This window comes from Nyctibius grandis, chromosome 6, assembly GCF_013368605.1.
Source record: "Nyctibius grandis isolate bNycGra1 chromosome 6, bNycGra1.pri, whole genome shotgun sequence".
In the NCBI taxonomy this organism is placed as follows: domain Eukaryota; kingdom Metazoa; phylum Chordata; class Aves; order Nyctibiiformes; family Nyctibiidae; genus Nyctibius; species Nyctibius grandis.
In genome coordinates, this window is record NC_090663.1 from 52,209,278 (window position 1) to 52,273,070 (window position 63,793).

Consider the following 63,793-nt stretch of genomic DNA (forward strand, 5'->3'; position numbering starts at 1 on the left):
CTATAACTGCGTACGCCTGATGGACACCCGCGGTCCCCCGGGGCCGTGATCCCTCTCACGGCCACAGCCACCTTCCCAAAGGCAGTACCACGAGGTGGAGCTGAACAACGCAATTCCTCCTTGGCCACGGGCACAGCTGCAGCATCAGCTCCATTGCCTAAGCCACAGGTTTAAACATGTTTCTTGCTTACCGGGCACTAACGTTGTTTCCCTGGCCAGTTGATACAGGGACAAGCTGTGGCAAATTGTCATTAAGAGATTGCAAAACCATACTCCCCAACCACGCTGATTCACCCTTAGCAGAGGATGATGTCAGTCCGGGTAGATTTAGCAGCCAGAAATGAGTTTGGGAAATGAAAGGAGGGGCTTCTGCATGCCCTGTAGTTTACGTGATGGAAAAGCCTCCTCTGTGATAGTTTCTTTTGGTTATCTAGGGAACAGGAGGTCTGGCAGCTCTTGGCCCTTAAGTGAAATACTTCTGTTCATCAACAGCCTCCCCAGAGGCTGGGCCAAAGGTGGGAAGCATCTTTGCTTCCTCGTGGTTGCCTCTCCAGCCTTCTCACTGTGGCTGCCCAAGGAGGACACACCTGGCTTTCAAAGGATCCAGTGACAGCAAACCGGACACGAAACCACCTGTCTCCCTTGGCGAGGAAGAGAGAGAAATACAGAGAAGAGCAGTGGTAAAATAAAAACTCGGCCTCTTGGTCCAGACAGAGCAGAAAGTTCAGGGAAACAATCAAAACGTAGGCACATCTGGTAGCAAAATGACTGTCTATGTCAACTTGCACGGGTAATGGTGTTGAGAGGCTGAAAACGGGTGCTGTGGAAACACGCAGCCCTGGGACGCCCCACCTGAGAGAAGTGACATTGCCAGGTCTTGTTTACACAGAGTGTTGGCAGTGATCTGTCTCCATCTCTTCAGAGGCAGGCAGAGTTACGTGTGCTCAGCTGCCCACGGCGGAAGGGATTATCCCACCATAAAGGTGGTTAAAACCATCCCATTTATTTTGTAAACTAGTTTACCTATAAATGCTGCCATATCTAAACACTTATGGTGGCAGGAAATCTGCTTATAACTTCTTAAAGATGTTATAAGAAGAAGAGATAAACAAATGTGGAAATGAGAGGGGGAAAAGGTAAAAATAAAAGATATTAGCAAATCAGGTAATGGCAAGAGCTAAAATTTATTTAGGATGCAGATTGTGAGGCTAAATTTGAATTATATCTGTTGACAAATATCATGGACAGCAGTGAGCTGGGAGCAGAATGCAAATACAAACACAGCTTGTAACATTTAACATTATTTAGGTTATGTGTTGAAACGGGAATAGGGATTAGCTAAATCTGCACTACAGTGGGCCCAACAAACTTCGGAGAAACTAGTGTGAAAACAGAATCAGATCTTCAACTTTGCAATGCACTTATACAAATTCCGTGTTCATGTGAGATAAAAAAATCATTAATAAATAATTGGATGAACCTGCAAATACACTGTTTCTGTCCAAGCCTAAATGTATTATCCAAAATAAGCCTATTTTTGTATAATCAAGTGGATGTATCTACAGAGATACAGTACATCATCTCTCACTTTCTTTATTCCACATGCATGTCATATTGTGGTAATCTCAGTTTTAGATTATTATAAAATGAATGCTTTCTGCATCCCAGCTCTTTAAGTGGCAGATGTCTGCAGGCAAACCCCATTAAGATGTTTTAACGGTACATTATGCAAAGCAGGCCATACAGTAGTAGGTTTCTATAATGGTAGCCAAGTGGCTAACCTGTCAGAGGACCACTTTTCTCAAGCCAACAATACTAAGATGCTTTTCAGTCAAGGTGTGTTAAAGCCTGCAGGAAAGGGTGTGGTACGCTCACAAAAGTGTGTCTGTGGCCAAGGTGTTCCCTGGAACGTGGGGTGAGTCACCAATGTCACATTGCTTAGCCGCCCGTGACAGGTGACATTTGGTAGCCGCATTATTACTAAACAGAAGTAGGAGCAAGCCTTGCTACATGCAGGCACTGAAGTGTGACGTGATCATTCAATGCCTTACAGAAAGCTTCAAGGAGCACAGCTGGATTGATTCACAGGACTGAAGCTGTAGGATTATAGCCAGAGAAAAACTGTGCCCTCTGTGCCCGAGGAACAATTTTGAGATCAATAACTTTCAAGGGTCTGGCCACATATTACCACACTGTAATGAACAGAAATAGCTTTTTAACAATTTCTGATCTAGTTTGTTAATTAACTTTGTCTTCAGAAAGCAAATCAGTATCTACTGTAGCTGCAATTTGATGTTGGGAAGCTGGAAAATAAAACACTTTTTTTTTTCCTACCCTATTGGTCTTTAGGCAAATTTAGATGGCATCCTTAGCCAAGGGTAATTCAGCCTTTGACTTCAGCTGTGCTACCTGACTTAGGCAAGTGAAAGCCCTGATGTGGTGCTGCCACATCAAAGCGTCCTTGGCCATCCTCTAAAATGTGCAGAGGTGCTCCATTTCCCAGGTCCCACATCACTCCATGCCCGCGCCACCAAGGAGGCTTGCCTCCAGACCTGCCGAGACTCGTCGGCCACCCAGTGCTCTTGCACACCAGCCTCCTGTCAGGACTTCCAGCTCCCCCGGGGCATCCTTTGGAGAGGGAAAACTCGGGTACTCTCATGCAAGCCCAGCCCGTCACATCTGCGGTGCCGGGGGAGTCAGACCCAGGTGGCACCAAGCCCTGTGTGCCCTGACTGGGCAGCTGGCAGGCCAGGCGACTTCAGCAGCAGCGTGCAAGTTGGAGAGCTAAGCGTGCTGAAGCCTGCCCCAAGCACAGACGTGGCTCGAGGGGGTTTGCCAGCTTTGCCTTTGCACTATAAGAAACACACGTTGGCTTCCTGCTGCAAGGAGCCCTCTGCGGCTCCTGCACTCCCCAATTTCACACGGGCTTGCAGCAGCTAGCACACGGAACAACTGCCCAAGAGCTCAATTTGAGCTCAGTTCGTAGTACCTATGAGGAACAGCCTCCTTCATCCTCACAGGTACGAGGGGACAGTGGCAGCATGGCACTGACCCAGAGGAAGAGCCACGTAAGTGTCCCATCCAGGGGATCCCCAGCTCCCAGCCCCCCAAGCCTGCCATTAGCTTGCACATATCCACACTGCAGCAGAGGTGACAAGCCCTTTCAGCCACTGCTGGCCTGCCTTTTCCAGCACCAAAGACCCCATGCCTTTTGACATAAATCTGAGCTGAATATAGCTTTGGGCTTCAACTCACATTAATCCTACTACAAGTTCACACAGCATGGTGCAGCCAAGGAGCTCTGTGCAACAAAATGGAAGAAGAAGGGGGAGAGAGGGAGAGAGAGAGAAAGAAAAAAAAGGGAATGAAGGGGGTTTGGCACCTGTGCTAGGGACATGGCAAGGAGCAATTGGAGGATTTCTGACAGCCAGTTTCAGATCACTTTTCATTAAAATTCAATCCTGCTTATGAGCTGCAACACCTTACCGCAAGCATAAATCAGTTTTGCTGTTCAGGGGTTTTGTCTTGCACTCCTGGCGGGGAATGAAAGAGGAGAGCCAGTGAGTCGCAGCACATGGGGAGAGGTGCAAGGGGAGCTGGTGTCTGTTTGCACCCTGAGACCCTCACTAACACAGCACAGCTGGGTACAAGACAGGTCCCTGGCTACAGTAAGCTGATTGAAAGGTACGTTTTTCACTGAAAGGCAGTGGTTTGTACTGGGAACAGGAGGAAGAGAGGCTCTTTCAGCAGGGGGAGGACTTCTAACGCCACCAAATTTCTGTCATGTGGCCATAGTTTGCAGCACCTTCCAGTCAGGGAATTGGGCAAACTGTTCTTCCTCGCTAAAGGGCATGCTGGATTTGCCCACTGGCTGGTGTTGGAGGAAGAGAGACTAACAAATCCCTTGCCCTCTGGCAGGCTTACACTGGTCCAAACTGATGCCTGGACTCAGGTGGCATCTCTCAAGACACCATGCACCTATGGGGATAACCGGGGCACAGTGACCCTATAACCACTGCCTACACACAGCTCCCTGCCTTCCAGCACAGGTGGCTGGATAGAGAGCTGTAAAAGGAGACTCTGCCCCATGGTAGTCACTTGCCAAATCTGTGAGCCCAGCCAGGCACAAGGGTAGCTGTGCTGCTGGTGCCAGACTGCTGCCAGGCCAGGGCTGTTGGATACCGGGGCTCATCTGGGAAAAGCACTGCTCCCTGCCTGGGGGAGAGCAAAACCTGGCTAAAAACTGCTGGCACATGAGAAGGGTCACCTGGATGAAATGGCAAAGGGCTGTTTTGGCTCTGCTGCTCAGCTTACAGGTGACACTGAGGAGCACTGAACAACCTGGAGACAGAATGTCCCCTTACTTTTTGGGTCTGCCAGAAACAACATTTTGTGTCTCAGGTTTTCTTTTTGACCACCAAACTCCAAAATCAATTTTTCAGCCAGCTCTAACAGCAATTTCGACATCTAGCCAGGAAAGATGTGAGGTGAGGTGTCTTTTGTCTGCGTGCCTATGCTCATTGATGCTGTTCACCACAGGTTCAGCACTAAACATGGTCGTTCTGTTTTTTCCTCCCTTCCTCCTCTTTTCTGCTTTGTAAGCCCCAGGACTGGTTCCTGCACATACAAAGAAGTTGTGTGTCATTTATTGTTTACTGTGAAAGCTTCAGCTTTGAGCTGAGATCAATACAGTTGCTCTTAGTGTTGGAGAAAGTGTTCAATTATCACAAATCTTCCTGTGATTTATTCGTGTTTGTCCGCTGTGTGCTCAGGCTGCAGGCCACAAGCTCCAGCAAAGCCTCCAGAGCTGGACTGCAAAGGGAGACATGAAAGTCACCCCCCCCACACCCAAACACACCCACCCAGTTATGCGAAGCTGCTGAAATTAAAGCTGTTCAGAGCGGTGTGAAATGCCCTGCAGGCAGCAGGATAGTGTCTTTGTCCTAGGACCTTTTCACTGGGTAACCATGAAAGCACGACAACTGTCAGGGAAGGCTCTCAGTGTCCTGCCTTCGCATGCAGAAGCCATATTTGCTTTGCCAAAATTCAGCTGGTGCCTCTCGACAGAAGAAATGCTCATGCCTAGAAGTGGCCCGCCTTACCTCTCCCGAGGTGGCTGTTGTGGTCACATCCAAAGACCCCAAATCAAGATCGGAGCAGGGCTGCAGTAGATGCTGCGGAGAGACACACTGGTGCAGGAAGTCCCATGCCCTGCCCCAAACAACTTCCGCCCTGATATGGAACAGGCCAGGGGAACCAACAACCAGCCATGGCTAACAGCAGCCCTATCAGCCTGGAAAGCATGTTCTGGGAACAATTTGATCCTTCAAAATCACTCATAAAGGAAACCAAACGAACCCTTGTACAAATAGAACCAGTTAGCTTTTAAAGCTATTCCAGCCAGCTCTCGGTGTCCCTCACGGGCTGACGCAGACAGTCATCGTCTTTGTGGCCCTGCTCTGCATGGCGAGGGTGGCACAGACCCCTCTGAGTGGCAGGGAGGGCTAGGGAACGCAGGCCAGGCCCCATCCCCTGCTGCAGAGCACGGGCCATGTCTGCTGGTACCTCCCGGGGGGCTCTGGGCAAGAGCCGTGGCCCCTTATGCTCTCTGTAATCTGCCCCTGTCAAAAATGGGGCGGAGGGTGCCCAGCCCCACACAGCTGCAAGGCAGTTACAATGGGAATGCAGATTAAAGCCACACATTTATGTAAATGACCTCAAAGTACTGAATACAAAAGCAGATGCGTAGAAACAGAATTGCAATACCAGTTTCAGGCAGGATCCACTGGAGCACAAGATGAATTATATACATATAGGATTTCAAAGGGGATCATTAGGACAGGCTGAGTTCAGCCCACGTTTTAATGACCTGAATAGATTAGCCTCTCCCTCCTTGCCGCCTTGTGCTGTTTGGCTGGGGAATGGAAACAGCAGAGATTTTTGCTTTGCTTCAGGCCTTAGAGTGCAGCTTCAGCTCTAGGGGGAGGGCAGGGGGGTGAAGATGCGGTGCTGCATCCCAAGGAGCTCCCATCGCCCTGCCAGGGGTGGCTTGTTCCCACAGACAAACCCCAGGGCCACCCGCAAAGCAGAAAACAGGTAAGGGGGAAGGAGAGGGAGCCTAGCTGAGTGCCCTTGGAGCGAGCAAGGAAGGACAAGGGGGAAGAGACTGCCTGAAATGAGTGTTTTTCTGGTGTTTCTCAAGCATAACTAGAGGAAAAACAGAGAAAAAAGAAAATAAGCAAAGGAAAGAAACAATAAAGGAATAAGTATGATATCAACCGGATGCAGAGTTTAAACTAAAAAACCCTAAGGGTTGAACGAAGGGCACAGGATATGCCCTTGCACCTTGCAAATCCTTCCAGTATCTCCTTACAACAACAACTTCAGTTCTGTGAAATAAGTGGCTGTTGTCCCATGGTGGAAAGGCTGAGCACGGCCTCCCTCCAGCCTGCGCAGGGTTTCCCTGCGAGGCACGGGCTGTCCACCCCTGCGCGGAGCAGCTGCGCCCTTCTGGGGCACTGGTAAATAATCCCACGCTTGCACACCTTGGGGCGAGTACATTTCTCCTGGGTGAATAGTTTTTCCAAGTGATTGAGATAACCAGATTGTACAGGAGGGCCCATGAATTTCCATGGAGGCCCAGGAATGCTGTGTCACAGGTAAGCACTGCTGTCACCTCTGTTATTTTCCAAGACCAATTTCCAAAGGTAATTTTTGATTTGCAATAAACAGCCTTGGAGTTGCTCTGGATTTATTCTCTGTAGAACACATCCATTTGCTGTCCCCTTATCAGGACAGTTGGTGTCCTTATGAACCCAAGCCTGGAGTCCCTGAGGGATTCCCGCTGCAGCCACAGCGAACAGCCCATCAGGTTTCCCATGTCCTACATGTAGCACAGGGGGTCTGGATGGCCACATACAAAAGCCTTCCCTAAAACTGTGACTCCTTCCAAAGCACCAGGAGACCTTTGGGTAGGGCAGACCTAGGGCCAACATTAGCATCACTTCAACCCCAGGCAGGTGCAGAAGAGGTGACCTGACACAATCCACGTGCTACCTCTCTCTTTACCAGGCAAAATATGCTGCGATTTGGGTTCCCATGCCTTTTATTTTATATGCTTTTATCCTAAAGCTCTGGCTGTGTTCTTTAATATAATAAACAAATCACAGGTCTTGTTTTACATACCTCCGCACATGAAATCTCTTTCCGGCACTTTGTCTTTATGCTTGTCTAAAAGTGCCTAGCAAACTACTGCATTAAACAAAAATGAAGTCGAGCTTGGGGCTCCCGTACCCAGAGCCCCGGGGTTTTACAGAGCCTTCTTTGTGCGGCTTCTATTTCTGTCTGATTAAGATATCTAATTCTCAAAGATTAAGCTATCTAAACTGACTGAGTACTGAACCATTTAAAATGTAAACGCACTGAGCTTTAATCACAGCCTGCAGACTACCCCTCTCTCACTCTCTAGCTGTATATACAAGGCTGTTCCCTCGCAATTTCCTGGCATTGCATCTGCATCTAGTGGCACTTTCACATCCCACAATGAAACAGAGCATGCCAGGGTGAACGACAAGGTGTCCAGGTGTACGGATGTGAGGGTGAGGGGGCAGCTAGAGCAGCTAACACAATTCTGTCTCCCCTCTCTGTCCTGCTGCCCCCACAGGCTCGCACGCCCTGGGTCAGCACCCACACCAGAGGCTTTCCCAGCGGCTCGGCTTGCCCTTGGTGAGACAGCACTACTGTCAGCATGAAGTCAGAGAGTAGGTGGAAGGCAAAAACACAGCTCCCCCAAACGAGGCCAATTTATGCTCCCACAGTAATGCATCTCAGAGAAGTGAGAGCTGCAAGTTTTCCTCCCTCCCACTACCTCACTATGATATTCAAAAGTCCCTTGATTTTTTACATTTGAGAAAAATCCTTACAGAGGACTATTTCCAGTCTGGCGCAGTGAGCCCAGGGAGGAGAAGACATGTGACAGCCATTCTGGCCCATAGGGGTTACAGGGTAAAAGAGTGGGACAAGCCTGTCACAACCCTGCAAGCCCCAGCACTCGGCAGCCCAGGGACTTCCCGAGCCACAGGTTGCCTCTGCAGCAGCAGCTCTAACAGGCCGCCATAGATTGCTGTCCCATTAATTTGCCTAATTACTTTTTGAACCTATGTATAGTTTTGGCCTCTGAAGCATCCCGTGGCAATGAGTTCCACCAATTAATTATGGTTGTGTGAAAAAAAGACTTCCTCCTCTATGCCTTAAAAAATATCTGCCTGATGATTTCATTTAACATCCCTCAGCTCCTGTCTTATGAGCAACTGCTGCCATTCCTCCTGCTATTCGTCACGTTGCAGACTTCTGCCGTCGCCCAGAGTCCTCTCTTTCCTAGGCTGAAGTTGATTCAGCCTCATCTCACACAGATAGCATTGCACTTCTCTGATCATTCCCAGCACACGTCTGTCTGCCCTCTCCCGTTCAAGCACAGCCTGAATTTCAGGAGTGCCGCACACCCACAACCCCCGAGGCTGTTCAGTAGGATCTGAAGACATTGGGTACTGCGTCCTTTAAAAAAAGCAAATTTGCTGCTGTGGGTTGCGCACCAAAACTGACTGCAGCCAATCCAGCAGATGTCCTGGAGGTGTTCGGTGCTACCCCTGACCTTGGTGGCGGGGTGGCAGCACCATGCCTGGCTCCCAGGGCTTCTGCAGGCACAGGCTCTGACGTGCCACCCGTGGCTAGCTCTGGCGCTGTGTATTGGCGCCTCCGTCACTAAGCCCACAAACAATAGGTGACTGCCACAACATTTCTATTTGAGATCATGGGGACAATAGATGTAATGTGTTCATTGAGCAATTGTAAGCGTTACCTCAATTAAACAATTATAGGCGCTTGCAATAGCAATATTGCAGATAGGAAAAGAAATGACCTCAGACAGGATCAAATAAGCAAAGCTAACTGTAGCTGCGGACTGCTCCCACAAGATAAACAAGTGGCTCAGCCCTCGAGAGGCACAGCAGGAAGGGGGAATCCCAGAGAGCTATTCCCGTGCCAGGTTTTTTTTGCAGGGCTTTAGCAGGAACCATGATTGGGAGCCCTGGGGATGGCCTACCCGCTGCCAGCCCACAGCAGCCCTGCCGCAGGGCGACGCCGCCAGACCCCTGCTTCCCCAGAGCCCCTCTGCCCAAGCCCTGCACGCCACAGGGGGCAGCAGGCTAGTGCCTGCTCTGTGTCAGCAGTTGCTTTGAAACAGAGAAGGACAAAAACATAAGTACAGGTTGTGAAAGGAGGAGGGGAATATTTACAAGGGCTGGGTGCGTAAGGCGACTTTCTCTTGCCCCTAAGAGGCAGAGGTGATTCCAGCTTTCTGCTCGCTCCAAGACAGCCACAAGGAGGAAAGACAAAATGTGGGGCAGAGAAAAAGCCGTGATTCAAAGCACTACGTCCACCTCCCCATATGCCTCGGCTGTGGGATAACAACCCTCCAGCCACTTCTCCTGGCCCCACAAAACCCGAGGGGCTGCAGCGTGCCAGCTCAGAGATTACCTTTACCATCTCTGGTGCTTTTCTAGCTCAGCGTGTAATCCATCTTTCTTTAAGTACTCTGTTTTTCTTAAACAACATCACCATTCCCTTCACAACGTAGCTCTGTTTATTGGAAACAAGCAAGGGTTGGAATCACACCACGCCAAATGGCAGCCATGTTGCTGCTGGGTGGTGCTTGACAGGGCCGAGCTGCGGGTGACAAACTCCTTTTTCCAGTAGGTGAAACAGGCGAGTGCCAGCAAGGATATGCCCATAATAAACCACCACTTATCTGCTGGGGCAGAGATTTTTCCTCTGGTTGCTGACATGGATTACAGCCTGAATCTTCCTTTTCTTTAGCAAAAAGCACTTACAGACTTTTCCACTGTTCCTTCTCTAAGGTTTTTCTGCAAAAGATGAGCAAAACCATGACATCGTTGGCTTAGCAGCAGTAAGACAGCTCTTCTTTTAAACACAGGATTTTGATCATGCCCTGTTATTTCATCTCTTTAGAATATTCACTAGACAAAGTAATTTTCCGGTCTCTGAGCAGTGCTAAGCTGTCAGGCTCCTTTTCTCTGAGCAAAAGGTAGTGCAGCATCTTCTCCCCACACAAGTGCTTTTTTGGGAAAATGAAAAAGAAAAAACAGCTCCACCCCCCACACTGGTCACTTAGAGGCATATGGTTTTCCAGAGATAGCAAGAAGAAGAAAACTGTGGCTGTTCATGCAAAACCCCAGCACCCAGGAATCACTCCTAGCAGGACAGCCAGCCCAGGAGAGTCGGCCCCACCTCATAGCATAACATCAGAAGGCTCATTTAGCAGCTAAAATAACCCACGCTGCAAATACCCTTCCATTTAACTTTAAACAGCAGCGGGGACAAAATTCAGCCTCAAACAGGATGGCAGGGGGGTGAAGGATGGAGACAGGGCAAAAAGAGCTTACCCAGAGCCCTCCCTTGCCACCAGCGCAGACACTGCCTGAGTTGTTTCTTTACTTGGGGAAACAATGTGCTCTTTCAGGGGCTGCAGGTGGCTCAGGGCATTTCAGAAAAGGGACATTATGGCTTTCCATGATAGCATGGTTGAAAGGTTTGGAGCCCCATGTACAAAAAAGCCTTTGCTGAGGGTATTGCTGCTGCATCGAGTATCAATGAAAGCTGCATATCTGCTGTTACGAATCCGATTGCCACAGAAAATGAATGGGAAGCATTTAGAGTAGCAAAATAGTATTTCAATCTGCAATGAACAGCATCCAATTCATCAGTGAATAGCAGGCCCGGGTCAGTGAAACAATAGCTCTGTTTGAACGAAATATGGAAGAGCCTTGAGCAGTCTGCAGGAGCAGATGTGCAAAAGAAGTAATCAAAACTGCAGGCGCTTCTGAGGTCTAGCGTAGAGCCCACATCGAGCAAGGCAGTCTGGCCGGGTGTCAGGGCTGCAGCTTCCTCCGTGAAGCAGTCTGTGGGGCCTTTAACAGCACGCCACTCCCCGGTCTTTGGAAATAAGCTTCACTGAAGAAGAAAACCAACCTGTATGTGCAATAGCACTATAGCTCAGCTTAGTTTACCTGCAAATGTCATGGTCAACCCTTCAGAAACCAAACTGGCATGAAAAACATGAAGGCATCAGCAGTATTTTTACAGGTAGGAAAAGTAAGGGTGCGTAGTAAATCCAGAAGCAGAACTTGGCTGTCCCGATTTCCCATCCCTAATCCAGACCCCACTCCTCCACCAGCCCCCATTCCTCTGATTTCTGGGATGCTGCAGTGATGAGAGCTGCAAAATCCAAAAACAAGCCCTGCTCACGCTGCAGCAGCACAGCCTGGCCTCGGGTGGTTACCGGTGGGTGCTGGGGACCATGCGCAGGACCGAACGCCTGCCTGCAACCTCAGCCCAGCTGCCCCTTTGCCTGTTGTCCAGGACTTGTCAGGCTCTGCACAGGTTTGTTCCCAGGTGTGTGGGATCCACCCAAAGCTGGTGAGACCCTGCTGATGGCACCCTGCCCACACGTACTGCAAACTACCGGGAGGACAGAGAGACCATGTGCTTGGCAGGGCGTTAGCTGTGACTTGGGTTCTTGGCCGAATGGCTGATACTCCCTGAGCTGCTGGGGGTGTCACAGGGCTTGGCCAGTCCCAGGATGTGTCCCTCCAGTTCTGTGCTGCTTTGGGCTGCACACTGGGCTTTCACCCAGAGATTTCTCTGCCTGACCTCTCCGTGGCAGATGCTGTCTTCAAGGGGTGGTGACACAGGAATAGCAAGACAGCTGATAAGGTTTGATGGTTCTTTACTTAGGGGAAATCCTCTTGACTATTGCCCAGGGCAAATAAGACTCAGAGGCCTGAATTCCCAGAGGAGGCATCAATGCACCAGATCAAAGTCTACTCCCCAACCGTCACCGCAGAGGCATCACCTCCAGCCATAACAGGAGGTTATAAAAACAAGGTCTCTCCCTGACACATCCCAGGCTGCACAAAGAAACCAGCTCCAAAGAAGGGAAGGCAAGAGAGACCTGGCTGCAAGCGCACTGTGGACTGCGGGTCTGAGTGGCAGGCTCCCAGAAACACTGTGGGATGGTGGATCTGGCCCTGGCGATGCGCCGAAGCCATGTGGGAGCTGGGGCAGGAGAGCGTGCGTTGCTTGGCTCTGCCTGTTTCTTGCATTAGCTCCAGTAGGCAGGGATGCACCCATTTGCTTCCACTGTTACGGTCTCACATGAGGGGACTTAAATCCAGAGCGCCATGAGGCTCTTGAGTTATTAAAAGTTCTGGGGTATAATCCAGAGCTCTATCACCCTGCTCATCGTTAACGGCCACAGGACTCACTTGCAGGGCACCACATGCTTTCCCGACAGCAGCTGTCCATTGGGGCTGGGCTTACAGCGCTGCTGGCACAGATCATGCCAAGCCCGTGTCAGGAGCAGCCGGCAGCCCTGCAGAAAGCTCGCCTGGTGCAGAGGAGGCCAGAGTTGAGCTGTGTTAGTTGACCTTGCTTTGATAATTTATATCACATTTTATAGCTGTTGATGTTACAACTCCTTCAAGGTACGCCAACATGAAAGATGGCAAGGTCCCTGCCTTGGAGAGCTTACAGTCTCGTACAGACAGGTAAACATAACAAGTAGAAACATTAAACCGTAGGTAGGGAGTGGGGACAGGTTGAGGGAGTATGTACAGAAATTATCTTTGGCACATCAAAGAGCTGGAAGAAGTCCATCACAGGAACCTTTAGGCTATTTATGTATTTCAGGTAGCGAGATAAAATCACAAATAATGAGTTCCTGCAACCTCTTTGCAGAACCAGCGCTGAAGTAATGCTTACAGAGGCACTTCCCTGTTAACGTATCCTTTGGATGGGAAACACCAAATCCTCCCCAAACTTACCTCACTGTCTTTTAACCAGTAGAGAAAAGAAATAACAAGGAGCACAAGCACACCAGCATCCTTCCAGGTTTTGGTCCCTGTCCATAGCTATATGATCACAATACCTCTCTGCTTAGCACCATCCTCAGCATCTCTTTCTTCTCTTCTTCTTTCTTTTCACCACAGACTGCTTTTTCTGAAATCCCAAGCTACCTCCCCCCTAAAAACCCTATTTGGAGTCAAAGTTCCCAATCCTTAACCCTGCTCTCCCTCGCCATACCCAATCCATGCTGCCTTCACCTAAACATCGCTGAGTGAGGAAAGTTGCACACCAAAGAGAGGAACAACTAGACCCAGCTTCAACAGAGCTTGCTGTCGCCTCAGCTCCTGTGGCCAGAGAGCCAGTGTGCACCGAGGTGCGGCACAGGGGCTGTCCCACCAGCGCCAGCCTGCACAGCTTCTCTGGACGGGGGCAAAGGATTCAGACTTTTCCATTACAGGCTTTCAAACCCTTTTGGTGCAGAACCCAGGGTTTCATTCGGGAAACAGAAATGCAGATAACCCACTTGTGCTATGCTGTCGGGAGTGGGACGCTCAGGCTCACAAGCGCTGGAGACACCTCGGGTGCAGGAATTGCCTCTAGGTGATTCTTCTCATTTGTAAGGGCACCCTCCTAGATGCAAGTTGAGCAGACTGACACTAGACATGAACTCTTTTCAGTGCAATGCAAAAACATATCACCCCAAAAAAGACAAATGTACGCAGTGGCACTGTTAGCTGTTTCACTGCCAAACAGACCAAGCCAAGGCAGTTGATCAAATCACAAAGGCATACTTTGTGTACAGAGGCTGGAGAGCCTTAATGCCAGGCTGGTGTAGTTACTGCCAGCCTAAGCCCCAGCACTGATGGTGTGGACTGAAGCAGAACTGTTACAGAAAAAAAAGCTGCTCCTGCTGGTTCCCTGTCCTGCGCTGCCTCTTCCGCCCCACTAGCCCCAGCACTGGTGCAAAGAGCTGGGTAAAAAAAAAGATTCAGGTGAAAAACGACCTGGTAGAAGGCATTATTTCTTAGCCAGATAAATTCTGCAATCCAGTTCATCCTATAGCAGCACCTGTGGGCTGTATCAAGTTAAAAGTTAGTCAGGCTCCATCCTTAATCATCCCCTGGGCAACTGAGTTATGACTCTTCTACTCGGTGGCAAATAACTGCAAGAGATTGACGTTGTTTTGTTGGGTTTTTTTTTCTCTTGCTGTTTCAGCCCCAGTTTGCTGGTCACCGTCTCTTGTGGCTGCTGGCAGGTCGAGGAGCTTGGTGGCATTATGGTGTCTTTGACTGGAGAAGGCTGTTCCCAGGTAACTCACACTGCTTCCCTGCAGCCTGGCCTCAGGACACGCGGAGAAACCTAAGCAAAACCACGCAACCCAATGTCAACAGCAGCCACGACATGGCTCAGGTGGCGAAGGGGCTGGCAGGCTTTCCCCTTCACACGGCTGGGGGCACACAGGGCTAGCGAGAGGCTGCCTCTGCCTTAGCTGCCTGATAAACTCGGAGACAACTGTCAAAATTTTTTTCCCTCCTTTTCCCACTTGTGTTGCCCCTGGCCAGCACTGCTGGAGACCTGCCCTCCCGAATCAGGTGGGGGGTGGACCTCCCTGTTCTTGCAGCTCTCCTCATGCCCTTCTCCACCGCGGTGCCACCCACTGGTTACGCAAGCCGGGATACACCTTCCCTCCCCATCCCTTCCCCTCACCTACAACAAACACCTCCTTGTTTCCCTTCTGTTTTGACAACCCTATCGAACTGCTGTGGAAAAGCAGAGGCAGATCTCCAACACCTCCTCTTCGGGCTGGTGGGTAAACAGAGACATAGCAGCATGGAGGAGGCACAGTCCTGTTCAATGCCTGTGAGCAACCGCTTCTATCTACAGAGGGCATGCAGATTTCAAGACACAAAGTACTCCACAGTGTATCGCACAGGGAGTTACAGAAGGTTTTTAAGTCACCAAACATCCCCTTTCCCACTGATTCAGTGGTGGACACTGTAAATCCATGGCACACTGTAGACTGCAGCTCTCTGAGGATGGGGTCATCTGCTCTCCCTGCTGGGTGCAGAGCCCAGCACTTTGAACACAGCCATCACCATCCCTTCTGAGCAACTCCAGTATAAAATCAAAATTAAGAAAAAAAGCACCATGTAAGTGAGTGGAGTTACCAATCACTTAAAGGCAAAGTAAACAATCAGAGAGGAAAAAAAGTTTGTAAGTGGGTTGGCTTAATCCATGCCAAGAGAAAAGGATGTTTGTTGCACAAATAAAGTGAGTGGGAGCAAGACCTTCCTGCCTGACTGGTGGAGAGGTCCGTAAATCAAGACTGGAACTCCTTGACACGTATATGAATCAATTAAAGCATTCGATGAATCATTTATTTTCAACATAGGCAATCAGCAACAACGGTTTGATGATCAATTGATTTCTCATTTGTCTTGCTCCCCTGAGTAATGACAAACAGCTCACCACTTACATGGTGCATGCCTCAACCTGACTGCTCCTGGAGCAACTTCTTCTCCAAGGAATCACGCTGGGCACCTGCTCCTACCTGCTGACATTTCACACAGCTTGGTCACTACCCACCGATGACTTTGGCTCTGCTCTTCTCACTCATCTCAAACCCCATGCTCTTCTCCCAGCTCCCTCCTTCTTTCTTTAAACAATTAAATAAATAATTAGCAAAGCTTCATTTTTAATGCGTGGCACTAGGGCCAGGTTCCTCACTAGAAAGCATCAGCATCCTACTTCTGAAAAGCTCAAGCTATCAAAAATTGCCAGAGAAGCAGGAGAGCTCTGTGTACAAGAGATGATGTAAAACACTCTAAAGAAAGGAGAGAGCCTTTAGAATATTTTGTATTATATACCATTTCTATACAGTACATTCCCTTCATCCAAAGTGCCTTGTAAAGTGCTTTGTGTAAACCAATAATTCGTATTTTGGATGCCTCATGGTACGTTTCGCTGGTTAAAATCAGGCACATACCAAAAGGAAGCCCTCAGCTGAGATTAAGAAGCAAGGAATCCTGTAGCCATACAGTTAATTTTAGGGTGTGTGAGTTGCACAGCCCCAGATATCTGTCCTGAAACGCGAAGGCTTGGCTGTGGCTGTTGGTTGTTCCTAGCGGATACAAGACAATCCTGGGATCGGGCCAAGATGAACATCAACATAATCCTATTATGACGAATAAACTGAAAAAAGACGGGGGAGGAAAAAAAAAATTGGGGCATGCTGAGCTTTCTCATTGATGAAAACAAGGCACCCACGCCCAGGGCAGAGCACCGATTTGGGGGCTCAGAGGCCGAGTTTCCCTGGGGCAGCCAAGGCCCCCGCCACGCTCACCCACACACTGCCCTCTGCAGAAAGCAGAGGCAGGAGCTACACCACCTCCCATGCCCGGCGGGACCACGGCCCTGGCTTAGTCCCTGCCAACACACCAATGCTCAGTGGCATAACAGGAGCCACAGAGGGTATAGGTGAAATTCAGGCATCAGTGAAGGCCTAAGAGCAGGCTACTTTGGCTGTGTTACGGTGAATATCAGGGATACACGAGCTGTGCTTCACCTCTGGCTGCCTACGGCATCCCCAGGAGCATGCCCTCCCTGGAGCATCCCCTCCATAGAGTCTCCCCTCCCCAGCACGATGACCCTGGGGCTCATTTTCCTCTTGGGCGAGCAGGGCAACCAACCAACAAACAGATCTCCTTGCTTCTTTGTCCTTCCTCATCACCACGTAAGCTCTTCAAAAATTTTTGGCCGTATTTGTGCATTAAGTGGGCCCAAGACAGCTGCAGGATAAAAAACAACAATAATAAAAGGATTTTAGCTCCTTTGCCCACCTTCTCATCTCTAAAGCTTTCAGAGAGCAAGGGCCACCTCAGGGAACCAGCTGCAGGTGCCACACTTCCGGCTCCCATAGGAGTGAGACGCAGGGAGCAGCAACCGCCCACATCCCTTCATGTGCATGCGTGCACAGATGCTCCAACTTTTTAAAACATGTTCAAGAGGAAAATATCAGTATTTCCAAGATTACCCAACATGCCGCCCTGAGAGATGTTGAGACACCTCTCTCAAAGAGCAAGCCTTGTGTCTTGCTGCATTTGGGCAGCACCGCGCACGCTGCGGTTATGACTCAAAAGAGCGAGCGCAGCCGCTGAGGAAAGTCCTTTCGAAAGGCTCCAGATTCACCTACAAGGAGCGGGCGCATTCAGAGTTCACGGAGCCCAAATTCGGCATTAGCTGCCTGATGTCATCGTGATTGCAGCTCACTTCCTTAAAACCCTGCAAGCCAGGACAGAGCTGGTATTCACGGAGGCCGTGCAAATAGTGCCCTTGGTGCTCCAGGGCTCTGTCTTGGGTCGTGTTCAGATGCACGCGTGCACTAGCAAAGTAGCTGTTCTGGAAAAGGCAGAGAGCCTTTTATCTGATAGTTTCCATCTTACCTGCAAAATCATTACAGGGCTTCCCAGGTCACACAGTGCATCCCGCAGGTGCAGAGGGATTCTTTGCCCCAGTTTAGCAGCCCATCCCTTTTATCAGGGAAGCAATTGGGCTGTCCCAAGATGGACAAATGTTAAAACTAGACTGAGAAGCTGAAAGGAAGGAGGAAAATATACCAGGACAATTTTCACAACTACTTCAAATGTGGCACTTGATACCTTTGGACCAGCATGCCGCTGAGACCCACTGCGTTCATCCTTAGTTGACATCTTCATGAGGCTTTTCCGTGATGCACACCAACGTCAGGCCTGGGGAAGGGAAAATTAACAGACATGAGCAGGGGTGAGCTTGGTGGTATGATCTGATGGTCTACGGTGAGGGAGCCCCATCTGGGATTGGTTTCTTCAGTCCTATCAGCTCTCAGCCCAACAATTTCATTATCCAACCCATACTGTTAAATGTGGTCAGCCACTAACATACACCTAACAGAGTCGAGGAATGGAAAGCAGCTGACAAAATATTACTTTGGGGATTGTCAGCACTATCAAATTAGCACCAACGCTTGGGGATGCCCTGCCTGGGAACCAGGCTGCTGGCCATCATGCTCACAGCTCAAGGAGCGAGCGCATGTGGGAGTTGGTCCCAAGTGACTGCTTCTCACTGCAGGCCGCTGGCTGCCCGCAGCCCAGGCACATGCTTCACAGCCAGCAGACCCCAGTGATGTCTGGGATGAAGTTTCCTCCTCTTTCTCCTGTGGTCTGAGCTCCAGCTGCCAGCAACAGAGGCAAGGAGCAGCTTTGAGCTGCTTCACTGTCACAGACGCAAATTCCAGCTTCATCAAATCCACCTCACCAGCCTTTCCTGACAAAACATGAGTTGATTTTTAATTTCTGTAAAATTCTCAGCCTTGTACAATTTCAAGACGATAAAAAAAAAATCTACCAATTTTCTGTACTGGTCTTGATTTTATGAGACCACACATTTGAAATAACTAGCACTTCTCATAGCAATTCAAGATTTGTCTTAATAGAAGGAGCACAGGGTTGTTATTATTTATATTTGAAATCAGAAAAGGCCACTAGATGCCTGCTCAGAAATTGGGAACCTTCTTGAAATAATGACAAACCCAATGGAAATGGAAAACTGCCGTTAATTAATTTTTTAGAAGAGGCAAAAGCACTTGATTTCAGCTGGAGTTAAACTTGAGTAAATCCTTCAGCTGGGTTTGGCAAGTGAGCTTGAACCAGTATCACAGTAACTCAGCTCCATGGGCAGGACACGGCACGCAAAGATTACGTCATCACACTTCACGCCACGATCACCCAGGATAGGCAATGCTGCTTGGAGAATCATAAAAGTAAATGAAAACAGGCAAAACACTGCAAAAACAAAGTCTTAAAAGTAAGTCCTTTGTGGACCCTGTGCCATATCATTCCTCCTTGCTTTACAGGTTTTGTTATGAAAGCCCCCTCAAATTATTTGTATCTCGCAGTCTCTTCCTTGCTTCCCTGCAAGAAGGATCCTTGCCTTGTTTGGTCCCATAACACTGAATCACGTGCCCGATTAGGTCACCCGCAAACTCTTTGCTGGGATGCCATTTTCCCGGCTCCGAGAGCAGAACTCCACGTGACTTTATCCTTATTCCCCTCAGCAGGCAGTGAGATCATCCTTCTGGTGGCCCAGGAACTGCTGCAAGTCTTCTCAGGCTGCAGTGATTCACAGGGAAGCTGCCGGAGGTGGCTTTGGTGGAGCATGGCACCCGTGACTCACCGCCGCGCTGGATAAACACCCGCGCCGCAGCGAGCTGGTGAGGTGCCGGCGCCTGCCGAGCCACGGCTGCTGGAGCAGGGCTGGTCCCAAACAGCAACTTCAGAGTCTTTCCTCCCTCCACCCCGCTCCAGCTCCCAGCTAAGAGTACAACTACTTCAGTTGCCATAGCACGGGGCTCCGCAATAACATCAATAAAGAAAAATGACCCGGGATGAGGCCATCTGTTTTATAGTCCCCTTAAGGCACTGCAGCAAAGGTGTCGTGCTCTACTGAGCGGTGTTTGACTTCCATGGCACAGCAAACAGGAGCGGTCGGGGAGCAGCACGACTCACGTAGGCTCAAAAAAGATGGGGGGAAAAAACGAAAATAAATTTAAAGAGTCCCCTCTTTCTAAAAGGCAGCCATAAAACAGAGAAAATGACCAACACAGTCAAAAAATGGTCAATTGAGGAGCAGGTGCTGTAGCCGCCCTTTAATCTGCAGAATAGCTCCAGGCTCCTCATCAGCCTTAGCATAAGGCAAGGAGGGAAGGAAACCCCGGAGAAGAGGGGACAGAGTCAGAGCTCCCTTTTTAAAGGATATCAGTAAATGAATCATTAGATGTTATCACTGTCTCCTTAATTACTGAATGCTCAACACAGTCCCAAGGTGGGAGGGAGAGAGGTTTATTAAAAAATGCATATTCCTAGCTTACGGGACAGCAGGACAAGGCCAAAGGGCTGCAGGCCAGCTGCAGAAGACAACAAAGGGGCAAGCCAATAGGGTTTATCAGTATCCACATTGTTCCCATCAGGGAGAAAGGAACAGCAAGTACAACAGGTCTGACAAAAGACAGCCCTGGTGATTTCCAGCAGCATTCAGGCTCCATAATTGGCCAGACAGTGGATGCCTAGTTAAAAATAAACATTTAAACACAACCACCATGTAGTTCTGAAACAAGTCCCTTTTGTTAGTCATGTCTTTAATGTGACAGAGACTAAAGTTGGGTTACCAAGAGTGGTTTTGGGAAACCACTGCAGCAAACACAGGTCTGACTTTCCAGAGCTTCCACGCCATGTCAAAATAAACTCCACTGAACAGGTTTCTAAATAGTTCCTGTGGGTCCTCCCGAGGGCAGTGGGCAGGTGGCAGCTCGCTGGCCAGAGCCGCTCTCCCAGGGCAGCCTCTGGCCGTGCGTAGCCGCAGCGGGACTGGCTAGCAGCTGAGAGCCAGCGCCTGTGAGCAGGAAAACTGTCCCCAATGCCAAAAGCCACCATGCCCCACTGAGAACGAGGTCCCCCTGCCTCAGCCTGTCAGTGGGAGCACAATGGGACACCCTCTCCCATGCATCTCAGCACCCCGCGCTGCCCCTGGAGCACAGGCTGGCCCCAGAGCACTGCAGGTCTTCACCAGGGGAAATCACAGCTCCTTTTCTGCAAAGGCTTAATCCGAGAAGCAGAAATACGATAATAAGAGCTTGCCAGTTTGGCACACAGCATTGTAACAGATCCAGTTACCAACAATTAGTCACTGCACCCCGATTAATTTGTGTTAGAAATACTATGACAGTTTTAAACAGAGAGCTTGATTATCTGTTCAAACTATTTACCAAAGGTTGGGGTGATTTCTCTGCCATTTATAATGTTGTATATTAAGGCTGGACATTTTATTAAAAGATATTTACTGTACTTTAAATGAGACTTATTCAGAGAAGTATTTTCGTTAAATAAGAGGGTAGACTCGATCATACAATGGACCTCTGTGATTAGTCATGGACCCACTTTGCCAATTCATCCTGAATTTTCAAGCTACACATTATCACAAATCTCTGCTTTATAGTCTTTTATAATGCTGTCTGTCACTTCTACAATTACAAAATGTCTCCTGCTGTATTTCCACATGCCCTTCTCCCACGGGTTGCTTATGCCACATTTCACATTATTTCAGATACTGCCTTTGTGTGTGCTGGGGACCACAGCCACTGGGACCCCGGGGGCACAGGGCTGTGCGCAATGGCCTCACTCCTCTGCTTGCTGTGCAGATGAAGAGCAGCCCATGATTTCAGGGATATTTCTCACAATAGTTTAAAGAGTTGTTCCTGCTAACACCCCACTCCCAGCTACTCATCACTGCCTCTGTGCCGTATCTTCAGCTGGAAACTCATCTGTAAATTATCTTGCAGGGGTCTGGTTTTGGCTGGTTATTTTGTTTAGTGGGGCCAAGCGGTCAGTGAGAATTGGTTACACTCCTACTGCAAGGTACACATGGAGGCGGCAGGGGTTAAGATTTGGCTTGAGCATTCATGTTTTCCCTACAGCCATCTGCTTGCTACCTTACTCAAAATGAGGACCTTCAGAGCACAAGCTCTGGTCTGCGACCACCTCCACTGGGGTATGAACCAGCCTCACGTATTGCAGAGGCCACTAAAAGCACCAGCAGGAGCTGTCACGTGATCCAGCCCACACTCCATCCAGTCGAGTTACAAGTCTCTGGCAACAGATTGCATCGAATCCTTCAAAGCAGCCCAGGCAGTATTTTGCTGCAATGAAAAATTATTTGATAGATTTCTAGGCTTACCAGTTAGCTGCTGCTTTAACACTCAATATGAGCATTTGTGGTACTTTGGATAACCACAGCGGCTCTACTGCGAGTGTGGGGGTGCTGATTTCATTAGTAAAGCCACGTTGCAAGAAGAGACACGCATCAGAAATATCACATTTGTCAGGAGACTTGCTGCTTCGCTGTATTTGCATAAACAGGCATCCCACCCTGCAGGACACAAGCTAGTCATTGGGAACACTTACTGTAACTTACTATTCTATTTGGCCCTTACTTCCTGCAAGAAGAGGGTAAGCCAACATCCACCAGGAAGGGTTGAGCTGCTGAGCACACAAGGGTCATTCCTCGGTTTCCCACGGATTGATTATGGTCCTGCCAGCAGCTGCCCGCATTCGCCTGCACTCAGGTTAACAGTGCTGGACCAACCCACAGCCTGGCTACTGAACACCTCTCGCCTCTCCTCCTCTCTCTTCATTTCTTCACCTCTGCAAATGTTCACCCTTTTTCACAAGCCTCTGCAACTTTCAGTGTTTTTTTTCCTCTTTGGTTTCTCTTAAGCCACAAACTTCTTTCTTTCTTGTACCCAGTAGGTTCCCTTCTGCTTTTGAGGTTTCCCTCAAATTTCTTTCCTGACTCCTGCCTTTACTTGCTTTACTGACTTCACATCACCATCAGCCACCTAAGGCAGACTAGCATTAAAAATTGCAATATATTCCTTGGACCAGGTGGCAAACATTTTTCAAGCTATAGCCTACAGAAGACCAGCATTTTCCTTAGTGTTTTCCCATCCTCAGCACCCGTATTTCAGTAGCAAAATCGTATGCCTCCCTCTTACAACCACTTTGTGCTAAGAACAACACCCTGCAGCCCTCAGCAAAGTGACCTATGTGTGAAGTTAGCCCTTCTTGGAGCAGGAGGCTGGGCTGGGTGACCTCCAGAGGTGCCTTCTCAGCTCAGCTATTCAATAGCTTAAGCTATAACCTCCTGGGAGGAAAGACTGTCTTAAACAGGATTCAGTTCGTTTTAGAAAGAACACATGTGAATAGCAAGCACTCGCAGCAATAAACAGTGCATACCCTATATAAATACATTGTGCATGCGTTCCAAGTGCTCTCCATTTTATGCAGTGATTAGTCACTTCCAGCAGAAGGAAAATTGAGCGCATATTCTCCAAGAGCCATCTTTCGGCTTCTGAGTGCTATCTCTTGTTGTAAAAAGGTTGTGGTCCTCACCCTGTGGGAGAAAATCAACATTTACTGGAGCCTTAACCTATACCATGAAAAGCTACATGCTAATTTAAGAAACAATAATACAATTATTTTGCTCTGATGCGCAGGGAAACAGCACCTAACTGACTGCACAAATCTATTTGCTTATGGTACCAAGATCACGGGCGGGGTTAGGAATCACTTCACCAAAAGGCTTTTTAAGTTGTCGTCGACAGTCTTTCATTAGGGCTTTTTAGACTCGAACCACAGAGCTAAATTACTCACACCTTTATTTGAACAGGCTTTCCTCACCCACCTCTGCAAAATCACCCCACGCACTCAGCTCCTCAGCTCCCCCTCCTGCCCCCTGCCCATAGGCTGCTTGGCATAGGGGGTGAGCGACCTTCATATAGAAAAGATGCGAAGATGCACTTCTGCTCTGTAATAGCCTCATCCAGCTACTCACTCACAGCGACAAGGCAAAGCTGCAAAATACAGACACGTAAACCCTAAAAACTGAGTCCATTTTGTTGCTCTATTCCCACATCTTACTGGAAGCTGGCCGCGAAAAGTCTCAGCTTGCAGATTTTGCAGACAGACTTGGGGAAAGACTCACATTGGCAGAAAGAAGAAAGCAAGCGGCAGAGCGAAACGGCCACTGGAGTTGAGAAATGTAGAGAAAGAAGGATGAAGCGAACGGAAGCGTACAGAAAGCCTGCCATGTGAAAAGAAGATAAAGAAGAGGGATGAGTTATTAGCAGAGGTTGGAAAATTTAATAGAGGAGGATGGAAAATTATAATAGAGGAAATAGGAGTGGGAGGAAGTGGTTGTGGTATGTAAAGGGGCAAATACAGCTGTAAAAGGGTGGGGAGAAATCAAAACCACATTTACACCCATTTTTCATCCTAAAAAAAGGAGATTAAAGATTTGCATAGGGAATATGTCTGAATCAGTTTAAAATGCTGCGTGAGAAACACCAGAAACCAAACCACGAAACCTGCAACGTGTCATACTTTCAGCCCCAGAACTGAAGTGACTCCAGCAGTTCTCAGTCAAATACTTTCTGCAGTGATTCCGGGGAGTCAGGCACAGGGGAGTCCCGATTCCTCCTGGAGACTGTGGTTTAAACCCAGACTTGCCAGAAACAGCAGACACTCAGGGGAGCACAAGGATGCTAATGACAGAGAAAACAGGACCCAAATGGTTTTTGAAAACTTGTCTCCAGTTGTGCCTGTCCATTTGTCATCATCATGTTTTCCCTTATGCACGTTTCCCTAATTTCCATTGGCAGCATGTCAGTTACGGGGCTTCAGTGATTCGTAACACCTATTGCGCATGTATCCGTCTTGGAATTCAGTTCCTTCCCAGAACTTGTGCTAGCCCACCGGAAGGATGTAAATCTTACTCTTTTGAAGAAACTATCAAAAGTGCACACATAGACAATCAGTTAATTTGTTTCCCTAACCCTACAGAAAAGGACCTTGAGGAATAAGTGCCAGGGAAATGAAGCAGCTGTGGGTGGTGGGTTTGCACCCGTCAGCCCTGCTTTACTGCTCTCTGTTGAAGGTAGCTTTTTTACTTCTAATGATAATGAGGTGGAAGAGTAATGAGCAATAAAATTCATTGTAAACAATTATTTAGAAGTGGAATAAAATATTTTCTAGCCAGCTCCTTTTGGGTGCCCAAATGAACATATCTGTGTTCAGTTGCTAGGATTTATATTTCAGAGGAAAGTCACTTGGATGTGCTCTGCAGCTAAACAGAGTTCTGGCTTTTATGCCCATTTTGCTGCTGGATCACTGCAGCCACTGAAAACATCCAGTGCCCCTGTGCAGCAGAGAGTTATTTGAAGCTAACAGCTCTATTTACCAGTCAAAGTCCTACTGTTTAAAAAAAAAAAACAACAACAAACAAAACAAACAAACAAACAAAAAAAAACACAAACCAACCCACAACTTAGGTAGAGTTCATACCTTTCCTCCACTTGACCCAAGAGGAAGCATCAAAGTTTTTTGCCTTTTTTTTTTTTTTTCTCCTATTCCCAATAAATAAGGATGGAATAGGATAAAAAAGGAGCTATTGTTCAGACCTGATCAAAAGCAGGAGAGAGACATCTCTGTTCAAAGGGAGTCTGTCCAGAGCCTCTGCTTCAGATGGGGTGAACAGTCTCAGAAACACGTAACTCTCTCCCCTCTGCGCAGACAGGGCCACCCTTGCCGAGCATTTGTTCGGCCACTGCAAACCTCACCCTGAGCACCACCACTAAAGTCAATGTGCCAGCATCCCCTCCATGCTCCCCAGTGGCTCAGTGCTAAAAGGAAAGATGTCGGCAGCTGGAGGTTGAGGATTTTTCTTTTCTTTTTTTTAATCAGAGCAAGTTGCTAGCTGAGGCAGTGCATATCCTGCAGCCTCAGCCTGAAAAGACACAGAAACCAACTGTATGGAAAGGAACAACCGCTGGCTGGAAACAATTGTCTCTAAGTGCGAGCAGTTGATGCTGGTGGTGCTGATCACAGTTTGGGAAGAGAAACGCACTTTCTTGCAACAAGAACCTTCATATGTCCTTTGCCTCAGGGTCACTTTCTTTTTCAGTTGCAAGGATATTTGCTCAGCCGCCAGCTTTAACAGCATGCAAGATTTCCAGAATGCATCTTTCAGCCAGGAGAACAAGACAGATTTTTTAATGTTGGCTTACGAGTAATAAAAGACTCATGTATTTCTGGCTATTTAGATAGTGACGTGGCTAAAACAAACTCCTTTGTTTTCAGCAGCTGTTAACAATACCTGTAGGGAGCTGTTCCCAAGGCAGTTATCTCTGGCACTGGCGGCAGTAGGATGTAAACAGCATGTATCAAGTTAATGGAAAACACTGAGCAGCCAAATCTGAAAGGAGCGGTGTTTAGCTGGGCCTCTCTCGCAGGGATTACGTTCTCACGTGTAGCAGCAGCAGCGATGGCTGTCAGAGGGCAGGTTTTCCTGGGGGTGTCAGCCAGGGCTCTGCGGCAGTGCTGCTGAAAGCAGGGTAGCCCTGCTGGCACGCACCGAGCTGGAGGCAGCGAGCCCGGCTGAGGGTATGCAATTACAGCCGCAGTATATGAGCTCGGGGTCAGCGCTGAGCTAACGCACCGTACGCCTCCAGCCTGGAGCTGGCTCGGGTCTGGTTAGGTCAGAGCCAACATGTGGCTGTCTGCATCCGTCCACTCAGACATACCCTAAGATTAGAAAGATACTGATGGGTTATTTTGAATGACATAGTCCAGACTTGTACACTGTGGGAGGTGTGATGGGAACTCTTTCTGTCTTTCTTGATAATTTAATGAGCTGTTGTAATGAGGGATGCACTGAGCCCCTCATTTGTATGCAGTTCCCACATGAGATGTGAATATTAAATTCCTCTAAGTATGAATCAGCACCTCTTACTCCCACAGCTCCTTCCCCTATCTCTCAATCTCCGCCAGCTCCACAGCTCCAGATCCCCTCATGGTCCCCTGGTCTCCCCTTCACTGCCACCTCAACAGCTGCCAACGGAGACAGATGCACCCCTGGTCACAGTCAGAAGCATCGGCCATTCAGCAGAACAAAGCTGGAGAAAAGGTCTCGTCTCTTTCTTGAAAACCGACTGCAGCCAGGCTAGCCCCATGGCCTGTTAGCGTTTGGGAAAATTGCATGACATGGGAAATTAAACCTACAGGGCATCGCCGTCTCTGACAGCTGGTAGTTTAAATAATGAATTGGTAATTATAAACGCTTTTGAAATAAAAATGAAGTTTAAAAAAACATAAACTTTTGAGACACACCTTTTGATGGTGAAGGGCTTTCCCACGTAGATTCCACCAGCAGCCATCACTCAGCACTGGCAGACAGCAGGTGCTTGCCACTCCAAACGGGGAGAGACGCACTCACCAAACGAGAAAAGTCAGGGGCTAAACAAGTTTGCAAATAGCAGTAATTCCAGTCCAAAAATCATTTCCATAGCAGAGGGGAGGAAGTGCTCCCTGAGGACAAGGAGGCTGGCTGGCTTTCGCTTTTTTTCTGCTGAATAGATGTTCTTTTGTATGAAGTAAAGAAGGAAAAATAATGGGAGAATGGGACGAAATGTAAAAATTCAGAATTGCCATGTAAAAGTCACCACCCGCTCCTGCAAAACAGCCTACTCTGTATTTCCAAAGTCCTGGGAGCTGTAAACCAGGATTTCTCAATAAAGTGTGCTAAGCTAAAAGGCATGAAGATAGTGACAGATCCAGACTCGTTAGTGCCATGAACATTTGTCTTGGCCACAACACACAACGTGTACAAAAAGTGCTGCATCTACCATCTAACACCTTCCACATTATACCCAAACCTGCGCAGAAAGTCCCGCCTCAGAAATGTTCAGAAACTGAAGTTGCATGTCTTAGTATAAAAACAAACGTAGCATTTTAAATGTCAGGATTTCTGCTGTCAAGTCCTTCCTTTTGGGACTTCCCCACAGTCACCTACACCCAGACTCCAGTTGCTTGAGATCTCCAGGACCAAAGCCAATAGTACAACAGGAAGGAGAAAGTACAAACCTCATACCCAGTAAATGGGAACTTTATTAAACTACCAAGTTACTCCGAAATGTATAAATGTTCCATTAAATACATTGTTTTCTTTTACACAGATATATAGAAATTTATTTACGTATTCCAAACACATTTAAATTATTTTTCAAGCTTGCTACCAATAAAATTTTTTGTTGGGTTTTTTTTTAAAAAAAAAGGAAAAAAAGTCTATCATCTGCTCTTGCAGATGTGCATACATACACACAGATACAAATAAGAAGGGAGAGGCTTTTGTATCTAACCCACAAGCAAGGCAGTATCCAAAAAGCTTATAGGATTTCAAGCAAAAATTCGCCCTTGCTGAAAAGCGGGCTCAAACAAGAGGCCCTATGCAATACTTTATGGTGTTTGGGTATGATGTCTGCATCAAGATTTGCTGGTACGTGGGAAGAGCTACAGGCCCCTTGCCAAATTCAAAACACCAAGCTAGCTGTCCCTGATACTAGCCCATGAGAAGTATGTGAGCAATTAATTGGCTCATTCTCGTTGAATTACGCTCTCCCAGCACTGAGGGATAGAGCAAACACATCTACCACTAGTAAGTCAATGCCACTTGTTCGAAGAGATTTTCCTTTTACTTTTTATTTTATTCTTAAATGAGGTTTCATTCGTAAGTGAATAAAAAGGCAACTCTTTAAATAAGATGCTTAGGAGAACAGCGATCAGTTCCCCACCTACATACATTTCTCTTGGGAAGATGCACAGCATGCTGAACAAGTTTTCTCTCATTCTCTGTACCTTAGTTTGACAGGAGTTAAAATTCGTATCTGCAGGAAAAAAAGAGGTGTTTTTATTTTGTAAAAAGCTTATCAAATACTAGTGTAGTTCACCCTTTAGAGTCTTTAAACATTAAAAACCACATTTGAAGCAACCAAGGAAGTCTACAAAAACATTGTCATGCGTAAGCTCTGTGTTTCATGCTAAATATTCATGTTGACAAGGAGAAGGAGAGGAGGAGGCAGGGAAACTAATGGCTCAATCAGAGCCATTGCAACATTCAAGTAATTTGGTAGTAGATAAACCAGTGGAAACATGGAATGGTAAGAAAGTGCTCGGCACTACATCGCAGCCTTCAAGAGCTGAACTGCAAACATCCTTGATATGTATCATAAACATATGGCACTTCTGTATGACCAAAAGCTGGCAAGTTTGCTTGTGACCCAAACAAGTCAGGAGTAGTCATCATCCCAATGGTTACTCATGGCCGTTCCAACAGGCGCAGCCTCCAGCCGTGCTATTCGATGCAGCACCGGCCATACCTACTTGTGCATGCAAGACAACGCTGCCACATTCTTGGAGAATAAGCCTCCTGCCCAGCAGAAAGCCTTCTCCAGACACACGTACACATTCATAAAACACGCTATAAATTCTTCAGTGAGGTTAAAGACAGCCACAAACAGCAAATGTCTTGGTTTACTATTTTTTGGCCAGCAGTTCCCAGTCTGTCCGATCGCCAGCAACGGACTTCGCAACAGGCAAAAAGAGTTCCTGAATCCAAGGAATTGAAAGCAACGGAAAGCACAATCACCTACGTTCATTTTCAGTACTGTTCCGCAGGATTCACTTTGACATCGAATAAGGAACCAACCAGCACAAAGGCTTGAGTCTTAGGAAGAATCTTATGTACACAAAAACTGGCCTTTATCCGTGTTTTCTGTCACAAAGCATTTCATCTTGTAGTTTAATTTCTTAAAAACTTTTGGGCTTTTGGTGACCTTCTGTATCACAAATACGCAAAGATTGGCTGTTAGGCTTGTATTCCATCACAGCAGCTTCAAATACATTCAAATTCATAAAAAAGGATTTAGACCAGAACACAACTACTTGCCCTTTTCCAACAGTGTGTCGTACTTTAATGAGCACATGGCAATGTTAGTGTTTTAAGGAATTTCGCGACAGACATCCAGTGCTTGAACAAGTGTTCACATTCCAAGATTCAAAAAAACCTCTTCCTTATTTCAGTAACGGCTTCAGTATTTTACCAATTGTGGTCCGGTTTGCATCTTTCAGTTTAAGAGAGGCCTTTTCCACTTTTTCCTGCTCCTTTGGTGCAGGCTCTGCTTTAGTGTTGACAGCTTCTCCCTGCAGGATGCTTCTTCCAACCACTCTGGCACTACTTGCTCTCTTTAAGGTACTCACACTGTTCTCCTTTGGACTCAGATCGTCAGAGGTCGCTGCTGGCTTCACTTTAGGCAGCCTCTGGGACACAGACCTTGTGATGGTTGGAGGTTTGGATGAGCTGGATAGATCCACTTTTGCACGCTTTGAAGAAGAAGCCACTGTATTCCTCGCAAAGCTTGGGACAGTGGATGGTGTTTTGGGAACACTGAGTGTGGCAACCTTGCTGTCATCTGTAGGGTTCTGGGGTTTTACACTGGAGCGACACATCTTCATTTCATCTGCCTTTGATTTGACATTACTCCTACCAGGTTTAGAGCTTGACTTCTTGAGAGAGACTCTGTCCCTCTCAAAATGAGCGCTGCTCGAGACGACAGTGCCCCTTTGTAACTTAGGCTCTTCTACCGACATGCTATGCCTGTAAGGACTTCTTGGCAGTGTGTCTGTTGTGCCTCGGACAGAGCTGCGCCGAGACAGCCGACTTTCCACTGTACTAGTTTCACGAAGTGCCGGCTTGGCTTCCGGCTTTTTCACGCTGCTCGGTGCTCTGTTTGACCGAGAAATAGGCACCACTTTCCTCATACTTTCATTCTCAGAGGCATTCAAAGTTCTTACAGGTCTGGAAGGAGCTGTGTGGCTAGGACGAGTGCCGCTGGATTTTGAAGAGCTTGGAGATCTATCTTTTAGAGAGTTTCGCTTTGATCCTGCTGGGTCTTTATTTTTTACAGGCTTTTCTTTAGGAAGGGTGTGCTTGCTATTGGCATCATCCTTATCATTTGCGGAAGTGTGGAGAGACAGATCTTTGGCAGAAGCAGAATTCAGGTTTGAAAAGAATGCTCTAGCTGTGTGTCCAGCATCATTCCCAGAAGAGCATGCTTTGCCAGCCTCACTTCTTACTTCATTGCCTGCTGCTTTAAAATCATTTCCCTCTTCAGAGTCCAACGTCAAAGAACAATCAGTCGTCGTATCTGACACGTAGAACATGGGCCCATCTTCCTTACTTCCTGAAACGCTTGTATCCATAGACACGGCACTGCTGCTGGGCTCTGAAGCTTCACTCTTGCAACCCACTGCCTTAGCTTTATGGTCGTGAGCCTCTCTGGAACTTCTGCAAGCTGGAGGCAGGTCATCATCGGCAGTGCTAAGGGAATGAAAGCTTAGATCGTCTAGAGTCTCCAAGTCTGTTCCACCAGTATCCTCTAAATATATTAAAGGTGTATCCTCTGCAGGCTTTGCTCCTTGAATATCAAACTTACGTAATCCTTTAACAAGTTCACGCTCCTCAATCGCAAGGGCCAGAGCATTTATATCTGTGGACTCTGCGCAGGACACATTGGAAGTGTGCATGTTGTAGTCTGTGCTTCTCTGTGAGTAACGGGCACCAGGACCAGTGAAGCCACTGAAGTGACTGGGCTGAGCTGGAGGCACCTGCAGTAGGCCACTGCTTTTGACTTTGGTTTCAGACTGTTGGTGTAAGTGCAAGGTATTCAAGTTGAGATCTCTTGTTTCTTTGGATTCAGTCCAGGCTACATTTGGTCTTGCTTGTCGGGTGTTTGCACGGGGAAGGCTGTTAGACTTGTTTGGATCCTCGTCTTTTGAGATTTCCAGGAAACTCTGCAACTCCCTGTCTGCAGTAATCCCCAAAGAAAGTCGAGAGCGTCTAGAATTGGGGTTTCTGTACGAAGGGCTTTGAGGTCTCTGCTGCAAGAAGGGAAGAAATTCTTCAAGTCCTTTTTTGGCCAACATCTCCACATCATTTTCACTGCTGCTCCGCCCAAAGCTCCCAAGCTCTCCAGCTGCCCAGGATCGACGCTTCTCCTCCAGCTCCTTTCGCCTCTGCAGACTGTGAAGTTCCTGGATCTCTCGTTCCCTATTTTCCTGATGAGGAAAAGCACAAATACATGACTCAGAGGACAGTGTCCTATGCATGAGAACAAGCCACACTGCATTATCTTTCCCTTTATTTCTTCCCATCGAAGTTAGCTGCTACTGCTATCACCCACCCCCAACCCCCAATACATACACACATGAAATCACCATGGCAACCACAGCCTGCAACCATTAACCGTATGGAGAGCAGTTCCCTGCAGAACTAATGCTGGCGACACATCAGTCTGGTCAGCGTAAGAAAAAAATGCACAAGTCCCTGCAGAGACCAAGAACGTGACCTATCAAACCCAAGCAGATGACAAGTCCAGCCAAAGAGTTCCTGCTATAAGATGGTGAGCTTCAAGTCCTCACTAAGTTTAAAGCTGGAGTTTGAAGTTGGCAGTTTTATCAGGTGAGTAAACCTCTACCTGATCATTACATTCATATTTTAAGACAAACTTGTCTGACGAGCACACAGCCACTGTGTTCCTTCTATCCTTCCTTATTCCAACTGCAATTGTTCCTAAGCAAGTGCAGTTTCTACAGGGTGCTACTTACCTCTGACTCGACATTACCAATTCGAAATTTTGTGAAACTACATTACTTAATTGCATATGAAAGCAAATAGAAAAGTTTACACAATGCCTCACGATCATTACTTAGACATCAGCTGACACCACTCAAGGACCATTCATCAATGCCTCATTCCAGTTTTGGATCTCATATTCACTGTTGGCTTCAAAAACTGGCAACTATTGCACGGAAGTCGCCCAGGGCAGGCTGGAGATTTTGGCAGCTAGGCTGAGGGGTTTTGGTTCAGGAAGCCATAGAAAGAGGTAGTTTGTGTTTGAAACACAACACAGTAACACCTGTTTACTAAAATCATTAGCAGTGGATTACTGCAAATATCAACATTTTAACTGTCACCCATAGGCTTCAGATTTCATCTAGCTGAACCTTTGGTTGAACTTTCCAGGTTATTATTTTCTGAAATGGAGAATCTAGTTTTCTAGAGCCAGTACGGCTGTAGCAAAAGAAAGAAGGGAAAGGCTAGTCTTGACAGAGGATTCAAAAATTACATATTTTTCCAGCACATAGTTAAATCTGTTCTGAGCAATGAAACACTGTTTAAAAAACCCACACCTATATTTGTCTGAAGCACTGTCTAGTTTGAGCTTCCCATTGTTGTGAAAACAGAAGAGCTGCACAACTAGAAAAAGTGGCCTGAAAGCTTTCAGTAAACAAAACCCTAACGCTGAAGCTCTTTTTGATGAATGGGTTAATCTAAACCTCTTAAAGTGGATTTGAGACTACACTGGGTTCTGAAAGATAAGATGCATTAGAGACCTAAGAAACCCGAACAGCTAAGAAAGGAAAAAGAAAAGACTTGCATTTCAGGAAAAAAGTCTGTGGCAGGGAGCTTGCTTTCACAGGTATGGAATTACAGAATGAAGCTAAATTTTAAATATCCCATTGTAAAGAGAAATGGTTAAAAATAGTTGTAGATATTATCATATTCCATATTAGAGACAGAACATTTTAACCTCACCCAAAACATGTTTCAGGAGATTTTGTTAAAAGGAAAACCTATTTTAAGCACACATAGACATGTTAAAAAATCGCAAAAAATGTTTAAACATTTGAAATATGTGTACGTGGCCATTGTGGTATGAGCCATCTTTTTATACTGCTGGCTGTGCTGTCCACACATCCCATTCATTTGTCAGAACTGCAATCTTTATTCTGAATTGTTCTGTTAAGGGACAGAGGTTAATCCCCACAAAATACCTAGTAAGCATATCTTCTCAATATTTGCACGAGACTAATTTGTCATTTTTAGAGTGCAACTACTTACTACAGAGAGAGGAAGGAAGATCTGCATTGGACCTCAAAGTAATAGCTGTCCAACAACCACTTGTAATGTGTGACTATGAATTAAATCCCCAATCCCAAATAACTGAACATGTATGCATGAAGTTACCTCTCACTAAAATGTCTGCAATAATTACCACCATTTGGTTTTACATATTTGTATAATGTTCATACACATGCATAACTACATGCTGTCTTGGGCGGTAAAGGGTAGGTAAACTAATGGTACAACAGGCATGTTAGCTGAACATCCTTTCAGCTTGTTATAAATCAAGATTGTTCTCACTTTTCTGAACTAAAGCTCTTCTACAAAGTGCTGTCAAATGCAGATTGCATAAGACAAACAATAATGTGTGGATCCATCTAATTCGTGCTATTTACAAAGGCCTAAAAATATTTGTAACAATAGGCAGACTTTGCTGAACAAAAACTGTAATCAATGCTGATACTGCTCCTTCATCTTAATATACTTCTTGAATTATTTGGGACCAATTCAGGGTACTTAGCAAATGAATGGTCACACTGGGGATGAGCTATCCTTGCACTATAGGCATGTAGCTTAAATTTTCACCCACAAAAAGCACGTGAAAGAACAAAGCAGAAGACACAGTCCTTACTTTACTTGGCAAAGTGTGTCTAGTTGTGTAAAGGAAGGCAGTGGAGAGCCTGAGCTAGTGCTGATTCAGGCTGGTATGTCCATGTAATGTGGTGCCACATCTCAAGGCCTTTCCAGTGATCTAACATTACCAGTCCAGGGCCCAAACAGTGAGCACTGGTCAGGAAGTCTGTGCAATCTGTTTCACTGCTCAGTTTAGCAATCACCAGCTTCCTTGCCAAAAGAGAAGGAAGGAACCCACTTACAAGCAGGCCAATAGGCTACCCTGACATATCATCTCAATGGTCTAGTCAGCCTGCAGCAGAAGATGCAGAGCAGCAGGACTGCACACAGAGCTGGGCAGAATGACCATTTCCCACCTGGCTTCTGGTAAGGTATGCCTACAAGAGGGAAGTCTGCTGTAGCCATTTGAGCAAATGCATCAAATACCACAAGACATAAAATGTCCCTTAAGCAGAAAAACCAACTTAATTCATGTGAGCCAATATCTATTTCAAATGCATGAAAATCTTTCAGTGCTCTTACCTTAACAGCCTTGTTGAATCTTATGCAGAAGTCCCTAAATATCTGGAAACATTCATCCAACTTCATAGTTTCTTTGTCTTCACAGAAAAAGTCAATTAGAGCGTTTCCCTCCTTTTGTAATTCTCGTTTCTGGTGTTCAAGCTCCTTTAGATGTCTTACAGCAAACTGTAGCAAAAAAAATATATGGTATGAACCAGACAGAAAAATCAAAAGTCACAACAGGTCATGTTCCAACCTAGGAGCTGTTACAGAGCCCGGGACAGTGACAGACTACTTCGGAGCCCCTTGAGAGCTCCACATGCCTTATTTTCCCATTTTCCCTGACACTTTGAACTAAGCATCTATGGATTAATTCCTCCTCCCTACTTTTCCCAAAAAAACATGTGGATAAATACACGGATATATATCACAGAATCGACTCCTTCTTAAGTTGACCCTAGACAACAATAAAAAAGGTTTTCTTGCCAGAAAGGTAAGGAACCACTGGAAATATGTATATTTTAAGACATCCAGAAAACGTCCCCATAAAGTAGCACTTTATGTCATAAGTGTAGAGCTACACAGACAGGGTTGGAGTAGATTAGCGGATTTCTCAAGAGGAAGAGAGTAAGGCTGTGGTTAGACTTGGAGCAGCAGAACTGCTTAAAACACTTTTAGCAGCTGCCCCTCTGTCTCCCCTGTCTGCATCACCATCCATTCACTCCCATCCTTGCACAATCCCAGATCTGAGATCTCGTGTGGCTCAAAGTAATCTGGGGAGAAAAGTTAATTTTCAGACAAATCTGTTCTCTCATGATCACCTAAATACTTTTGATACTGCAGCACCAGGGTAGGAATAGGCAGCCAACCTTGCTGCCACAAAGTTACTTGGCAAATATGCCAGTAGGATAGGAACAATCTTACTTGTTAGTCTTTAAAAAAAAGCACCCAATAAAAAGCTGGATTGAAGATAAACTGGACAATTCATAAAAGCATACATAGAAAATTAGTTCCTCCCACATATTTCAGTAATTTATTCATGAGGATGAGATAATGAAAGCTGACTTAAATCAGCTTGGTTATCACCTGTAATTTAGAAACAAAAACCGGAAGTGTTTATGTAAGGTATGCATTTGTAAAATGATTTTTCCCCAACATTTCATTTGGAATGTGGCCTAAATAAGGTTGTAGTGTTACATAAAACCAGCTATTAAATTTTTTAAAAATCCCAAACATGTTAGAACATAACATTAAAGAGTCTGGGTGCAATGGATAAAAGCCAATAATTCAGAGTGAACGAGGACAGGTATTTCAATCTTAACCCGCCCCCTTCTTCATCAACTTCTCAGCCCCTGCAGTTTTTTAGGAGACATTAACTATATTTGCAAGTTGAAAATCAGGGCAGGTTAAGTTCCATATCAGCACCTGCTTTCTTACTTTTAATAATTATCTATAGCGTGAAACAGAAAAATCATTTAATTGAAGTATAATACATATTTCTCCAGGCATCACCACATACTCAGAAAATACCAAGAACTCTGCTTCAAAGTTAAGTGCTATACACATTCACATCCATAAAGTCACTGAAGTACTGAAAAAGAAAAGGAGAATCCACCCAGAAGAAATGTTACGGCTCAGAATAATACACTTTGTGCTAAGGGTAAATTAGCAGAGAAAACAGTCCCTTAACCTTGCAGCTTCTAACAATACCTCTTCAGTCACCCAACAATCAGGATGCATATGCATAGCACAGCCTCAGCTAAAACTGACATGCTCCAGTATAACATAATATGCAGATACTGTATTTTGGGCAGCTGTGAAGTACAAAACCAGAGATCAATCCAAATTGTCTTGTATTTTAACTACTGATCTTCATCAGTCATTTCACAGGCATTAAACACGCTTGCCTAACAAGCCTCAGGCAATGTACACTCAATATCCCTCCCTGTAAAAACACAGTCCGTCCAACACTCTTACTTGACAAACAGCATGTAGTTGGAACACCTTCGTACAACTGATAGGGTAGACATATTAAAACAATGCTTCTGTTTATTAACGTGTCCACACAAATTACACTGAGCTGAGGAATGCTCCTGTATTCAGGTGACAGTAACACATTATTAACACGCATATCGTACAAACCTGGAGAAAGCTTTCCATCTGCTGAAAGAGTTTTGGGTCTCGCCGAATGCTGTCTTTAACAGATCTTGCCTTGAAAGACAGTGAGTGGAGCTCTGCTTCTACATTGTCAATGGATAACCTAAAAATAGCACAGACAGAGAATGTTTATCAAGGGGCAAGGAGTTGCCCACAGGTTAGCCACAATATGGTTCAAAAATAGATGTTTAACAGGAGGTGCAACCTGGCTATCAAACAAGACCTGCCTGTTCGGGAATCTTTCCAGAGTAGACACTGAAAGTTATGAGAGAGATAAGCACATTTCTTCTTATTTGCAACCTGAAAAATTCCCATGGGGTGTGGTTTCACGATTAACTCCAGCCAGTCCTACCCAATGTTACCACGAGAAAGGGTAATGCCACCCTGCCTCTGACCAGGTGTTCCTTTTCTCTCCCTGGTACCTGTGCTAGCACTCATTTTCTAGATGGCCAGCCATATCTGTGTACTGAAAATTAACCTAGGAAAAGGAAAAAGCCAATTTGCTTCCAGATGGATCATTTGCTTGGTACAGCTGATTACATGACTGTTCAAGCGCAGTAGCTAGCACAAAAAGAGGGTCACAAGGGACTATCATCCAGGACTACCCATTTTGGCAGTAGCATTTGGCATCATGAAATTGCATGTTACATTCTTCTAAGCAGTCACAGCAATGCAGCCTACACAGTCTCAACCCGGTACTTATAACCTTTCATCCTTTTACCACATACCAGCAGCAGAGGTGCTCTTGTGGAGAAGTAACTCAGAAATAGAAGACCACAGGAAAGAGCTCTGATCTGATGTAATCTAAGCTTTATCCCACATTCCATACAATGGGAGCTCCCACCCAAATCTCCCAGTCACTTTAAGGGTAAATGCTTCTAAATCTACGGCATTTCCTTCACGAGAGGACTGAGCTTTGCCTACGAATTGAAGCACTACAGTTTCCAAAATGATAAAAATTAACAACTGTACACATGCTGCTAACTAAGGTCATTTCACCAGCAGCATGACTAAAACAGTAAAGCTGAAGAATTTGTGGCAGACTGAAGTGCACATGGCAGCAGATGGTGACAGCATGCATAAGTTTGTTAGTGCACACACAAATGAATATAATGTGTGCTGTTTTTTCTCTGTTTACTTCATCTGCAAAGCTTAGTTCCCTGTTCTGGGCACATCATGGGTGTTTTTAGAAGTAAGATAACCAGTAGAAGATACAGGCTATATTTTTCTGCCTCTGAAGGAGGAAGAGGATGGCCTACAAGTAAAGAAGGCAAGACAATAAAAAATAAGAACATAACAGTGTTGTTTTAACATGCTCTAATTGGTAGGATTTATGAGCAACTTGTACATGACAGTTGTCTCAGAGATCATCTTCATGCCCAATGGTGAGACATGTATTTAATTTCGTTTCATTTTCCTGTACAGAGTGCATTCCCTGAATAGATTTCAGCATGAGTTACAACAGAAGATTTTCAGCATTAATAAATGTGATCAAAGAACAAAGTGGTTAGAAAAAATATCACCAGATTTGAGATTCTGCCTGTTCCCCTGCTGTTTGCCAGGGGGCTTGGATGCTGAGGGAAGCTACATTCCCCAGCGGGCCACGTGGCGGACTGCCAAAAAGGTGTGTGGGTTGCATGGCAGAGAGCCACACAGGTGGTCCCTCAAAAATTTTCTGATTAACTCCATGGCCACTCCTTTCCTCAGAAGATTTCAGAGTCCTTTGCAGACATTACTTAACCCCACATCAGATCCAAGAGATTGGATCCATTTTACATCTGGGAAAAGAATGTAAATAGATTGCCCAAAGATCAAGAGTAAGGAAGGAGCAAAACCAGGAATAGAACTCCAGCACTTCTAGCTTCCAGTTTTGGGTTTCAGATCACACTGTCTCACAAAAGCAAGTACAGTTATCAAGGTACAAATCAGGTTCACTTTAAACAAAGATGATTAAGGGGGTGGAACATCTCCCTTATGAGGAGAGGCTGAGGGAGCTGGGTCTCTTTAGCTTAGAGAAGAGGAGACTGAGGGGTGACCTCATTAATGTTTATAAATATGTAAAGGGCAAGTGTCATGAGGATGGAGCCAGGCTCTTCTCAGTGACATCCCTTGACAGGACAAGGGGCAATGGGTGCAAGCTGGAACACAGGAGGTTCCACATAAATATGAGGAAAAACTTCTTTATGGTGAGGGTGACTGAACACTGGAACAGGCTGCCCAGAGAGGTTGTGGAGTCTCCTTCTCTGGAGACATTCAAAACCCGCCTGGACGCGTTCCTGTGTGATATGGTCTAGGTAATCCTGCTCTGGCAGGGGGATTGGACTAGATGATCTTTCAAGGTCCCTTCCAATCCCTAACATTCTGCAAACCTATGCACCTAGAGACTTTAAGATGAAAACAATACAGAGCCCCAAACCCTTCAGATTTTCCAACCAAGACAAAAATGGAGAAGCAAACGAAATATCAAAAAGCATCTAACAGAAGCCAGGGCCAGTACCTGTGCGTGGTACTAGACATAGAAAAGTATTGTAGCCTGGTCAGAGACAGATGAAAATTGGTTTAAGGAAAAATAGTACTATGCTTTTAGTTCAATCCCTTAAAAGTAACACACATGCACATGTATTTGACAGAGACAAAACTACCAAAAACCTACAGAGATCATGTCATAAAAAACCTCATACCTGAAGGCACATTTCAGGCATACTTCTGCTACCAAATGGAAATTAAGCCCTCAAAGCTATAGTAAACATTTGTAAAGATCTCAGTTTTTGTGCCAAGACTTCTCTGAATAAGCCTCACTGCTTCACAAGAAAGAAAATTCCGAGTCACAGTCTAACCGTAAGTTCTCAGTTTTCTTTTGACTTACCTGGCAGCATCATGAACATCCCTAATTTTTTCTGAAAAGTTGAGAAGAGCAGCATCTTTCTTTTGGGCTTCCTGAAACAAACAGAACAAAACCAAAACACACACAATCCATTAACATTCCACCACCATGCCAAAGTCCCTAAGTCCAGCAGTTCTAAAGCCTCTGGGAGGGCACTAAAAGGTTTCTCTCCTGCACTGTTTTTCTTCCTGTTCAATCCTAACACAATTGAGCAGAGGACACCCCTTAACAAAAGGCAGGGATCAGAACTGGAAACTTTAAACAACGGCTTCCATTTTGCAGCATACAATAATAGCTGCTTCTGCCACTGAACACAAGCCACGTGTATTAATAGAGAATGTCAGGGAAAGAACAATTTACCGATGCCCATTGTTTCAGCAGATACGATGCTTCCTGCACAAACATCAATTAATACCCTATTGTTAGCTGACTGCAAATCTGTTAAGCCACTTTGTACACAGACAACTGAAGTCACATATAGAAGCATTTAAATTCTCTCCCTTCTAAAATCAATAAGTTTGAAGGGAAGGCAAAATAACTTGAAAAAAGTCTGCAGCAGCTTTAAAAATACATGTCAGTCACCAAGGGAGAAAAAAAAAAACCTCTTACCAAAAATGCTGCTCAAAAGATTCAACGGGAAGATTGAAAGAATATTTATCAAAATAAGCCACTTCCACAGTGTAAGAATTCAGGACAATAAGAAAAAAGCTACAATGAGAAAGTTAGATGAAGGCAAGCTTTTAGATGATATAAAAAACTTAAGTTCTCCATGGGTTTCTGGATAGGATGACCAGACATACGTAAACGGGTGAATTTTGTGGCAGGAGAAGAAAGGTGAAGATTAGGATCAAAGCTGTAAAAAAGCTGCTTTTTCTGGGGCACATGGCCCCTTCTATTGTCTGTCATCTATGACTACATTTGTAGCAGTTGCTTATACCAGCAAAATAGTTTTTCCATACCAGAGCAACAAAATGCAGCAGACTCATCCCAGGTTTGTTTGCTTTTGTGTCCGCCAGCTTGAGCAGCGACGACAGTTTAAATCCAACAGCGTTGCCAGCATAACCTCCCTAAAAAGAAACAAGCAAACAGCTGAGGCATGACATCAATGGACTGCAATACTAAGAAGGAAGTTTGGTCAACCAACGATCTCCATTTTGGATGTCACTTACCGCATTCATAATATTCCCAGCCTGAAGGACCAAGTGCAATATGGAATGCAGTTCCTCACAAGTCATTAACTCTGTAAGGAACAAGCAAATTGCTGTCTAACAACTGTTTGTTTAGACATATACATAGTCAGTTACCAAACTCCTCTTCATCTCAAGCTTTTAAAGGTGAAAATTTTTATTTTTACAGGGAACTACAACAAACTGAAAAGGTCGTGCAACAAAAAATGGTATTAACTAATTCAAATTCACAAGCACAGTTGACAAACCTCAAATATATGTTCAGACTTTAGCTTAGCAAGTGTAGTATTTCCAAGGCAATCCCCAGCAGCTAACAAAACATTTGGGGCCTCATCCTGCCGTGTGCGGAGTGTCTCATGCAAGTGGGTAAGTATCCTCACCACCTACTAATTCCAGCGTGAGGCAAGTGTTCTGCACCCTGCAGGATCCATTTACCATCTGCTGGAATTGGGCGTTTGAACAATTATTCTTTTTTTGGGACATTTAGCCATCAGGCCTGAAAAGATAACAGGCAGTGTTTAATTTTTCCTCTCTTATCCCACTCTCACTATGAATCATCATTTTATTTCAGTATGATCACCAACTCAGAGCAGCATTTCTTTTACTTCAGTTGCATCAAAGATGATTTAGCACAAAGTTATATTCAGTGTGGTGCAAAGAGTCAAATGGAATAAAACTGCCTTTTAAAGCTTTTCCATCACAGAAGCCTGTTTTGTACAAATTTCCATTTTTTGCAAAACACACAGTAGCGCTCTGTCTGAATTCATACACCTTTTCACCAGCCATATATGAACACAAAACAATACCTGTGCTTAAAAGTCACCAGAAGGATTGCCTTAGACATAAGATACAGAAATTTAGAGCTGTAAAGACTTAATAAATTAGCATTACACAAGTGGCACAGCAAACCAAATAACTCTAAATTTGCAAGTGCCCATACAGCAAGAAAAATAGCATGAGCTAGTTTAAATGTAAGGTACTATATTTTACACTGATGAACATAATAAAAGGTGGAATCCTTTTGATTGCAGTGTAAATACTTTTAAAAACTATTTTGCTTCAAAGTTCACATTCTATAACTTACCCTGCATTTAACTGCTCAACACAAGACAGTAATCTATCACTTTGGAAGCAGACAGCCCTTGTATCTTTGGATTTTGTATCAGCAGCCTAAAAACATTGAACTAATTAAATAACCTTTGATCTAACAAGCTATAGGTGAGGAAGCAAGGAGGAAGAAATAGGAGAGAATACAAAAGAGAATATCAAATTTCAAAAGGTCAAGAGGAGAAGGCAACCTCTGAAGATTTTGCATAGTAAGAGCCTGCTCAGCGTCACTATGAGATACATCCATTTGCAGGCTAGATGAGAATCCATCAGGCTATTTAGACCATCCCAACCCTTAGTGATTATTAGCGTTAGAATTTAAGTAAATATTCTCTCAGCTTAATTACAAGGAAAGAAACATATGAGAAAGGAATAGAAAAGTAGACATAACTCCTAAACAACTTCGGGCTATCAACAAACCTTGAAGTGGGAAGACCAAATGGAGAAGAGCACATGACACAAGTGGACTGAAAACAGGGAAGCTCAGTCAGTCTGATTTGCATGATTGGCCTGATGTGAGAGCTGGAGACCAAAGCGTCTCCTCTGGAGGGAATGAATTCATCAGTTCACAGATGTCCTGGGTGAAGGACATGAAGGACAATAAGGCGCGGCTGCTTTTATACATAACATATTCCTTCACATGTGTCTGTTGCTCAAAACACAAAGAACAATGATTTGAAAGAGATCCCAATAAAAGGCAAAACTCAAACCTCAGCTTAAGCTAAGGCACATTTTTCTGATTCAAGAAGGACTAGTTCAATTCCCACTGGTGGGGAAAACACACCAGGCATTTCTCCCTTTCCTTTCACTAAAAATGACTATCATAAGCACTACTGCTCTTAGTTGAATATTTTTACTACTGTGCCCTTTTTATACCACTAGAAGCACTCTGAACAGTGCACTAGTAGTCTGCCAAAAAAATTGCCAGCATGAAATATGAATTGTACATTGAGGAACAGGACAAATAGGCACTCAAGGCATTTGAAAAGGTCAGCATTAATGTTTAACTGAAACCAGGTCCTGCAGAGTAGAAGACACCAGATTACCTTATGAATAACCAGCTGCAGCATTTCAAAATTTGTGAAATGTAGAGAACAAAAGATAAATGTAGAGAAATATAGAGAACAAAACCAGAAAACAAAGGAATAGCAATAGCATTAAGTCTCTATAATAAAGATTTTAGCCCATCAATACTGCCACCTCAAAAGGCAATGGCATACAGAGAAATTTGGAAACTATACAGTGATTTTCTCCATCGATCTCTCAAAGAGTGAGCAGAGAGGTGTAAAAAACGCATTCAGAAAGACAGCAATGCATGAATGAGCAAGCTGTACTCAAAAGACGATTTATCCTAATTTGGCCATGGACACCTTTGCTTCTGTCAGTTTCGCATACACTGCTTGTAGGCTTTGAGCATGAACTCATTGCTAGTGTAACCAAAGTCTCCAGATTTTTGATTTTGGAAGCAAAGATTCACCAGGCACACCCCGATCGCATTTGTCAGTGGGGAGTTAGCTTCCTTTTAATAGCTAAGGTACCTGAAATTCAAGCTCTAGTCTTCACAGTGCAGACTAATTAACATGCTAACAAAAACAAGAGCATTATGCATGTCCCAACATGCTTAATTACCTTTTGTTGCCCGTCTTATAATTTTCATGTCATCCTGTAGAGAAGCACAGGAGGGTGAGAATTCCCTCTCTAACACCATGGCTTCAATCCTAAGAGCATAGCTGGAGCACACAAAACAAACAGGTTTAGAACTGACAGCCAAAAGAGAACATTTATTGTCAACAGAATAAACCTACTATCTCCTTACTTTGGCACCTGGATTAGTAAATACATGAAGGAATCGGCTTGAGACAGTTTTGATACATCTCCATCAAAGGCTTTTAATTTCTTTACCTAGAAAAGAGAAAAAAAACACTAGCAAAGAATTTTATCAAAGATAAGAATAACTTTACTTTGGAAGGAAACACCATGAAAAGCAGTAAATTTAACAGGAGGCATTAGAGAGTCCACTCAGTGATTGACTGAATGGCTTCACTGTCCAAGCTCCTGCAATTTGCACACACCCCAATCACAAAAAAATAAAACCAGTAACATCACTCTTCTCCCAAAAACGTAGCTACACAGTCCAGCAGAAAAAATACGATGCCATCGTTCTGACTGGTAATTCTGATTTCTGATCAATGATTTCTGATTTCCAATTCATCGTTCTGATTTCTGATCAATGTTTGCTCTCACCACTATGTTCAGGACACTGCTGTTCCAGTTTCCCCAGGGGAATTGGCTCTTTTCTTTCTGACTGGTCCATTTGCTGTTCTGTAGCTGTTCACCCAGGAAACAGCAGCTTAAAAATTATGCTGAAAAATTATCCTCAACTCTCCAATAACTGTGATATATACTTGGGCATAGCTTAAAGTTAACTACATTCAGCATTTCCAGTATAGGACTGCCTAGATCTCTTTGGCACAATGCAGCTAAGGTTTAAGTTACGGGTTTTTTTTTCCAGATATTTGCTTCAACCATTTCCTCTAAAACTCTCTTAAGGGGTAAACGTCATGCTCTTGAGTTTGTATTTTTTTTTCATTCATACAAAATATTTTAAAGATAAATGCAATCTTGCATTTTAAGTTACTTGCTGTCAGTACTTTGAGAACGCCATTTACATGCAAAGGAAATATCACTGCATTAATTTTGTCGATCTTCCTTCCCAGCTCCACCAAAATCCATACATTTGCATGATCTGGAAGTCACTGATCTGCCCACATACTTACTATTTGTTTATACAGAAGAACTGGAAAATACATGCACATGTGTTTAAGTGTAACTAGAATTTATTCCACATCTTCCAACACAGCAACTGTGTCCAAAAGCAGAGCTCACTCTCAATTACACTATTTCTTCATTCAACCAACAAGTTCACATCCAGTATCAGTTGTATGTTTCCACTGATTTACACACCAGCCCATCATCCTTCCTTTTTATAACATTACACTTAAACCATTCACAACCACATTTACACAGATGGTGTTCAGTTTTAGAAAGCATATTAAGCTATCCTGGAGAGAGGCATACTACATCAGGGCATCAACAGTTATCAGGTTGCCATGATTTAGCAAGATATCCACAGTTTTTTTTAAAGCATCAGGCTCCAAATTAATCACTTAAGTTACTTTTTTATGGTGAAAGCAGAAAAATAACTGATTTGTAGTGGAAGACAACATGCGCTATGCTAAATCAAGGATTTAAAATGAATTCTGGACTAGCAGAAGGAAAGGATTCTGTTAACAGCTCTGTTCTGCTTTATTCCTGTTCTTTTTCCACAACATAAAAATATAGAAATGTTGAGAGCACATTAAGAAAGAGAAAACAAAAATTACAAATTAAACCCAGAATACAAAAAAACCTCATTTTCAAATTAAAAAAAAAAACAAAACAACAAAAAAAAACAACAAAAACTTATGACCAAGAAAGAAAATTCTAATCAAAGAGCAATTTTTATTCAGAGTAACTAACTCCATTTCCTAACACACACACACACACTCCCCTCCCCTATTTAACTCAAGACACTCAGACAAAAGCTCCTTCTAAAGATAAACATCATACCCATTTTTTGAGGCCTGAGAAAACTCCTAATTTAGAGAGTCATTCAAGACGTCCGCCAACAAAAAACAGGAAAGACCAGACTTGACATTCCTGATATTTCTAAGGTGTTAAAGAAGCAAGAAACAAAACCAAAATAAACACTTTTTCCTACATAGTGAAGTGGAGAATGGGAGACATCTACTATCTCAGTTAGTCTTTGCAGGTGTTCTTTAACGTGGCTTCCAAAAAATAATGGTCTGCAACAAAAATCGCAAATTCTCCAGCCTCATTTTGGTATGTTGCAAATTTCAAAGGTTGCCTGAAAAGGATACAGGCATTCAGATTTGGGGTGGAGGGAGGTGGAGACAAAAAGAAAAGCAGCCCACCAGAAAACCCACCCCAAATCACCAAAATCAAGACCACTTAAACCACAGGCAATTATAGGAAGATGCAAGTTTAAGATTTAAATGCACAAAACGTGAACAACAAGACATCCTGAGATGCTCACGGTAATATTAACTTATTCATTCTACCTGTACTATATTTAAATATACTGACAGTAAGTAGCAATCAATGTTATCTATGTGGAATGTTAATTTTACAGATATTGGATGAAATCCTCTTTTTCCTACCCTATTATATTAGGAAAAATGCCTGGAGTGGTATAAGGGAGTACTAAATCCTAGAATTCATCCAGAGGAGGAAATTCCCTATACATGCACAACAGAAGACATTGATGAGGCTGCCTTCTGATGGGTAGGATGGGGTGCAAATGCCACAATGCAAAAAGCTTTGGGCAGTAGTCAACCCAAAAGATAGTCTGTGTAATCAGCCTTAAAACAAAGATGAGCTCACTGCCTGGTTACACTTTTTCCAGCTCACATCAGCCATTTTAGCCCCCACTGTCTTTGCCTTCGGTGTGCAAAACTACCTTTATAAGAAGCAGCAAAAAAGCTCACCTGACAAGCTCAAACCCAAGCAAGGTGGAGGATAGAGATCCATTCCACAAACAGGCAAAACAGAAACACAAAAGAATTCTAAGGTCCTTTTCACCCTGGAATTCAGCACAGCATAGCCTGGTTCTCCATATGTGTCTTAAGTTTTCGGCGCAGGAGACTAAATCCTCTGTTGACTTGGCCTTAAAACAGTAAACAGTATGGGGAATAGCTATGGTAAAGTCAGGACAACAATTTATTTTGTGTTCCCTCTTTATTACAAATGTTATAATTGAAAAAGGCCAGTTATCTCACCCTGAAGCAGAAAAAAAAAAGTTATTTGACTTAATTGACACTACTGATAAACTAAAATAACAGCTTCTGAACCTCAAAGCTAAAAATCACTGAAACACATTTTGGATGGCTGCCCCTACATGTTCCAAGGGAGGCTACTCAAAAGCCCGTTGGATCGGCCTCTTCTCTCTGCAGCCATGTTGTCCAAGTCTTCCCAAAGACAACTGAGACTCTCTGATGGCTCCTAGAAGTGGGGTTCAAATTCAAATACCAAATGCAGCCAGGAACTGCAAAGAAGCTATGGAGATTGCCAACAATGTTCACTATTAATCATGTTAACAGATACAATAGATAGGTTTATAATTAGCCTGAGAACACAAAAGAGCTAAAAAATGTGGTTTATTTTAAAATCACAATGAAAAACTATCAGTTCTGGCCTTGACCTCCTCTCTTCAAGCACAACAAAATCTTTTCCACCACAGTACGCAGCCACGTACCAACACATGGCAGTGTAATGTATACATGCAAGAGCATAATTACATTGTATACTCAGCTCTGTATCACTCAAATTTGGCACAGAGCTACTAATTTAATTTTTCATTATATTTGTATATGGAATATGCATTTGCACTGTCCATGCATACTAAATCAGGTTTTAGATCCAGAAGGTTCTCACATATGTAATTTGCTTCATTTTAAAAACAGTTATGAAACAGAGAAAGCCTGCTCTTTGATTTGATTTGTGAACAATTGGAGTAGATATGCCTACTGCAAGTATCTCATCATTCCTCACAGACAGGAAAGCTACTGCATTCCTGCCACTCAAGTTTTCAGTCATTTTTGAGCTACCAGTAGCACTTATTTACAACTAGTGTGATTTTACTTTATGGCATAAAACAGGTATGTTGCACTCCTATGCAGCATCTCTGAAGAAGAGCATAAATCGGTACACCACTCATCCTCATATATGCTTGTTACTAAGTATTTCCCCGCATTCTGATCAAGTAAGTCAAATATTCCCCATGTTACAAATAAATAAGTAAAGCCAAGTGCAATAGTCCAGAGGAGTAAACATTTTCTCTGGTTTGGTTTGTTTTGGTTTTTTTTTAATGTTTCCATACCATTGCAAACATTCAGGGCACTAAAGAAAAACAGAGTTAAAAAATACCAAACCCCCAAAAGACATCACAGTGGAATCTAACTAGAGAGGCACGCTGGAAAGCAGCTAATGGACTAGGTGGGGAGGCACCATGGGGCACATGCCTGGACAGTGGCAAACCTTTATGAGCAAATGATGAAAAGGAGAAAAACCTGCAGCTATCATAAGGGGAGAAAAAGGAAGCAGGAGCTGAAAGCCATGAAGGATGGTCAGCCATATACACGGTTGGCTGAAGAAAGGAGAGGGCACTTAACTACACAAACCTGGTTTGAAAAGGGCAGAGCTGACAGACAGAAACAATTCCAGCAAAGCAGGTGACAGATGACTAGGGTTTTAAAACAGAGTATATGAGCAAAGGACAGGCTTGAGACATTATAAAGGAAGTAAAGACATTGTGTTGATAACCTGGGCGTGCATGCGTGTGGGTGAGCTGATCAGCAGCATGATATGCTCTCTTCTGTATATATTTAAAGTACAAATTCCTGCTATTCTAGCTCATTAAACACTGGACTCTCAACTTTTACCAGTCTGGGCCTGCTGAAGAGTGCAATGACATGCACATAAAAGCAGCTAAAAGCTTCTCCTCTGCTTTGGTCAGAATGGCAGTAAATGACAGCTGTCAGCGTTTTTAACAGGATATAGTGAAGAAACAGCTAGCAATCTGTTTAGAAGTGATATAGCAGAGAAGGCCATTGCTTCAATCAAGACAAAGGCTCCTCAAAAAACCACATGAGCTGCAAAAGGGATGAAGCAGAGGAGATTCCAAATAGGCATTTCTTCCTCTTACAAAACTGCTAACCACAGTAAGGTACAAACAGCAGGACTTCTAACAAGGGTTACACAAAATCAGTGATCTTATTTTACTTGTTAATGTGTTGAGAATTTTATACTTTTCTTGGTCTTTTTTTTTAACCACTGTATGATGGCTAGGTGGGTGCCACACCCACAGTCCTGAACAAAACACTGAGTGGAACCTTGTGGCAAGCTCCAGGTTTGCCAGCTTCAAGAACTTGTCAAGTTTTTCTAATTAAACACTTGAAAATACCCAAACATCTTCAGTTTGACAAAAGAGTTCATAGCAGTGCCAATATTTCAATAATGGTCTTATTCAGTTTGACAAAAACACGCAGCAAAGAGCCAGTATTTGCCATTTATACACAAAAATCCCAACAGCTTTCATAGCTGTTGGGATTTTTCATAGAAACCAGCTAGAAAATTACTAGTACTGACACTCATTTCTGCATGTAAACAGAGCTGCCACATTACAATACTGCAAAAAGAAAGAATAATTTTAAGGACAACACATGTTAAATGTATTTGTTAGCCTGAGTACTTAGCCTCCATTGTCAAAAAGCTGTTCCATCTCAAAGACTCTGGAACATCCATCAGGTACCTGAGAGAATACGGACTGAAATGATGTAAAATATGTCACACATGTAAACTGGTGACCAGGGGAACATTCAGGTAATGTGACTATACATCATAACACTTTCAGACAAGATAAGATTGGAATATAAAGCCAGTGTTTATTCACACCAGATAAACTGTAAAGGTTGTTGGTAAAAAAGAAGAAACATGACGGTCCAGAGTTGCCCTTTCTACAGCTATGACCAGGAATGGTGTTCCTCTCTCCCTCCTTTTACTTTCATAGACTAAGGATTTATGGTACTGTATAAAAGAAAAAGTAGAAGACATCTACAAACACAGTTATTGGGGTGGAGCACATGCCTGGCAGAGGGTACATGGCTCCCGTTCCAATCTGCAAGACAACTGTGCTACTGGGAAATGTGACTGTAAATACCTGAGCTGCTGAAAAGAAGCGTACAGAAAGAGGAACTGCAGAAATCCACCCATGGTTACACCAACACAGTTACCACTCGTAACTGAATAACAACTGACCTTTTAGGATCTGACTGATTATGCCCCTGCTCAGAGTAATTCTCAACCGCTACAACAACAAAGCAGGTCTTCAGGAGAAAGGGAAGTATTTAAGTGTAATCCCAGGGAACCCTTGCTGAGGACGGGTGCAACATTCTACAGGGACAGACCAATGGCACAACACCTTGCCAAAGCTCTCTCATGTGATACGACAACCAGATCAGAAAGAAATTAGGGACTATTAAACAGAATAGGGAACAGCTGAAGAAATAACACCACTTTATCTGATATCTCTAGTGATTCTGGATTATTTGTATGTGGAGAGGGACTGTTTCATTCTGATGGCTTCCCCTTAGCAAACAGTGAATCACTATTCCAGGAGACTGGTATTCAGACTAGGAGGCAGATAACAAACTATCAAAAAAGAAGGGGACAGACAAGTAGAACAACGAACATACATTTAGGGAAAAAAAATGCTGAGAAAGATGAACAACAAAAGCTTTGAGGCTCCTAGAGAGAAAGAATTTTTTAACTGACTACACTAAAATTTTAGGAGCCACAGTAGTAAACCAGTTATAGGACCCACTTATTCTTTGAACACATGAAGGCACTGAAACATTTTTCCATACCAACAGAAGCATCAGTCCCTCACACTCAGGATCTTTTCCCTGTCCTGCGCTCCCTCTGCCCAGCTCTTGTGGGGAAAACTCTCAAGAAGTTAAACAATTACAGGGACAATAACAAAGGGAAAGGGGATCTTTCCTTTTCCTGATGGTGAGCAATGAGATCTCTGAAGCATGGAACTGATTAAATACATGCAAATACCTGCACGCTGGGAACAAGCCTCTTTCCAGCCTTCCTTGGGAACAGCAACAGATCTAACATCTAATGCCCCTTGGTTTCTAATACTCTTCTGCACCATAAAACCTCTTCTATTAATTTCTCAAGCGCCTCCTTAAAAGCACTTCTTAAGTGCTCTGGACCCACTATCTTGAGGGGCAGGCCTGTTGTCAAATAATCTACTAGGAAATAAATATACCTTTTCACTCATAGCAGCACCTACTGGGTATCTAAAGCATCTAGCTGAGTATTTGCAGACAAAATTCTGATAAAATTCAACAACTTACAATTCTAGCTGAATTACATTTACGTCACATAGAAGCACACTATTTGAAAGATTTTCTACTTGCTGTAAAATAACAACCAAGATCTAAACCAGAAAGAGGAAAAGAAGAAAAAATACCGTTCTTTCAGTCTAATTTGCTGAACATACACAAAGTCAACTAGGAGTCACCTTCTTTTAAGTTAGTACTCACTGTTCTCCTTTGCCTGACTCTTTCAGAGGAAGGAGATAAATTCTGTTTAAGTATAGGAGTATGTACTGAAATTCAAACAAAGAGAGAAGGGGGAGTAGTTTTGAGCTCCCAGAACTACTGTCACCTCCTTTTTTCAGATTAATTACATTTCAACTTGTTGATTTCCCCCAACTGTAAAAAATATATTAATCAATATAACACAGTTTTTACAAGATTCCCTGCAAAAGCAGCCCAATGTAGGGTTACATATTTGACATCAAAATAATACAACTTGCTTTGCTGTTGACTGGATCTGAGATTTGCTGCTGCACAGAGGAAACAAGAGTGCTTTGACAGCATGACCTTGAAGTAGCAAAGCATGAGAGTTGAGGTTGATCTGTATGTGGATGTTAACAAGCAATTTCCCAGGTTTCAGCCGTCACTTTGATGTGAAGCAGTCAAGCAATACCAATGCTAATTTTGTCAAGTTTGTGGTATACATTTCTCTCAAGTACATACAAATGGCTCAGTGCAAATATATGAGCAGACAAGGAACTGTGCATCATTAAGCAGGGCTCACAGGCCAGACAATGAAGCTTCACCTCTTTCATCATGTGAATGGACTTGAAGGTTGGGACTGGGAGGGGAGAAAGCAGCACTTGCATGTTGGTCATATGGTGAGCACAGAGACGTTGCAGAAGGTGCTGCTGGTAATTCTGTGCCTTCTAACATGTCTCCTTTGGAGCACTAAAACCATGTTAGCAAGTTCTACGGGTGCTGCACAGCAGAGCAGCCTTTCTGCCCTGTTGGAACCCAATGATTCGGGCCCAGGAACAGGCAGATCCCAGGTGCACCAAGCAGGCAGCAAACCAGAAGGGAGAAGAGACAGCAGCATAGGGCTACCAATACTTAACTCACAGGCACTGCAATGGGAAAGCATAAGGCAGGTGCCAAGGAAGTGAAACTTATTTTGTTTGCATTAGGATATACTTTGATTCTGAGTTTTCTGGCACCTTCCCGCCTGTCCCCCCCTCCCCGAGCAGAGTTATCTGGACACAGCAGGGTTCTAGGTCTTGCTAAAATATTTATGGGACAAAGGGACATCATAAGCGACATCGAGAAACAAAAATACCATATCACTACTTTCATTAAGAAGCACCTTAAAAGTGAAATTACTTGATGTGAAGGGAATGACTACACTGCAACCTCAATACCACATGTCAGATGAAGATTAAACCTTTGCACTCAGTGGCTTCCTATCCCCTGGCCTCAGGAAGGCTTTGGGATTCCTCTTTTACAGACCTTCATGTTGGAATCCCAGGCAGTAGAACTCCAAAAAAAAAAAAAAAGTTCCATGTAAAACCATTATTTACCTCCTCTGCTTCTGGTAATAATTTAAGAAATTCATGCAGCAGTTCAGAACCATAGGGCTCACTTCTTCCATGATAAATATCTTCAATGATGGATTCAGCAGACCTTGAAAAAACAATTGAGCATACATATTTCTAACACTTGCAGGGCGAATAGTTACACAAATTGAAAAAAAAACCACGCCTGCACTACTCAAAGGAATTATTATAGTGAGGTTATGTATCAGTGTCCACAGCAGCATTGTTCTAACACCCCTTTCAGTGATGCCTTTACTGAAGGCCAACATTATCAGTGAATAAAGATAGCATTGAAACAGCTTGCTTTTAAAACAAAAATTCCTCGCCTCACCCCTTTCTATTAATTCTTTATAAAGAAAGACAGACAGTGAAAAGCAGCTCTTATACGGTATTACATGAGATATAAGGGCTTCCCTTAACTATACCTGAAAACTCACTTCAACTGGTTAACAGTAGCAAACTCTAAACGTTTGGCGCTAAGCCATAATTGCACTCAAAACTAAACATATTAGAAAACAAATTATGAAATGTAGTTACTTATGACAAAACTGTATAGAACTGTGAACTCCACAAGGAACAGAGCACAATATACAATACATTTGATGAGAACTACAAAGAATTTCACACATCCGTAGCTTGCACTAGCTGCACGGAAAAATCAAGTCTTACTTTTTGAATTGTTTGAGAAATATCCCAATGTTCATACTTCTTTTTGCATCCAAAATGGAAACCTGAGAGAGAAAGCAAGAGAGATTAATCTACCAATACCCAAGAAAATAGCATATAACGCAGATATAATTTCTTAAATTGCTACAGATAATTGTTCGCAGTTGCCACCAAATCACAGGCCAAAGGAATACACAGTCACTTCTTATCAACAGAGATCATATATTACAGAACTAGTTTCTACCAGGGAAATACACAGCACACCCACAACACCTTTTTCCAAGTGAAGCAAAAAAAACACAGCAACGTTTATAGAAGGAAGGAATCGAGGTAAGTTCTATTTCATTATAAAGTAAAAACATTCTTCTTCCTTATTTCATACCACTGCATCTGCAAAATGTTGCTTATCAAGTCATATGTTGTATTGCATGCAGAGGCCCCACGGTTAGTGAGCACCACACTTCAAAACCCACATATTTCAGAGGTTTTGTAACAAATGTGAGGATGTGCTTTCTAAGCAGAAGTCAGTACACACTACTGATTTCATTCATGCAAATTAACAGACACGTTGATCCACAGAAAGGTCAGTCGATCTTGAATCAAAACCTGAGACAGATAATGCTCAAATCTGTTTGCTTTATCTGGAAGCATACAGAAAACTATAACAAAATAATAGTCTCCCCCTACTTTAGATTTTAAAGTTGATTTGCTATATCATCTTACATGCACAATTCTGGAGATTAAGCAGAGAAAAAAGGAAATTAACTTTTTTTCCCCTAATTCATTTAAAAAAAAATTTAAATAAAAATGTTAACTCTTTTTATACTAGTTTTCCTTCCTGTAACAGCATACAAGTTCAAACCTGAGATGTCTGCCCCATTTTAGCAAATCGTGTCCTTAAGGTTAAAATTTTACCATAGCTATTTTGGTGATAACAGCTACAAAAGTAATGAGATTTACAAGGACAAGAGAATTGTTTCACCTTAACAGTGCCACCCAACTGGTACAATAAAACAAGTCAGTATACACAGATGTTCAAGACTGCTGTTGGACTCATGAGGTTTGAGGTTTTGACAACTGGAAAGGTGTCTTGACCTCTGTGACAGTGCACAAATTAGGAATACATATATAAATGCAATGTTGGCATCACCACAAAATTGAATTAGCCTACAGTCAGCTGGTGACAGTGAAAATATAGGTATGATTAATGTGCTACCCTCAACACACACCCAGGAGACAGCCTCTTCATCTGCTGAAGAGAGTGAATCAAATTTAAAAGTTTTCTGAAATGTTGGAATTTCTTCTCTTCTGAAACCAGCAAAGACTAGAAAACACAGGAAATATCAGCGTATTAGTTTTAATTAGATGACTGCTAGCCTGAAGCCCTTCAGTTTTAGCACATGCAAAGATAAGAGGACAGACTGTGGTTTATCCTCCTGTTATCTTAGGAATTGAGAGGCCCCCAACAGGTTATTAAGGAAAAGCCCCTTAACATAGGACAGGTTCAACTATCTCTCCCCCTGCACTATCTAATCTTTTTCAAATGTTTTACTGCAGGGACCTCTCACTGACCTCTCAAACTGCAGCTCCAGTCTCCAATTGCTCTCGTCACTCCTAATTCTCTTAATTTCTCTGTACTAGTTTAAGCCTATAAGCTTTGCCATCGTGATTTGGCCTTTGGTTTGTTGGGTTTTTTTTAAAAATCATATTCACAGTTAAGCTTCTGTACATACTTTCAGTCACAGTCCGTGACTGTTACAATAAGACTGACCATCAGCTGGGTAAACCTTTGGTTTCCATGGCAAAACTCAGATTTACAGTGCAACCTCAAACAAAACTAGAGAATTTTTTTACCATCTTCCCTTGAAGAAAAACAACAGATGGCAACATATACAGCTGCATTTCCCTTATCAGCACAACATAAAAACGTTATAGCTGTTCTTAAGTACAAGGATCTTATACACACTTCTTGCTCTGTATATGACTGTACTGTTTTTTCTCTGATTTCTTGTTCAAGCAACACAATCAAAACACATGGCTCAGTTTTTCATCACTCTCTGCTTGGTGTCCACTTCAAGATTATCAAAAGTGTTTGAAAAAGCTGTCATTACTTAACTACCTTCAAGGAGTTTCCAGATGGGAATGTGAGGAGGAAAAAAGGAAACCTAGCAGATACTCCATAAACATGAGTTCCTGCTCCTTGCACACAAATATGGTATCTTCCGTCTCACATTCAGTTGCATATTAGATTCATAATCTTAGCCTTAGCATCTGTTCCTGTCTACTCTTCTTCCCCACTGAGCTTTCATTTGATTTTGTCCTTGCAGAAAGCTGTCTGCATGTGACTTCCTACCAAGCTGTTGCTTTTTACCCTTTAAACATTACTCCAGCTTTTTATAAATTCTGCTCCGTCTGCTCCTGTCTTCTATTCATACACACCTTCAGCACTAGTGCCAGCACAGCATGTCCCAAATCTCTGTTCACCACCTAAAGAGATTTTAAAGTGCTGTCCACCAGTAATACCCTTGGACATCTTGGCTCAAAAAGTTACACTGGACTGTAATTGAGAACAGACTTTCCTATTCTCACTGGGATTCTCTATACCAAAGAAACTCTTATGGTTTCTTGTGATTTACTTTAGATAAATTCAGGAGAGCTTTCTCCATTCTCATCTTCTTCAACTCTCCTGCCAGGGAAAACTATTAATTTTTTGTTTATCCTACTCTGGAAATACTACAATTCTCTCAGATACTTTGCACCATCTCAACACCTGCATTTTGCCAGCCAATGCAAGTGTCACTGACTCACACACTTGCCACCTCTCCTTCATAAACAGTGCAACCTGTGAAGCAAGGACACCTGATTCGCTCATGAATTTGCTTCTCATCACCATAGTATTCAACTCAGTGTATTTCTGAAATCTGCATCAGGCATAGATCATGTGGGATAATAACAGCATCAGTTTGACAAATGTTAATTCACCACTGAAATATTCACTGTCTTAGATGTATTAAGGGAAGGGGAAAATTAGCTTGGGTACCATGGTGAAGTTGTGATGATGGTAAGAAGAAATCTGCTCCTGAACTCTGACACAAATTTGCAACCAACACGAAAGATTCAGAGGAGTGTTCTGGGAGACACAAAAAGCCCCACATCAATACTGACTTTGTAGTGACTGCAGAAGTGCAATATGAGTTTCTTGCCGTGAGACTGTCAATGAGGAAAAGGAATATGACAAAGCCGATTTATAACAGATTAGTGAAAGCAAAACATTATATGTATTCTTTGGATAAGAACAATGGGGTTTCACATGGTGGGATACAGTCTACAAATTATAGCAAGCACAGAACAGCCTGGTGGCACAGGCTTGGTGCTGGAGGTTAGGAAGGACATAAACAACTTCCTGCTTCAGCTTCCACTTCACTTTACAGCACGCTAACCATCACTGTTGAGTTTAATATTTTGGCCTCTATTCTCCAAGCCACAAGCACTGCCTGAGGGGTTGAGGAAAGCTGCACTTCCACAGTGCAGCAGAGTGAACCCAGCAGCTTACTACAGGGCTGTCCCGTGCCATGTCGTCCTCCCTTGTCACGTTCCTAGCCTGCTCTCTCCCTTAGGCAGGCACTTGTACTCATCTCATTGGTTTTTTGCTGTGTTAGTCCTCTGCTGGATTAACAGGTTGAATCAGCTCTCAAGAAGGTGGAATGAGCATCAGAGCAAGCACAGGGAAAACAGAGAGACATACTGTTTGCCCTTTCCATCTTCCTTCTCTCTCCTCCTCTCACTAGCCCCTTGAATTCATTGCACCCTTTGCAAGCCATCAGAACTCACTAAAATAGCAGAGAAGTACTCCAGTAGAAAAGAAACAAAAAGCTCAGCATTCTGCTGAGCTACTTAATTAAATCTGTTTACAGAGGGTCCAATGTCTGCCAGAGCCAGCACACAGATGAGGGAAGGTAAGGGACAGGAGCAGAGGAACAGTTCGAAGCAGAAAGTAAGACCAGCTCCCTTGGCTGGCAACAAGCCGTTCTGCCTGCTCCACTGCCAGGCTAGCTATAGCCTAGGTGAGTGTATGTTGTGCCATACTGTGACACCATTAAAGGATGGGGAAAGTAAACTGGTGTGTAAACTTAACTCTACATCGCCTATTTTTCCAGAGGCTCAAATTACATGAAACCATAGGGCAAATTAAGCCTTTAGTCAAGGAAACATGTTAATTAATCTCATAAGGGTTTGGCGAGGGATTGTTTACAAAAAGGAAAGCATTTGCTGTAGGAGTTTGACTCAAATCTCAAAAGGGACTTCTGTTATAATAATGATGTTTAGTGCTAAGCCTCCAGAACTGGGATTCAATAACCTGAGCTGGGCATCTAAATTCTCTGTATAAATCATTGGCAAGTGAGGAATTAAAAGGACACGCAGTATTGTAAGCTCCTACATGAAGGGAGCTTTTTCCAAAACTGCTCATGATTTCATAATCAACAGCAATCTCTGGAGAAGCTATAAACCCCCTGTCTCCACCACAGTCTCTGGGGGAGTGCCCTCAACACTGGCTGAAGAGCCTTCACTGCTTCCACTGAAGCTATGCCACTGCACTGAGAGGAACCCTGCTGAGCCAAAAGAGCAGACTCTCCGGCTACGCACTTTTGTACAGCACTTCGGACACGTGCTGTTTTTTTCGGGTTTGGATCTAAGCGATACTTGAATTTACGCACTTGAAGTTATCTTGAAAATTCATTGTTGACATACTACACCGACTAGACTAATTCCACTATTTAAACCCCAAAGAACATTTTTCACTGCTAGACCACAAAGCACTTTCTAAAATCAATTGTGTTTTACACAAAAGGAATAGAGGTACAGAAACACAAAATGTCTTGTCCACCTGCCCCTGCCAGGCCAGCGACGCAGCCAGGAACAGAACTACAGCTTCCTCAGCCCCACGCTAACACACTCTCCACAAGGTCACACCGATGCTGTGTACCTCAGCCTGCCCCCACTCCTTTCAACCTCTGTAGGTTTTACTACAGTGAACTAAGGATAACCATCATACATTAAAGTAAGTGAGCAGCAGCTGACAGCAACGATGACGGAAATGACAAATATTGCCTGTGCCTCAAATCTCCATCCTCTTGCTGAACGATGCCTGTAGTAACGTTAAGCATGTGAGCTCTTGCGTATCTGCGCTTCCGCACTTCCAATAATACATAGCTCTTCAGGATTATCTCCTTCCCTCCTTGCTAAGCAGCTAGTACTGCAAAGTCCATTAACACACAAGAAATTGCTCATCACTATCTGACACACCGCTGCGGCATGCTTGGCAAAGCTTAGCAACGGAGTTGAACGTTTTGTCACTTAAGTAGCGTAACTCAGAGGCAAGTCCTGTTGCCTCACTGCCTGCCACGTGCAAAGGCACTGTTGGAGCCCCGAGCCAGGGTGGACAGGCATCAAGCAGTAGACGTGCACTGGACCACCGTATCAGCTGCAGATGGACGCACAAAAACATTAACTTGTGGCAGTGCAGGTTTTTGTTTCCAAGTCACTATATCTTGAAGAAACCCTTGTTTTGCAGGCCTATAATTTTAATCTTTAACACTGCTCTTAACCTCCCCAGGATGCCCCGAGTTTCAAGCTGTACATGCAAACGCAGGAGTTCTGGAGCATGCTGGGGTTTTCTCTGCCCCGGCTACTGTACACTAGGGGCCACATTCAGTTTATGAAACTTATCATCATTTTTACTATAACTAGATCTTCACCACGCGGCAGTCCTGAAAGGAGGAGCTTCTAAGGGAACACACAGGCCGGAGCTGTGTACATCTGTGTGCAGTACAGGAAGTCCAGTCACTGCAATCCCGATCAGAAGATGAACATAGCCTGACAACAGTGCAGAGGTTAATGACTACCTCTGACGATGGCCCCAATTACTCCTTCCCGATGTCTGCAACACACATGCCTGTTTTAAACCCCTTATTTTAGTATATGTGCAACAAGCACACTACAAGTACACGGGTTTCTCACCTTGTCTCTGCTGATCTTATTTTGACATCTCCTGAACCCTGCAAGATACCATCGAGTCCCTATTTTCTCACTAAAAACTGATACACTGTTACGTCTCTTAACCCCATGCCCTCTGTATTTTGTTTACAAGCTAACATGTATGTAGACACACTGGTGATTAAATCTGCATTTCAACCCTCCAATTACTTCACAGAAAGATCACCTGAGACAATTCAATTCAGGCTTCACAAAGAGGTTGTCTATAAATCAGGATTTAAGAACCAGAAAAGCTACTTATCAGTTCTCTGGAGAGTGTCTGAACCCGAAAGCTTGGTATGTACCTTCTCACCACCAGAACAGAAATCGTTAACAAACTTCAGACCTTCCTGGAAGGTTATTTTAGTGTCCAGAAAAAACAGAGTAGATGAAATAAAGTTTTCATTAGCAGGAAACCAAACGTTTAATAAAGTTGAAACTTTAAAATTATCTCAATTAAATAACAAATTCCCTTAATCACTATATTATGTTTTATTTCCTCGCTGTCATACTGGTACTTCCCTTCCTGATGTCTCTAGGACATCAAGGTGATATACAGTATTAACCCTTGCAATAGGATTCTCTTCCCTCACGCCTGGTGCATGTTTGCATGTAGAGCGTTTTGTTTGCACAACAGACACAGTGGAAGAGCTGAAGAGAAAAGTTACAATACACCTATGTTTCACACTGAAAACTCAAGGGCTATCCAACATCAGTAATTACAGATGCCTTTAGCTCCCTCCACTTCCTTATATTTATTTTAACAGGTGATCAAATCACAGCATTTACCAAGTTAAAATAATAAAACACTGTTAGCTCTTTGAAAACAAATGTGTGCCACTAAGAACAGAGTTTATCCTCCCCATTGTTCCCCTTTCCTTCGAATCAAGAGAAATTTGCCATAAGAATGAAACATGACAGAGAAAGAGACAAAGGCAAGTCAGAATTCACACCAATTCCTACAGCATTATGTAAAAGAGAGGTTTTACTTCAATTCTTACCTCCTCTTTAGTCTCTTTAAAGGAAGACTTTAAAGATCGACTTCGGGGGTCCTGGGGCTTGGTTTCTTCCTGCTGCCCAAAAAGTTCCTCGATTGTCTTTGTATCAATCTGATACTGCGGCCTTGCAGCAATCGTCCAGATATTGTTTTTACCGCGGACTTGTTCTTCAGGGATAGTTTTCCAGAAAAAGCTCCGCATTCGTTTTTTTTTTGCTGTGGTTGTCATGCCCATTTATCAGTTGTGGAGGCACAGGTATGTTTGGCCCAGGCAGTGGAGGAGGGGGGGGTGGTGGGGGTGGCATCCCCAGGGGGAGCGGAGGGGCTGGGGGTGCCCCTGCAAGGGGACATGGCGGAGGGGGCAGTGGTGCTGCAGGCTCAGAAAGTTGAGGTGCTGTCCTCGTATCCTCGTTCATTAATCCTGTTGCAACTGGAATAGCCCCATTTTCTTTATCATTGACCAAGGAGAGACAATTCATAACATGCATTTTATGGCCTCTCCAAAGAGGAGAGTGTTACTCCCTTGCATCGGTTTGAAACATTGAATAGTGAGCGTAGCAGCAACTGGTAATCACGCGCTCTCAAACTCTAGTCTGCCAGCAGCAGCAACACCAGAGGGGACTGGACCATCTTCGCAACCTACAACAAAGGACAATAGGGAGACTCAGATCAGAGAGACTGGATATTGTCCCTCGCACTGAAAAGATGCTAAAATTAAGGTATAACAGCTATCAGGTTTTTAATCTAGAAAGGAAATTTAGTGAATTAAAAGTCTTTCCCAGGGCAACTGTATAAAATTTATCCTCATCAAGATTTCAAATAGCTTTGGATACCTAGATTTCAAGAACATATATAAAAATAAGGATACCTCTTAGATCACTCACAGTAGATACCGAATCCATCTAATAATCTCAGTTCAGTGCAATTTTGTAGGAGAATATATTTATCTCAAATTATTAAAACAAACAAGTATTATTCCACTACTAATTTCTGATTTTTTTTTTTAAAGGTGATTACACACAGTTAGAAAGTACAAGTACTAACTATGGTACTGTATTAACTGGATCAAACAGACCCTGTTTAAATTCTTTTAATTCATGGCTTAAATCCAAGCTGCATTAAAATAATGAACAATATGTCAGTGATTTAACAATCTAGCCTCATGTACTTCTTTTTTGCCTTCATATTTTTCATACAACTGTCAATAAGGGAAGAACAGTGGGCAGTCCATAAACTCTCTATGTTCACTGAGCATAAACTTACAGTATTTGCATTTTACCATTACTGGCCTGGTTACACTACCTACCAAAATACACTAAGAGAAGAAAGACCGCAGTTTGATTAAGCTGCCCCTTGTAATTTACTTCAGTATCTAGGTTAACACAGGCAGTTCAATACACGGGGGGAGAGAGGGAGAGAGTGAAAGGACAGAGGAGCTGATAGGAACAATAACCTACACATCCTAAGTGCTGTATATATGCAAAACTTTAAATTGTCAGGAAAGCTTTTATATCTAAATTACCTCATGAAGCACCTTAACAGGAATCACAATAGTTTTGAGCAATTTTTCTTATATTGTCACCTACTAAATGAAGACTGTTATTGACAGTAAACCTTCAAGTAAGAGTATGACTTCCAAAAAAAGCACAATTTGACAAGCTACATCTATTATAACAGATTTATTTCACAAGTCTCAGAGAAAACAAATTAAGGTATTTCAAATATAGACCAATGAAGAACTCCATGATTTCATGGAAATTTGTAACTTATCTCAAAAAAAAATGGGGGAATTTACAAAAAATCAAAGATAATGCACAATAAAAATTTAGATAAAGACAGCCTCTGAGCAAAAATCAGTCGGTCGCAGGAAAACTAAACAGAAAAAGCTGAAGTAATGCATTGGCACAAGAACGATATAAGATCAGAAATTTGGCACTGATTTAGCCGTATGCTTCTTCATCAGGGTTCACATAGAGCTAACTGCAATTCAGATCAATTTGACATCATATAATAGTGATGAAAAACCTTCGCTATTTTTGCCAGAGATCAGTCATTAGAGTGTACACGAACAAACAGACCCAAGTCACAGAAACAAGCCTTAGGGCAAATTCTCTCTTGGACTGCAAGGACTCAGCCTCTCACAGCTTCACTGAAGTTAATGGAAACCAACACAAAATGATCCACTGTACCTTTTCTTCTCAAAACCTTGCATAGGTAGCAACGAACTCCTCTTTCCTGCTTCAGATTTTCTAACCTTATACCTTATGTTATCAAGGTATTTGCAAGAATAGAAAACATATATAAAAATCTGTATGACGTTTAAGTCATAAGAATGATGGAAAACATTTTAATGGCAGGGTAAAAAGGGGAAGAGCTACAAAGAAAGTGGATCAGGATAGAGGGCTTCAAATTTAAATCAGCATTAATACTCAGTTGCTATTACAGAGCTCTGTACGTTCATGCCTCTCCTCCCAAGTTCATGATCATAGAGGCAGAGAGGCATGAAAAAGCAGGTGCAAGGTGGTGGAAAGAGATTAACCACTCAAAGCAATTAAGCATTGCATTAATTTAAAGAAATACTCAACTAGGAAAAAATCTTTTCCTCCCTACCACTTATTTAAAAATGAAAAATGTATTAGCTAGTCTTCCACCATCACAAAGCAGTATTCAACAGTCATTATTTTCTAACTTGGGTTCCCACAGATTTAAAAAAAAAAAAAAAAAAAAAAGAAAGAAAGAAGAGACAGACACCGGCCATGCCCCTGGGCAACGTGCAAGAACCTCATTTTGAAATTTCCTATAAATCTAGATGCTTTAAGAAAAACGGGATCAAATCCTAATGAAACAAAGTTGTAGGCGATGAATCATCAGAGTCCCAGCGCTAACACACAAGAGTGGAAAACGACTGATCTCAGACCTGAGCGCTTCTGAGTTAGACAAGGGACATTCCTAGTGAAAGGAGTGGAGAATGCAAGGGGAAAAAAACACCCCAACCTAGATGTAAAGATAGATAGACAGGTAGATAGATAGAACAGGAAAAACTGTTTCCAAGCCAATGAGCCCTGTACTGCTTTAGATGAGGCAACCGTCACCCAGAACCAGGAAAGGGGAAGAATCGGCGTTTGGAAGGAAGGCATGAAAGGAAAGGCAGAGCATAAAGGCTGGCATTCAGCTTTGTCTTCTGACAGATAAGCATGATGCAGGTGACAGAGGTCACCTGCTTGTAAGAGGACAGCTGTATCAAGTTACCAGATACCAGAAAACTGGTCACAAAATTCCCTTCTCCTGCTGCCTCTCAGAGGAGCAGCTCGAAGATGTTCCCAGCACCCCTGCCATTACCGTGGGTGGGAGAGGAGAGAAGCTGGCAGCCAGGACAGGCTCTAGGCCGCTTGTTGGTATCAGCAGGTGCCTCCAAGCAGGAAGCACAGCAAGAGGAGGTGGGGAACAACGCAGCCCTTCTGACTGTGAACTACAGATTACCGAGACACACTGCCAGGATGGGGATGCATAATAAAACCCAAGCATAAGGAGCCTCTCCGCACTTTTCAAAGGATTAAAGGGAAGAAAAAGAAAGGGACCCAAGAACAAACGTTTAAGATGTCTGAATTATGCTTAATTATTGCATGTTTGTTATCCAAAGCAGCCGAAGAAGCGCAAGAGCTCTAAAGTAACGTCTTTACTGCACGTTTTCATTGTGTCCATATTTGGCATAAAATATTTTATTTCTTTGTCTCATTCATTGTTTTAGCCAACCTAATGTAACTTGGAAATGCATTTCAAAGTTA

At 43.9% G+C, this 63,793-nt stretch overlaps 1 protein-coding gene across 1 annotated transcript; it reads right to left on the reverse strand.

Moving 5' to 3' along the window:
• Positions 1-29,414: 29,414 nt before the first annotated feature.
• On the reverse strand, positions 29,415-60,496 carry FHDC1 (FH2 domain containing 1). Its single transcript, XM_068404008.1, is given in 12 exon segments — positions 29,415-31,457; positions 34,462-34,626; positions 36,583-36,700; positions 39,464-39,534; positions 40,441-40,548; positions 40,651-40,721; positions 43,405-43,505; positions 43,592-43,677; positions 52,298-52,400; positions 52,982-53,043; positions 60,013-60,222; positions 60,224-60,496. Coding segments are annotated over 12 exon segments (3,411 nt in total).
• Positions 60,497-63,793: the final 3,297 nt, after the last annotated feature.